The sequence below is a fragment of the Rhipicephalus sanguineus genome, chromosome 1 (genome assembly GCF_013339695.2).
Source record: "Rhipicephalus sanguineus isolate Rsan-2018 chromosome 1, BIME_Rsan_1.4, whole genome shotgun sequence".
In the NCBI taxonomy this organism is placed as follows: domain Eukaryota; kingdom Metazoa; phylum Arthropoda; class Arachnida; order Ixodida; family Ixodidae; genus Rhipicephalus; species Rhipicephalus sanguineus.
The window spans coordinates 124,964,331-125,036,419 of record NC_051176.1 but is presented as its reverse complement, the minus strand read 5'-3'; positions in this window follow the sequence as shown (position 1 = coordinate 125,036,419).

Genomic DNA, 72,089 nt, shown 5'->3' with positions numbered 1-72,089 from the left:
CTCAAGTCTATTTATAAATATCTCGACACACTAGCGTTCATGTTCCACCTCAATATTTGTTGATCAGAGCCGTCAGATGGGGGCGGGGGCGCCACGACCTCTTCCCGTAAACACTTTCCAGGAAAGTTCTTGATAAAAATATCCTGTGTGAGTCGCTTATTTCATAAAGAGGATTGAAACCACTCATAACTCGTATTTGAAACTACGAGGTCATAAGGCGTATCGTTGAGCATCGATTATGTGAGATATTGATGTTAAAGGGCATTGACACCATGATCGAAAAGCTACGTTTGTGCTAACGGACTCATGAGTCGACTCACTCAGTCTCACTCAGGCTCAGGTCAAGCAGTTAGTCTGAGTCTGAGCGAGTCCAGCTGAGTGATATGTTGGCGAGTTTGGGTCCGAGTGAGTCCGGCTGAGAAAAATTTTACTAAGTCTGAGTCTGAGTGAGTCTGGTTGAGGAAAATTTTGGTGAGTATGAGGCCTAATGAGTCCGAGTCCCTCCCCCCCCCCCCCCCGGTCTTTCTGCAACTCACGGTTCTGATGAATAAACATTGAGCTGGCGTATGCACGCTATAGAGCGCTGAAATATGTGCGGGTAGACGGGGATATAGACGCGAGTCGATATAAGGCGGATAGTAATACCGAAGATGAATAGATACGTCGCCAAAATACTTGGAGCTCCCTCAGACTCCCTCACGAAATCCAGGGTGTTGTTTTTTTTAGACAGTACAGATATTTAAAATAAAAATGCTATGACAGCCATGCCCTTGTCGTCTTCGCAAGGGAACTCTTCACAAGCCAACTCTACGGAAAAACTATGCCGTACCTAAAGTTACATTCAAATGAGCAATTAACATTCGTTAATTAACTTGTAATTATTTACTTTAGGGCGTTGTGTATATGAAAGAGTTGTGGCAAATTTATGGCATGCCCATTTTTTTTTAAATTGCGAAACACGCACGTAATTTGAGATAATGATCCCCGAAATCGAAGTCCCCTATCTAGCCGAAACCGAAACTGAGCGGACCGGGCACGCAGGAAAACCGTCATCCCTGGCATGTCAGACCGGAAGCTCACGTGACAATTTTTCAAAAAAGGCGCGTCGCCGCAGAATATGGTCAGGAAAAACGGCAAGTCGTCCCAGATACTCAAAGAGACCTCTTTGCGTTTTGTATGTAGTGCTTATCTGTTTCTTTCGCGCTGTACCCAAGGAAACCGCAATTTCCACTTTTGGGGGCGAAGCTCCTTAAAGCGGCACCCGTTCGTCCCTCGTAGTGCGTAAGCAGTCGTAACGCTAGTACCAGATCTTGACCTCCAAGGTGGTGCCGGTGGGAGATTTTTCCTGTGCGTTGTTGAACAATAAAAAATTCGCAGCGTGCGCGTTAACTAAAAGCCGAATTCTTCTGTCTCTCATTCCCCATTAGCACCATTGGCATGTTCCAGTAGGAAACGTTAGTAGAAGTAGAAGTGTAAGTGTTAGCTAAAAGCCGACTTCTTCTGTCTCTCATTCCCATTAGCAGCCATTGTTTACCTCCAAGGTAGTGTCTGGTGAGATTTCTCCTGTGCGTGATTAAACAATAAAAATTTTGTTCAAAACGCCGTTGATTGATGAAATAAAGCAACGAAAGACGCCAGATGTTTTCTAAAAGCAAAACGAAAAGACGCCAGATGTTTCTAAAGCAAAACGAAAAGACGCCAGCTGCTTAACGAAAGACGCCAGATGTTTTCTAAAGCAATGGTTTTCTAAACAATGAAAATTCACAGCGTACATGTAAAATTAAAGTGAGCTGCAAGTCGTCATAACTCTCATCGAACCTTTAGTATAAACGCGCCCGATCTCACGTTGGTGATGATGTACTGGGCAGAATCCACGGAAGATTCACGGTTTACCGATGATCCTCCGCAGCTTCGCCCACTCATTATCATTCACTCCGTGGATATGCTGTGATTTTTTTCTTTCACTGTGCAGCTTAAAACTAGGCGGCAGCCACTGCGGCGCTACCTCTCGCAGACAAGCGAACGAGTTCTTTGCACTTCTTTCTAGCCCCGCCACCGTGGTCTAGTGGTTATGGTGCTCGACTGCTGACCCAAAGGTCGCGGGATCAAATCCCGGCCGCGGCGGCTGCATTTTCGATGGAGGCGAAAACGTTTGAGGCCCGTGTACTTAGATTTAGGTACACGTTAAAGAACCCCAGGTCGTCGACATTTCCGGAGCCCTCCACTACGGCGTCTCTCATTATTCATATCGTGGCTTTGGGACGTTAAACCCCAGATATTCTTATACTTCTTTCTAGTTTCGCAAAAAAATGGATAAGCACTAGACACCAAACGCCCAGGATAAGCGGTCCAATTGGGTAATTGAGACGGCTCATCGTTTTTCCTGACCATGTTCTGCTGCGACGCGCCTTTTTTCAAAAATTATCGCTTGAGCTTCCAGTCTGACATCACAGGGATGAAGGTTTTCCTACGCGCCCGGTCCGCTCAGTTTCGGTTTCGCCTGGATCGGAGCCTTGAGTTTCGGTGATTATCATCTCAAATTACGTGCGTTTTTCGCAATTTTTTTTAAAAAAAGGCTTCTCATAAATTGTCACGTCCTACAACTATTCCCTATAAACAACGACCCTAAACGTAATAACTGAAAAGTAAATTAATTAAATTTTGTTAATTACTCGTTTGAATGTAACTTTTGGCGCGGCAAAGTTTTTCTGCCTCGGCGTAGAGTTCGTTTGCGAAGACGACAGGGGTCCGACTGTCATAACATTTTTATCAAACATCTGTGTTGTCTAAAAAAAAAAAAAACACCCTGTATATTTTGCGCTTACACTCACAGAAAAGATCGAGTAAAAGGGGCGTCTTTTTAGCCCACAACGATAATCGTCATCTGGCTTGCTTGCGTTTCCTTTCTTAAAAACTCGGCGCTGGCCACTTTCCTATACCAAGAATGCTATGTCACGCTAGTAGCGCGCATGCCGTTCGTGACCAGAAAGTGGCGGACGCACGGCGATAATGCAAGGAAAGGAAGGCAAAATAAATCAAGATTGTTGTTCTGGGACAAAAAGACGCCCTTTTTACTCGATCTTTTCTGTGAATGTAGGGCTCACTCGGAATCAGACTGACCACAAGTTTCCTCAGCCGGACTCACTCAGACGCAGACTCACTAAAATATTTCTCAACCGGACTCACTCGGACTCAAGCACACCAAACTTCTACTCCCTCGGACTCACTCAGACTCGGACTCACGGCTCGATGTGAGTCAGAGTGAGTGCATTTATGAGAGAATTTTATGACTTGTGTCTATAGCATGAACACATTCATAGATCAAAGCTTAAGACCACAGTCTTCGCGACTGCTGTTAGAAGGACAAGCAGTCAACGAGGCGAAACATGCGAAACATATGTGACAAATTGCAACGCGAAGATGAACAAATATCACATAGCAACGTTCGCGGGACTAGTTCTCCAAACAACGGCAGTAGACAATGACCCGAATGAGCTAGGAATTGCAGTGAAAAACAGAGAAGTTCTTGCAGCAGCGAGCTTGCGGTTACAAAGCGGGGTAAAAACAAGGTGTACAGAGACTGCAATTGAAATTTTTAGTGCGCAACAACCTTTGGCAAGTTCTCCAGCAATTTCGGTGGCAAGATCGCGTCTATAATGCAAAAGGCTTTTCCAACAAGAGTATGTACGGCTCCGTAGAAATGAAATTGGTTTGGGATGGGCCAACTTGAATTGAAACTAGGTTGAGTGAGCCAATCTGATTTTGCGGCCATATGGAGGTGAGAAATATATGGACCACCTTGCGGAAGAAAAGCACCATCAGCCGGGCAGCGTACATGGGCGAGCGTCTCAGTGAGAGCTTTCTGATACTCACCGAACATCGCAGCCCCATGCCGAAGCAGTAGACTTCCTCGCGGAAGTGCTGGCTCCACTAGTGTGTTGTAACCGATGGCTGTTTACCACTCCTAAGTTTCGCAATAGAAGCTTCAGCTTCACGCAACTTCTTACACCCGCGGACACGTGTGAAGATTGACGCCGCGGGCTCCGTTGCCTACAACGTCCCGCACTGCGGCACCGAGAACTGACCTACCATATAAGACGCTTCTAAAGACCAGCGAGTGCATATTGCAGTGCTTTCAAGTATTGTCGAGCGCACACTCTAAGCGAGAAAACCTCCCCACTTACTCAGAATGACAGCGTAGGTAGCTTTCTAAAATTTCGTTTTAAGCTCGCTCCGGCGCTCCCGAAGCAGACGACGCAACCGCTGTGATCACGTGATCCTGTCTATTATAGCATGTCCCGCCGACGGTGGCACCGGCTTTTCCAGTGTGGGCCTCGCGCCCAATACAGCGACGACACCCACTTAAAAAAAAACATATAGAAAACAACGTGTTTGTTGAAGTGTGTCTGCACGGAGCGTTGCTGATGCGTTTTACAAGATCTACCATCTCTCTAACAGAGTATCGGCATTTGATATAACCTCGTTTTGTTCAGTGTTCAGCTCCTCCTCTTCGTCTATTTGTGTAGGTTGAAGATGTGTTCGCAGTCGTTACCTATATAATGCGAGGAAATTGAAGCGCGGTGTTGCGCAGCTTTAGCGAACAGCATCCGAGACACACTGTCTGTCGCACGCTGACGTAGCAGTAAGTGTGGAGCGTACACGAACCATGAGAGGTGATCGTCAACAATGAAGCGGAAACTCCTTGATGCAGAAGGGTCTTCTTTATCATAAACACACTGGTTCAATAGAGGATGTGAGGTGGTGAGAGAGCATGCAGGAAGCATACGATCTCTTTTTAAGTTTTCCTATTCGCCGAAAGCTTAGAACAACAAATAATTAAAGGAGCTGTGTACTTTGCGTCATAATCAGTTGAGAACATTTGCCCAGTGTACTCGTTTTGTGTCAACATGTAAGGGGCAACACAAAAGAGGACAGCAGCTCAACACATGTCGTCTGAGAGAGAGAGAGAGAGAGAAACAGAAGCTTTAAAACAATAAGAACGCACAGCCGTAGCAGAGGCAGTAGCATACGCGAATATAAAAACGTGCGCGGCAAAAAAAAAAAAATGATTATATACTTGGAAAAAGGCTGTCGTCACCCAGCACTAACCCGATACGGCAGCGACAGTCACGAAGTTGCCGTTCGTATGAGAGTTTCATGGAAAGATTCGTGCCGATTTGAACATATATGCAACCGCGTCTTCGTCAAAGCCACCTTCTTGCTCCCCTTCTCTTCCTCCCCCTAAATGCAGTATGAAAACAACATCAGTAATAAAAAAAGAGAAGAAATTACACAGTTATTCGTCAGCGAGCCGTTTACCTCGGACAAAAATAACGCTCCGCTCACGCATCTCATTCGTCGCTGCAGGTGTACATACGAGCACTCTCGGCGACTGTCGGATCGAGTTTTCCTCCTCGATAGCATCGCGATCCGTCACGTATCGCGCGACTGGCCTCACTTTTTTGCACCCGGGGATCAGCATCTATGAAGCGAGGCGAGCCGCCCGAAAAGGTTGTTGCCCCGTTAAGTGTCATGCGGTTGCAAATACCGATAGCCTCCCTCTTCAAAAAAAGAGGAACACCTCGCATGTGGGCCGGAGAAGACGATTTCGTGGAACAGCCTCCAACAAGCCCGCAATCACGGCGTTGCTGGCAACAGCCAAGTGGTGGCGGCAGTGGAGAATGAGATCAAGATGAAATCGGGGCTCTGCGGCGTCATTAAAAAGAGCGCATGTACTCTGGTGTCGTTTCAGTTTTCCTCTTACGGTGGCTCGGGGTGACTCGACGGGGAGATGGCATCTTTCTATTCAACACGAGGCCACGCGTTCGACTCCCGGTGACGGCCGCATTACAATGGGGTGGAGTAAGAAGCGTCTCCTCATGCTGAGACCGCGGTGCTACTCCACTTATATTCTGGAGTGCGAACATCCTAAAGCGCTTTGCGCACTGCTTCGTATAGCGTCTGGAGAGAGAGACAAGAAAGAAGCCGGGAGAGCGGTTAACCAAGATCGCGCCCGATACCGTACTCTCGGGAGGGATAATAGACAAAATACACTAGAAAGGTAAGAACAATAACAGGTAATTAATGCCAACACATTGAACATACGCTAACAGTCCACAAGCGTTCGTGAAGTCCACTCGCCTTGAAGAACTGTAATAGAACTTTTGTGGCCTTTCGCATGCAAGAATACATAGGACAAGGTCAACGAATGACACGTGTGGCGAATGCGCGCGATCTGCGCGTCAGTTTTGCTTCTGCTTAGAATTTATTTATCAGGATATGAAGCTGCTAGCTTCGACTTGTGCTCGCAAAGAATGTGACGGCCTTGAAATGCTGTTCAGTCTTCTGCCCAGGCCTTCGTACGCTGTTCGTCGCTGCCTCCTCAAGCAACACAAACTAACGCGTGTCTCGCAAGTGGAACACTTTTACCGAACGTGTTGCGCTCGAGGCTTGCCTCGTATCGCTAGAGCACCTGTACAGTCAAGCTATCGGTTGGCTGTGTCCGGGAAGGAGAAAGTTTACACCGACAAGGGGCACACGTCCCTCTTGTATACCTCATGCGAGACACTTGAACGCCTTATATTGGAGTCACGAGATTTCCTTCCTCCAAGCTGTCTTTTCGTCCACTTTAGTTTCTTCACATCCACATGATAATTACTGCAATACAGTTACAAGAGTACAAATAACGTCCCCTATACCTTCCTCGGCTTCATTGTCTGTTGGTTCTCATTAGGGTTGTGCCTAACAAAGAAAACTGAGCTCTAATATTCTCTTTCGTTCATTCATAGCGAGGGTCTTGTTCCGGCAGACTTGATGATTTCAGGTAGCATGCGAGGGCATATTGGTCAGCTGTCAGCTCGTTAAAAGATCACGTGCCACGTGACGCCAGTTGGCACAAAAAAGAGTGTTCCACTCTCGCCGTCATGATTAAGAGCAGCGTTGACTAACACTCCCAGGCTTGCATGCACAGAAATACCCGATAAAGTGGACGGGAGGACGACTGCCGCCGTAGCTCAATCGACAGAGCATCGGGCGCGTTATGGGCAAGGGGGTGGTCCCCCCCTCCCTAGACACCTGAGAAGGGGGGGGGGGGGGCAAAGTCCTCCTCATGCATTGACTTAATAGGGAGGAGGGTGGCACCGCGACGAACCTTCGCCCCACGCTGAAGGGAAACCCTGCGCATGCCTATGGTTGTGCGCACTCAAGTGTTCTTTCAGCCCCAAAATCGCAAGTCAGCGCGTCACAGGAACAGTGGTTTGAACTTCTGGACCGCGTGGAACAATACTCAAGTCAACGATATTAGCGTATACAGTGTCCCACCGCGCCTTTGTTCTCTGCATCAGTCAACTCGCCTGCAGAAACGTAGCACCAGGAGCGTGACACTGCACCACCGTTTGCGTGATTACATCTCGGTTAGTGGATACTGAATATGTATGCATGTGAGCATCTCTTCATATCAAGAGGCTGTCGATTTGTTTTATGTGGTTGATCATTAGAAAAGTTGCTCTGAAGTTTTCTGCAAACGCAGTGACGCTTGCGCTTCCTCATCATCGGCAATTTGTGCTTTGGCAGAAAAATTGCCATCACATTCATTGCCTCGATGTGTTTGCGCATTATTAAGTGCCATTTACCTGCTTGCCTTGGTGATGTCTTAAACTTGGCGTATGCTGCGTTTTTTTAATAATAAAAACGTATTTAGTCGACCAATATGTGATCGTCATGGCAGTTCTCTTTCATGTAATAGTAGTCAAAATAATAACGCAGATGAGAAGTAACGCCATAGAAACTAGAGTGGAATTACAAATGGTAGGAGGGAAAATGCACTATAGCCTTATATTGACTGGAACATGCAGATACAAAAGGTGAGAACTCTTCCCAAGTGGCCACGCGTGTGTCATGATGTGATGAAGCTTTGGAGCACTGTGGAATGAACGAACACGGCTATACAAATTAATAACTTGCTAAAGGCCAGCCGGACATCGTGCACCACTCCGTGCTGTTTTTTTATTATTTTGTCACTTAAGCTTGTGGTTGGCGCTTTCGTGTTGCGTGCATAGTTTTGTACACAGTAAGCCCTATTCGTTTTTTTTTTTTCGTTTTTTTTTTCTTGAGTGTATTCCTTTGTGGTGGTGGTGGTGGTGCTACACGTCGGGTAAGCCAAGCAGACCTGGCCGGACATTTTTCTGCTTGGGCTTCTCTCTCCATGCGGCAAACTTTACCATTTATCACTTAATTCAGTCGCCCGCAGAAAAGGTAAGAATGCGAGACAGCTCTTTGAGCACTATTCGGGGTCCTTCTGTGAAGACTATCTGCTCGATGCGAAGCCCTCTGCTGTATACTACTCTTAATCTTCATTCTCTGTGCCCATTACCTTCTCTATGGAGTTGGCTGGTGTTGTGCCTCGTCTCGCGAACATCTACGTTATCGACAAGCCCTTTCAAGCTCTTTGTGAGCATGTTTCTGTTTGGAAGACTAATAAGAAAGACAACAAGACTCATTAAGTGAATTCAGTATTGATACTTAGACTTAATAGAATTAACTAATGCCTCAGCTGTCAGCGGAAAGCAAGGTGTACTGAGCGAACTTTTTTTTTCTTTTTGTTCTAAGATAAATCGATGCGCGAGACTCGTTATATATGGGCCGAGAGGCATTCCGGTTGGCAACCCCGAACGGTGAGGCGCTTGCGCGGTGTCAGCGTACGCGTAATCAACGATTCGGCAATAGACTGCTACTCGTACGCAATGCGCAGTGGGACTTAGGGACTCGTAGCTCCTGTTTATCGCAGTCTTTTTTTTTCCCTATCTGCTGTGCAGGCACGTTCGAGCTGCTAATTCACTTACCTCCTCTGCGAACGACGTACCTCCATCTAGAAAGTGCGATGTGTCGTAATAACGGCGTATAGCACAAGAAAGACAAGAATAAAAAGAAAGAAAAAAACAACAACCTCAGAATCACTACTTGGTTACTCTAACTGCGATGTATCGCTTCTGTCACTCTGTTATCGATACCACTGCCAGTTTTTCCAAGTTAGAATCGGAAAATAGGTGAACGACGTGCGCAGCGCGATAGAGGAATGCGTGGCATGCACGGCATCGTCCCCGTTCGTCGTGTATTTGTTGTGGGTACACGTACAGGTTGCCCCTGGAAGCGCTGCGTTTCGTACGTGCTGGGCGGTTTACGACCCATTATAGGACAGTCTCACCGATTCCAGCATTGAAATGTCGCTCATTGAAACTTTCCAGATCTCCGGAGCTAACCCGTACATACTCTCTCAGTCGAAATCGACGGGCGTCGACCGTGGATGCCGGCCGTTTCACGTATATGCGCCCGTAAATGGGCGAGCGGCTCACTCACAAGGGCAACGCGTTGCTGTATTCACCACGGTGTCATCAGTGCGCGCTTTAATTACCAAAACAAACTCGGAACTCTTTCGCCACACCTGCTGGCAGCTGCAGCAACCTCTCCCCACTCGCGGGCTCGCCGAGAGATTGCAGGGCATCGAATACCGATGAAAATTACTCGCCAGTGTCGGCTCGGCGGGCAAGCCGCGTGTATATGCAGCACCTCTTGGCGGGTCTCAGGGTCAGGGCGCAGCAGTGTTGGGCCTCCTAATCGCATAAATATACTGCGACGCTGCCGCTTCGAAACTGCCGTCCACGGCGGGGCGGAGGCGAGCGACCTTCGCCGAATGAACATTAATTGCAGCGCGGGCCCAAGTCGGCGCGCGCTAGGCGCCGGCCGAGTTATATGACACGGCGGTGGGTTGATGCTCCGCGTTTTTGTTTCCTTTTTCTGTCGTCATATGTCGGTATTCGCCACTCGTGATTTTTAGGTCAGAGTTTAGCGCTGCAGAAGCTGGGCTCATATGGCCCACGCGGCCAGTGTCGCGTTTCTCTATGACCTTCTTTACTTGAAGCGGCTGTACCGAGGCCGAGGCAATGGTCACCGCCGTGTGTTATAATGAGCGATAATGTATGTCGCGATGGCGCATGCTTGCCTGACCCTCCCGCGCTAGAGGCGCGTGAATTACAGCTCGCTTCGAGTGAGACTGACGTCAGGCGTCACAGTCTAATGATCGTTTTAACGCCGCCTGACACTTTTCCGGGCCACTGTATGTCTTCCTTGCTGGAGTGGGAAGCTCGACGCAACAGGAAACACCACTTCACCCTTTGTACATACTGCCGAGTAAGTACTTCGCTGTCATGCAGGAAACAGGGCCAGGGATAAAGAAAGAAAAGTATACAAAATTGCCGTGGTTGAACGCGGTTAAACCAACTTTGTCGAGCGATAGCTTGTGAGCCTCACGGCTCGACGGCTCCGCTCCCCCTTCTTCTTCCTCCATGCCTGGTTCCGGCTAAGTGGCCGCCAGAGAGTCGCTTTAGCCGGCGTTGCAACGACAGAAGACGCGTGTGGAACGAAGCACGTGATCAACGCGCTCATACCACTCATACGGCGGAGAAGCGTCGGTGCGAATTCATCGACGAGAACTTTGCGCTATCTCGCGGTCTTGGTTTGGTAAAGGACGACGGGAGGTCTACACGCTTCGACTACGCGCCGCGACAAGAGAGCTAACGTGTTGCACTATAAGACAACACACAGACGCTGCTCGGCGCTCTAGGCGCAAACGCGCTAAAGCGCTAAAGGGGCGCGGTAGAATAGATGCTGGAGAATCAGATTATCGCGATCATACGCCAATAGAGAGGATAAAAACAGCGTTGCAATGTGTTTAGCGCATTGAAGGGAACGCTGATATCATTGATCGCAACAATCTTGCGCAATGAAACAGAGTCCACGTAATAATGCGCTCAGTGGATTGATTCTGCATATAATTAAGCTGAGTTTCTGAGTACTGCATATGTGAAGTAACTGCTTATTGAGGAAGACTTGCTTTACCGCTTTCGCCTTGGCATTAGCTACGAAGAATACGGTCCCTGCAAAATACATCGCCCAAGCTCCGCGTCCTGTGGCTGCGGAGTGGCGGGCGTGGACGTAGCCAACGTGCTGCTGGACTTCCCCCTGTATATACGAAAAGCTAAGGTAACAGCAGTGCTTCAAACTTAAGGCTGTGGTCAATGAACCATTTTTACTTACGATAGCTTAGTTGTACGCCTTATAAGGACAGCATTCATGGCAGTGAAATACTTATTTATTAGTACCGACATGTTCTCAAAGTTGAAGGGACAATGTTATGCGATGTCTCGTGTTCATAGTTGGTCTTTATTCTTACTTCCCTTGTCGTATGTTTTGCAATGATCACAGGCTATAGAGCATGCATGGTGCTCATTGTACATTACAAGATGTATTAATTTCCTAAGCAAATTTACATCTTTAATATACGTAAAAAGAAACCGCAGGAGCAGTACCGCTCCCAACGTTACGGGTTTGTGTGTATGTGTCTACCTATGTACCTAGTTTGTGTTTGTTTATTAACTGTGAAAGTGTGGGAAGTTTGGCTACTGGAGAGCCCGCTATCCCGAAATCATTGCGCATTGCGAAAGCAAACGGGTTAAACGAGAAAACACCATGAAAAGACTTAGTGGGTGTCATTGTGAGCGGCGATAGCGTATGGGCACACGAATCAACGAACGAAACGAAGCTCGACCGCGCGCGGTGCCCGGACAGCTCACAGTGATTGCACCGTCGATGCCAGCGCGTTAATGACGGCCGTGGCTGGAAGCAGCGGCGTGCGTGCTTCGGAGACCCATCCACTCCCGACCAGGGGCACGGGACCCGGGGCACAGCTGCTAGATGGGCCGCCTTTCGCAGCGGCCTTTCTCCCTGGGCTCTTTAGTTTGCTCGCGCCCCTCGCGGCACACCCAATAAACCTCTTGAACCCTTCTCTACTGGGCGGGCAAAGTTATGGAGGCGCATGGCGTGCGCGGCAGCTGATGCTAATCGTCCAGTGGCGCGTGTTGCAACCATACGTGCCGTGCTTGCGGTGCCGCTCGGTCTGTACCTGCCAATTGCCCCATCCTTTCTCCGAGTTCTCGCTCTCTCTAACTTGTTCCTAGGTGGTGTGTGCGGTTAGACGGTTAGACAGCCGAAGTTGGTCACGCCATGATTCGCGTGCCACCGACGTGCTAACTCGCACTCGGGCGTAGCTGAACAGTGTGGCGCGTGCTTCCCGTGCCCTGCAGTGCGTTTATCTTCGTCGCTTGCCACTCACCGCAGTGCGTTCTTGCTCCGTTGCAATGGGGTGAGAAAAAAATGGGGTCGTTCGCCCTGATTGAGGCTTTTTTTCTTTTCTTTAAGCTTATCCGCAATACCGCGCACTGATTACTAAGCAGTATCTTTTTTTTATTTTTCTTTTTTTTTTGCGCCGATTGATTTGCAAGCGCGATGATGCAATGCTCATTGCTGTTTCCTTCTGATAAAACATGTCGTTTCATTAGCCCTGTTATAACGCGGAACCGTACCTCGCAAAGGATCTATCCTGGCTTAATTGGGCTATCTTCGATTAGTGTACAAGGACAGACTGACGAGCTAGGTGGTAGGGCATTATTACCTCAGTAGCGCAAAGTACCACACGGACGGCTAATGAACATGGGACACAGCGCTAGCCAGCCACTGAGTATTTTACTGCGCGAGACAAAATCATAATATAATACACTAGTAATTGTTGGGGTTTTACATTCCAAAACCATGATATCAGTATGAGGGACGCAGTAGTGGAGGGCTCCGGAAATTTTTACCATATGTTGTTCTTTAACGTGCACCTACAGGCCTCTAACATTTCGCCTCCATCGAAATGCGGCCGCGACAAAAACAGCATTTGTTCCTTTGATAAAAAGACTAGCGGGCGACTAACGGAATCTCTGTTTTTTATATCTACGGCTTCTATGATTTTTCTGGTGAGCCGGTCAGAGTTTCTCGCCAGCGAATGCGCGCGGTTGAGCAGGGGCTTGCAACCGCAGCAGCGTGTGCGAAATGCGTCGCGAGGTGGCCTGACAGGGCAAGTTTTTCAACTTTGTATCTGGGCTGTCGCAAGCGATCGTTGATGCACCTGCCTGTCTGGCCTACGTACTCTTTGCCACAGGTCAGCGTAATGCAATAGACCACCCCCTCCACAAAAGAAACAAATGATTCGCTAATATATAGTATAATAATTGTTGGGGTTTAACGTCCCAAAACCAAAGTATCATTATGAGAGACGCCGTAGTGCAGGGGCTCCGGAAATTTCGACCACCTGGAGTTCTTTAACGTGCACCTAAATCTAAGTACACGGGCCTCAATCATTTCCGTCTCCATCGAAAATGCGGCCGCCGCGGCCCGGGATTCGATCCCGCGACCAGCGGGTCAGCAGTCGAGCACCATAACCACTAGACCACCGTGGCGGGTAACAAACGATTCGCGGTGCCCTTTTGTCTCACTCAATCCTTGCGTGCATCCGCGTTTACTCGCGCACAAGCCTGACAACATCAAATATAATATCATCACTGACACGTTCCCTGATCTTCTTCAAATTACGACTTATATTGTGCAGGTAGGTAAAGACAATTATTATACTTTTTTTCTCGCGTCACATGGCCAACGGAATTGCGATCATCCTTCATGAATTTCTTTAGCATGCTGCCTGCCACAACGGACAACACTTGCAACGGGTAACCCGCCCGCGTTTGACAGGCATGAAACTTAATTGGTTAGCAAAGCTTCCGTGAACTAAGTGATGGCAGGACTTTAAAAGGGCGTTCTTGAAACACAAACTAATGATGCCCAGCTTGACCAGCTTCGAATGAGCAGATGTATATGCAAGGATGGGGTTCTTGCTTCCCTGGTTGTAGCGCCAACATACCTGCTTACTAGCAAAAGTGAGGGTGAGATCTAAAACCCCGATAGACGCGTTAACGGGTACTTTAAATGTAAAAAAAAGAAGAGGCCTGAAACATTCACTAAAGACATAGCGAACAGCAGTTGTCCCGGCGGCAGGCAAACGAAGGGTAGTCTAACAAAACCAAGCAGTCGTCAACACACCGGAATACTCTTGCTACTCCTAGTCCATCCAACCGAGAATACATGTGCGCTAACGTGTATATTTATGAGCCAAATAAATCGCTCAAACAAGCAGCAATGCAATTGCCTATACAAGCGCAAGTTTTCTGTCTCCTACCAAGCGCAGTTTAAGTTCACATCATAATGTATTACACTGAAACCGTTCTGGCTCTAGCTCGGTCAGACAGAGGCTCAGGATCTGGCTGCTTTGACGCAAACAATGAATGTGACCAGCAGAAAGTACTATCGCTGGGTACATATTGGGGCTCCAGGCAGGTTAATTTTCGGTAAAAAAACAAGTGAAGAGAGTATCTGGGCCCCGGAGATACACAGATTCTCTTACTCGAAGCAATAAGAAAGAAAACCGAATCTACAATGTTGGTCTATCTACAAGTACCGCCACCCCCTTCCTCCTTTTCTTCTTTTTTAAAGCTTTTGACACTGCCCTGTGGGCTATAATGTTACCCAGCGACACATAATATGCGACACTTCAAGCGTGCTCAAACTTATAGACTGCGTTGACCGTAGTCAATACCAGCCCCAAGCTGACAAGAACATGACAAGCGCAACACGTTAGAAGAGGAGGAATTGTTTTGATAGTAAAATAGACAAACCCAACGTAGCAACATCGCTTCCGTCATTCCTTCCTTCGTGATGCTTGTCGGAGAATCAATAAAGATGGAAAAGTACGCTATGTTCTTTTCTTGATGCCAGTCCAGACGACGGCGTGAAACCAATCTAGACAATTTCGTGATATTACACACGCATGCAGGAGCTTCGCACGTACCTAAGACATTGACACTGTGCTAACTTCTTGAAAGCACCTGACCAGCGGGCGTTAGACAGATTTTACGACGTCTACGTGTATCATCGTGTGTTTGATGCTAAGGGCCACTTGAAAAATGACATTTGTGTGTTAGATGCATAGTCGGGCTTTTTATTGCACTCTCACATGAACTTTAACGCGTGTACGTATTGGTCATTTTTCCGCGTTTGTTACCTCGTTCGCGCTTTTCTTTTTTATATTTTTTGTGGACTGAATGTGCTGTTTGTTCGTGAAATATGAATCTGTATTCATGGGAAAATAACCACTTGAATTTTTCCAACTATGTATTGGGATAGCCGAACTTATTATAGCCTACTTTATCGTATGTGTGCAACTGTTAATGTTAAACAGGAAAAAAAGATGAAAAAGGCAGAAAACAAGACAGGAGGCAGAAATGTTAACCAGAAAAACGTGCGGTTGCTTATCCTACGCTCTTTGGCGGCTAACAAGGAAATCGAAAGCGAGATAGAATGGGAAAGTGGCGGTTAATGCGTTTGCGGATGGCGTCAACTGTCGGTCACAAAGGGCAGTCGTCTTTAAAAAGCACAAAAACTGCCTCGCGCACCGATTTGCAACAAGGATGGTGTTTGAATAGACGGTACCATATCATCCAGTCGTTGCCCTCAGTTCTAGTGGCTTTGTAATTCAAATACAGGACGCCGACACGGCAGGGATCGATGTCCTCTTCGTAGCCGCCGACGTCGCGCACAGCACTATCGACGTTATGTATTAGTGTTGTGCAAGCCTTCCTCGAGACAACTCCTAACCCCAGTCAACAGCGAAGCGATGCCAGCAATCGGTGAAAGCCGTATAGAAGTAAGAGTTGCAGCGTCTCCGTGTTGTCTGGGGCGCCTTATATTTTGGGTGTTCTACTTGTGATAACGAGTGTGAGCTGTGTCAGCAGCCGGAGCGGTTGACTCGCATAGTAGATCGTTGAGAGCAGAGTGGTAACGCAGTATAGCCTACTTAGCGTTGCTTTCGAGCAGCTTTGTCCACGTAATAAACGCAGGTGATCATGCAATGGCTGAGTTACCACTGAAAGTAATCTTTTTGGTGATTTTTTTCTTTCTTTTTTTTTGTCACGTGGTGGGGAAGTTCTATGGCTTTGTACGTCAAATCGTCGTGAGCTCCAAGTCAGAGAACCGAGTGAATAGATTATAAAACCGGCTCTGAATCACAAAAAGACGGCCCGGTACCTTGTATCAATTAACTGAAACGCGCAGAGCAGTTGAGATCTGCAGTTTATAGGATGTGTTGCCTTGAACTGTATAGTGTTATTCCTCTTGTGATATAACCACAGCGCCGCCAATACAGGTTGATGCAGTCGAGCCATCAGTGTAAACATGTGTATGGTTGCTGTAGTGCCTGTGCAACAGGGCATGGTAAACTAAATTGTTTTGGGGGCAGACAGCGGTAGGTAAGATTCTAGGTCTTGCAGTTGTGAGATGGACTTGAGGACCTATTAAGATATGAATGATTTGAAGAAACTATACAGTGTTTGTTTGTTTTTACTTCAATCACAAAAAACCTAGAAAATTTATTTGGATTACGTCGCAAATAAATATTCTTCCTTGGCAGACATCACTTGCAAGAAAAATCTAAATATTGCGTTGTATAATTAGCGCGATTATATTAATTACCAGTGTAATTACAAATTTGACAGAGTATGTTTATGTTAGAGAGGTGAACGGAACCGGCATAAAATATTCGTCTCGTGGTTCTTCATTGCAACGTGGTCATGCAGACCAGAAAGTGTCAAATTTATCTGATTATGCACGCATCACCACTAACCCCGGTCCTTGGTGCAGCCACCCTGTGGCACGATATGGCGCTGTAAAACAAGGCTTCGTCATACCACGTGATAAGGAGAATTGTCTCGCCTCTGTTGTTGCAGTGACCATGCGTCCATTAAGGGGCTGCACAAAGCGCCAGTCGGAACGAACTCGTCACACAGGGGAATAAGCGAAAAGCCTCACAATGCGAGTGCTACTTGCGCAATCAGTTAAATTGACGAATGAATTCGGTGCCTGTTATATCAGTTTACATGGTAATCTTGAAATGTATGAAAACGTAGATAAACTGTTATGATCGTTCCCCCCAGTTTCTCATATACCTCGGCCACACTCACTTTATAATTACTATCCTAATTATTGTAATTAATTCTTTTGTGAAAGAATTCTTTTTTATTCCTTGCAAATAATGTCTGGCTGGGCAGATAATTCACCTTTGGGCACGTACTTAGAGTAAGTTTTGTAGGCTTTCTGAAGAAGTGTTCAAAGTAAATAACATAAAAACAACCCTGTGTAAGAGAAACAAAAGCCTAGAGTCTGTGTCAGGGGCCGATCTAGGTGCCTACTTTGGGGGAGGGGGGGGGGGGGGGCGTTGTGTACAAAGGCTGACGTCGCCGCCTCAGCTGCTAGCAGTCAGCAGTGCAAATATTTTAGGGAGGTCACGCATATTTACGACAGTCCAGAGGGAAATATGGCGGCGCCTAGGAAGCCCTCGTTGGAGATGTGCATAGGGAAGCAGAAAAGGGCGGAGAGATAAGGAGAGAGGTAGAGAGCGGGGACAAGATTTTCCTACCCCCTTTTGGGCAGTGGTAGCCGAGACAACCTGACAAAGGGGGCAAACTCAACAGGCAACCTGACACAGGAGGTGGACGAGAGGCATTGAAGGAAGAGGGGGGGGGGGGGCAATCGCCCCTACCGCCCTCCCCCCCTCTGGATCTCCCACTGGTCTGTGTGCGCATGTGAGTATACTCTCGCGATCGATCACACGGTATTAAGCGATAAAACTTTATGGGTTATTATTAGAAAGCAGTAATAAACGAAGATATTATTGTGGACAATCGGGCGCCGCTTCATTGAAGGGCTCCTACACGCCAACGTGGAATATTACATAGCTTTAGTACTGATGCGTTAGTGCTTCATTAGGCGTGTTAACATCTTTTGCCTCGAACCAGTTGTGTTTCGTCGATCATAAAGTTTTCAGTGCAGCAAAAGACAAGTGGCAAAATGTGAGAACCCTTAGCTCACAATAGCCTTACGGCGGTAACTTGGTGCGGAAACTACGTATGGCAAGGGTTTTAAAAAGTGGATGCATCTAAATACCGCAATATGTGGCGCAAATGCTTTATTGTGGGGACGTTGTAAGCCTGTTCTGATTGGCTGCAACTGATTTGGTATTCATAACAGTTCCCCACAGACCTGGGGACGCGTATTCACGAAAACGTCTTACGCTAAATATTTTCATAAGAGAACACTTCAGCCAATCACGATGCGGGACACATCATTAGAGAAGTCGGCTGACCAATGGGAAAAAGCACTTGAGGAAGAGAAGTCTTGTGAATTCGGCCCCAGGCGCATAATTCAAAGCTTTCTCAAGTTTCTCAAGTTATTTCTTCTGTTTTCTGGCTGACATTTGCTCGAACTAAAAATTTCTTTTGTAGAAGCTTTCTTGCTAATCTTTTATTTCTTGTGAAGGACAGGTCAACATCTGTCGCTTTTTCGCTATAAACATTTTCTTGCAAATAAGACAGCTTGTTGGTCACAGTTGCTAATGGTTGACACAAAGGAGGCAAATTACAGTCTTCAAAAAGTGGGTACAGCGGTATAATCACAAAAAAGCGTTTTTTTTTTTATAGAAGTATGGACGGTCTTGATAGGCAATGACACTAATTCCTTCATTCTAATTAGCGGGCAAGGTTGAGTAATGCTTTTATATTCATGATTTTAACGTTCTACGAATTTGCCGTAGTTGAGGCAAATGGCGGCTAAACTCGGAGACTCCGTCGACGCTTAGTTTTCGGAAGTTACTTTTTAAAATCTTTTAATAGGATGAGCTTGAACTCTCTCGCGTGAGTTCTCAATTATGATATCAAATCGGTTTCTTCGTTGAAGGGAAACGTCTTTTGCTGGCGAAGTTTATGGATGTTGGCATAAAAGAGAGAAAAGAAAGAACGCCACTGAAGTCGTACACCGTTCAAGTGGAGACGCATACCATATTAGCGCGGTTTCGTAGTGTCCTCGGTCAAGTCACATGCAGCAACGTGCGGTGTCGGTGAATGTTCTGCAGGGCGGGAAGACTAGAGAAATGGAAACATGCCCCCGTTGCGCCCGACATAAGGGCGACATAAGGCGACAACAGGGTTAAAGGACTTGATGAAAGAAAGGACACACCAACACCGGCTCTGCTGTAACACTGGGGAGGAGCCGGCCGCATCTACCGCCGTTGCGAGTACACCGCGATATGGGGCTGCGTTGCTTCCCCGTCGACGCGCCGCGTCGATCCGCGGCACGTGAACGACCATGCGGCATCGCGGATTACCTGGCATCAATTGAGCGGACCAAGGCGCCCATCGCGTTGGCCGTCGCTAGGACGCTACGTCTCTATGCAGCGTCGCCCGTAAACTGGCAACACGGGCCGATCTGTCAGCCCCTATTCAGAAAATTAAAAGCAGCAACTGATGGAGGTATACTGTTACTGTTGGTCGCAATGTCAAAGGTCCTCCGCCGACGACCACTCTAAAAAAATAGTTGAGCAAAGGGTTCCATGTAAGAGTACTGGTACTAAAGCGGAGTAGGTGAACCTGATGAAGTGAAGACGACTTAAAGGTGGTTAACATCGAAGAAAGACGAGGCATTCGGGAGGAGCCTATCTTCCTTTCCGAACAAAAAACAGATCGACAAAGCACACGGTGTATACGCTAGACTGCCAAGAAAGAACGTATTTTATGTCAATTGCTGGTGACTCGTTCTTTCTTTGTTATTAAAAAAATATGAATAATTCGCTATTGAAGTAATAATTTATTTATATATTCCCGCATAACAGACAGACGCGTGTTCAGTTCATAATAGCGCTCTGTGTGTCCTTTTTCGTTGTCTGTGCCTTAGGGTGCGCTTGACTGTTGAACCGAAGCTCGACGGATCGAATTTCGGTCGCAGCGGCCACATTTCGATGGAGGCGAAATGCCAGAGGCCCGTATACTCTGATTTAGGTACACGTTAAGGAAACCCAGGTGGCCGAAATCTCCGTAGACATCACTATATGGCGTCCCTCATAATCATATCATGGTTTTAGGACGTAAAACCCCGACCATTACAATGTGTCTTAGGGCGCTTACCGTTTTCAATGTCACATTACCAACTGGCTCATGCCCTATAGCCGGATACAGCCTAAGAAGTCCGGATGACCGAAGCGCGGCAGCCGATTGCCTCCGCGAATAAAGAAATAGTCCCGTCTCGTGCACTCGGCAATGTTCTCTAAAGGCAGTGTCTCCGGCCGCCTAGCTCGTGACGTCAGTCTGGAGTGCTTGCCCATTGGTGCGGGCTTGTGTGGATCCGCCTTTGAGAAAGAAATGACGCAGACCTCTAAAGTTGTACCCGGTTATGGTCGAGTACGACTTCCTTGCTGCCCCACGGAGACGTCCTGCGTTCGCACCTCGCTTTCCTTAGCAGAAAATCTCTGCTGGATACATCTTAACGATTACCGACATAAAATTTACAAGTGGGGAGTGCAGTTTGCTGTACCAGTCGCACAAATTGGGCCAACATTAGGAGACGAATACGCACGTACTCTCGTCAAATGATATAAACTGAGTGAGTGAAACAACTTTATTGACGATCCGGCATAAAGGGGGGAAGGGGTGGGGGAATTAAAGCGAGACACTAGCGTGCTCGAATGTCCCGGAGCAGCAACGTACTCGCGTCAAACCCGTCGGGGCGCCGCTTTTGGCCGCTGGCGCTCCAGGATGCTAAGCACGAGAATATCCAAGAGAGGCACGCGCGATGAAACTGACCAAATAATAAGTTAACCGTGCCGTATTTTCACTGTCGGGTGGCCGTCTTCTCTCGGAAGCGAAGGAGACCAGGTTCTGAAAAGCTGAAGAAGAAATTATCTTCATCGAGCTATCAAGCGGAAGGAAATGGAACGAAGCGAACGTGGTTTACTCTTGTCCACAATGTGCGTGTTGTTACGTGTCCTTCGCAAAAAAAAAAAAGAAAAAAAGCAGAAGAAACGAAGAAACAGCCTACATGGCAGCTTTTCGTTCGATGCCGCCTGCTCTACCCCCCCCCCCCTTTTTTTTTTTTTTAACCGGCAACGTATGCAAACGGTATAGCGGATCACGTGCAGGCCTTCGTGGAACTGCCGCAAGCGTCCCACCCATCGCCTCGCCATGCAGTCAGCGATCCGGTGGGTGATCGCGGGGAGAAAGAGGGCGACCCAGCCGAGCTTTTATCGACGCCTTTCCCGGGCCGCACTGCAGGCTCGTGGGTCACGCGAGGTCGCTGGAGCTTCGAAGAAGCCTGCTGCTCACTTTGCGATGATTTCTCCGCTCTTAACTGCTCACCTCGGGGCTTCGAGCATTATCGCGTGCGCGCCGCAGCTAAAGTGCCCCGCCAAGCAATCTCCCTTTCTCTTTGAGCACCCGTTCACTTTCCACCTCTCCGCACCTCGCAGTCTTGTTTCGCTTCCTCTGCGCGGTTTCTTGCACCTGCGAATATATACTGTCTTTCGTGTGTGTGTGTGTGTGTGTGTGTGTGTGTGTGTGTGTGTGTGTGTGTGTGTGTGCGTGTGTGTGTGTGTGTGTGTGTGTGTGTGTGTGTGTGTTTGTTTTGTAAGTGGCTTCACACCTCAGAGGCTTTCGTCGTCTTTGCGCATCTTCCGTTAGCGTAGCCTTCAAAACGCTTTTCTTTTTTTAATCTTTACCTCTTACTATTATATAGGTCGGTGACAGCCACGTGCGGAAATCGCACTTATCGGCACTTTTCGCTGCACTTCCAGACCTTTAGCAGTAGAGGACTGTTTGCGCGCGTTTTTGACCAATAAAGGTTTCGAAAGGTTTTTCCTTCGCCGTTACCTTCCGCTGTGTATAAAAGGTCCGAGTAAAGTGAGACTGAATTTTTTAATGCTCCTCATTCTCAAAAGAAAATAGTGAAATCATACTCGGCTTTGGTCCCGCCCTGCTTTATTCGTTAAGTGAGCAGTATTTTCGAAGCCTCACAAGAAACGAGAGAAGAAAAAAATTGCGCTATAAGAAACAAATACAAAATTTTTGAATATACGTTTCAAAAAAAAAAAGATAACCGTTACAAAACCTAATCGTCGCCAAATGGCTGCTCTATCTGCCGGAAACGTTAGCGGCTTTATTCGCAGGTCCGTGAAAGATGATACTTCCTCTAGAATGTAAAATAAAATACCAACACACTGTTACCTGGACGAATCTACCTGCATAACATTGAAGAGATAGGTATAAAAGATAAATATAGATGTTCTTGTTTTTGAAGCCATGGTGAATCAGCCGTTTCTCGATCTTTTAAAGAACAACGCCGCTATAGGCTTAAAAGAAGCCTGGGGTATACTTATCTATTTTTTATTCTTCGAGTAACGAGTTAGACTTTTTCACTTGTTCATGGCCAGAAATTGGGGGCATGTGCACGTGGCGCCATCACTCGGTGGCGGCAATGGCACCCTGCCGTAACTGAATCGAAAGTAGGCGACAAAAGAGCATATATGATGAAAAGCTCTACTTGCCAATGTCTACCCCCGTGTTCTATCCGCCTCGTGCATCGGTATGGTGGCGCCACCGCTCGGCTAAGGCGGTTGTGCCCTCTCCCAACCCCCCATAGGATCCCATGCATTTTGAATCAAGTTTGCGATTTCGTTGCGCAAAAACAAGCTAGCGCCATCTCTCGACAATACGCCACACCGATGACGAACACGTCCTCTTGCTTCCACCGACTGGCCATGCTCCAAGCTAACTCCTCTCTCCACTTTCTTTTATTTCTTTCGGTGGCCGTGAGAGCGCGCGCTGTGCACTGTGCTGTAGCGCACCCGACAAGACCGGCTGGGCTCGTCGCTTTCGTCGCGTCTTCCTTGAACGTTGCAACGTTAATATTGTGTTAAGGCAGTGGCCACACGTCGGACGATGAGCCCTGATTTCGTTCAGCTGCCATCTCATCAACGGCAATGTTTCAGACGCCTCAGTTGTGTACTTTTGTCCGTTGGTTGCGGGACAAGATGACCTCCTGCAAGACCGCGTTTTTCCGAGTCAGCTGTGTGCGTAGTTCTCGGCGTCGTAGAAGTTTGATGACGCGAGGACGTCAACTGGTGCTACATCGTGGGAACCGCTGAAGTGACTGCAAGCTTGACGACATTGTGCCAGAATATTCTAGCGTACTGTACGCGCACGATTGTGCTACACTTAAAATACCGCGCTTGGCCTCGAGCGTCAACCTGGTACGCCTGTGTGCAACAAGCGTCTTGTTATCGTTGTTGCGTCGGTTAATATTGAATTGCAATTGGAATACCGTTTTTGCAAAGGTAAGTGAAGCTGTAAGTAATTGTTCTGCTATATGCTCGCTACTCCACGAACATTACTTCTAGAATCGCATTTTATTTTGAGCTGCACGTACCAAAGGAGAATCTAGCATACGAGATACATTGCACGCGTGCGCATTTCCTATATAAATCTGGGTAATGCCACGCGTGCGCATTTCCTATATAAGTCTGAGTAATGCCATGCTTAGTTTAAAGCGCATGTGTTAGAGGATTGTGGCTTCAATGGTGAAAGTGATTAGATATTCCGAAATATGTGATTGCAATGCAGTTAGAACTTCCTCATATGTTAATACGGTCTGTGAACAAAAAAAAAAAAACGCTGTGTGAATGTTTGTTGGTCATTTGCTACAGTACTTTCACGCATTATTATGCAGCTGTGTGACGGCTGTTAAAACGTTCAGCAAGTTAGATTTTGGTTTTCTTGGCCTAGTTGAGTGCTACGAGTGTTGGGCGAAGATAAAATCGCGTGTCTTTTGTGCGTTTCTTAAGCAGGCATACAGCCGTAATAGTCATTGTTGTACTGTTTGGGGTGTTCAATAAAACAAGAATGCTGTTTTGTACTGCAACAATTTTTATTTCATCTGTGTTGACAGATCACGCAAACAACTTGGACACATGCACGTAAGAAACGTACGCAGTGCATCGCGCGCACGCATAAAAAAACGGGCCTGTCATTTTAAAACAAATAATATAGAACAATGGAAGTAACAGACGGCATGGTTGTCTAGTGGAGCAGCGTCGGCAGTACAAACCAGAATAAAACATGAATAGAAAAACGGAGAGTAACAGGCGCTTTACCCACGGCTTCTATGAGCCGCGCATATCCACCTATCGCCACCGTCCGCCGTTGGTGGCGCCACCAGTACCACTGAAAGCAGCAGCGCACGAGGCGGATACAGCACAGGCCCACTGGAACATTCTGGTAAAACTTCAGTTGCGTGGTGAAAAGCACGTAACGTCCCATAATATTTAATATTTTACAGCGCGGTCCATGTGGCTCTTATAGGCGGTATTCCAATGTCCCATGAAGCCACTCGCTTTGTATTGTGATACTGCAATCTTACCACAATGTGGAAGTGGGTCTTTTCTGTACAGAGCTCGGAGTAAATTTTGATAACTAATTGTTACCGTCAGATATGATTTTTTTTTCTCGCCTATTTCCCATTCAGTTACGGCAGGGTGCCTCTGCCGCCGACGAGAGATGGCGCCACCTACAGATGTCCCCAAACCACAGGAATGAAGCAGGTGCGTTATATACGAGTGCTTAATTGTGGATTGCCTCGTCATGACAGAGTCCTTTTATATAAGCTAAGAGTTGGCTCTGTGTTAGTGCGCGAACGATTATATCGTCAAGGACTGTCCTGTGAGACACTTGAATATCTCACTTTGCAGTGTCCCGCTTTCGTTATGCAGCGGGCACCGCTCATCAAGGAATATGGACTTGGACTTAAGTGCACGACCCTTGATGATTGCCTGTTTCTGGGAGGATGCGCTGCTAGGCGTGACCACGTCTTTCGAGCCCTGCTTACTTTCATGAACGAAACCGATATGGTCTCGCGTTTATAGACATTTTTCCATGCTACTACTTATTTTTGTCCCCGTCTGTGTTATTTGTTTTGCTTTCCTATTTTATTTTCTGTTTATTTCCTCCTATCTTTCTTTCCTGCGTGTTCCCCCTCCCCGAAAGAACAGGCAGGCGTTGTGCCCCTCTAGGTAGCAGTTGTCAGCTTGTTCCTTCCCTAATTCCTATGTGCCCTTGTGTATTTTTGTGCATCCAAATACTACTACTACTACTACTACTACTACTACTACTACTACTACTACTACTACTACTACTAATAATAATAATAATAATAATAATAATAACAACAACAACAACAACAACAACAACAACAACAACAACAACAACACAACAACAACAACAACAACAACAACAACAACAACAATAATAATAATAATAATAATAATAATAATAATAATAATAATAATAATAATAATAATAAATTCGGCAGATCCCATGCTAATAGGGCGGCAACAGGGGCTAGCTGGTACGTATTCATGCTTGTAGTGCGCTGCCGGTGGACACGGACCAAGAAACAAGGAAAAAACAACACAAGATGATGCGCAAACTCACAACTACTTTATTTTGATAACGTACAGCCTTATGTACGTACAAGAAAGTTTCTTGTTTCTTGTGTTATACCGCCTCATCACTGAAACCCCTCCCCCCCCCCCCCCCTCGTCATTTAGTGTGCCTTCTTTCTTGTACGTACATAAGGCTGTACGTTATCAAAATAAAGTAGTTGTGAGTTTGCGCATCATCTTGTGTTGTTTTTTCCTTGTTTCTTGGTCCGTGTCCACCGGCAGCGCACTACAAGCATGAAGATCCCATGCGTTGTGGGAATCGGTTTCATGCGAAGCAGTCAGCAAGTACTTCTATGCTGTATTTTATGGCTTTGAGACAAGCGCTACGAGGTGGATCGCCGTGTTTTTGTAAGTGTAGTAGCTGTGTGCACATATCGTGGGCTTGCCAGGTACGTCGACAGCACTGGCGTTGAAGGGGTAACTTATGGCGGGACGTAACGTCAGCTCCCACGTTAGAGTACATACGTCAGTATTATCGATACTAAGTGCACTTTATGGTGCAATCATGTGAACATCATACGTAACGTTCGTTAATGTATTCCTCCGGGGTCGAACAATGCTTCAATATAGCTTGCTGAATCATAGGAATACAAATGTAATGTTTATTAGACTGCTATAAAAGCGTAGCCAACACTGGAACCACAGACGTTAATCTGATATGACGCCTGTATCGTATACGAGTACATATGTGGTGTTTATTGCTTTCTTGTAAAATTAGATATCCAGCATCACAACCACAAATGACGTTGTACCGCGAGGCTGTTTTTCCAAGCGCGTTTGTAGACCAGGCATGGCTCTGTGGTAAAATACCTCATTGCCACGCAGAATTCTACGGTTCGATTCCTGCTGGGATCCTAATATTTATTCTTTCCATTCGTCGGGTCAACGCTGCCGATGTCAGTTTTTCTTAACGCTCTAGCATTTAAATTACCAATGTCTGTTCTCGCCGTTCATGGGCAGACATAAACTGTCAATCACCTGTGGCGCATACCCGTACACCGCGGGTCGTGGTAAACGGGTATGTGCCACACGTGTCTGGAGGAAAGGGTTTGACGACGTAGGCGACAGGATTTTCAAGTTATTCATATCATTACCCGACAGTCATATTCGCCGAATCCTCTTACCCTACCATGCCAATTTTGGTCTATACCAAGTTAAGGAGGCGGTCATCAGAGCACCCAGACGTAGCCGGTTAGATAGATAGATAGATAGATAGATAGATAGATAGATAGATAGATAGATAGATAGATAGATAGAAACGCTCAAAGTGCCAAAGGTTCGCTAAGAAATGTTTCGCATTTAATAATACAAAATCGCGAATGTAGAGTGTCTCGAAAATGGGGCCTTGGGTTGAGTAAACAGAAGCAGAATGGTTGGTTTCTGTGTCTCTCCGTCCATCGACAATATGACGTTTCACATGAGAGTGATTTCGTTTCAACTGCAGCGCGGTGGCCGTTGCTCGAGCCCCAAAAGCTGCTTTAGGCTTTGGGGTTCTTGCGATACAGTTCCCGCGATTGAGATCGCAGGAGTTGGGTTATTTGGTGAACCATCGTTACCAGCATGGTTCGACGAGAACCACCACTAAAATTGAGAATATTTATACATTCGAATGCAGCCCTCCGATGTCTGTTAGCCACTCTACCTCATCCACGACAAGAGCATCCACATTTTTGGGAATGACAAGTGTACCATCCATTAACAGACAAAAGGCGTGAGATAATTTTCAATGAATTCCAGGCGATTACGAAATCTCGGGCTACGAACACGAACATTGCGAAAAAACTATATGCGCTCACCAAGTGGACAAGAAAAACCGAGCTCATTTTATTCCATTGAAAAAAACAGCAACAACAACAAAAGTGCGAGCAGTGGTAGCGCTTTTCAATAGTGCTGCGGTATTTGCATACATCTTTTAATCACATTTACAACAGCAGTGGACTGTCAACGCAAATGAAGCAGAACGTTGTATCGCTCAGTGGTCGTTATCATATCCGTGCGCAGGGTTCCCTTTCAAGGGGTGGGGGGGCCCTCCCAATTATGTCAATGTATGGCGCTGACATTGCCCCCCCCCCGTGTCGCGGCGCCCCCCCTCCTTATTATGTTAATGTGTGGGGCTGACTTTGCGCCCCCCCCCCCCCCTGTTAGTTGAATAGGGGGGGGGGGGCGCCTCCTCCCCCCCCCCCCTGTGCGCACGCCTATGGTCGTTATAGTTACTAAGATGCAGCTATAGTGATATATGGAACACTATAAATGATAAGCATGGTTAAACCACTTGAACTAGTAGGTTTATACGCTTTGTACATGGTTCGTTAACGTATGAGAGGTCTTCAGGGAACTGCACTGTTAAAAGGACAGAACGCCGAGCACTAAACGACGAAATCACGGCAGGATGGTTATTCAATATTGCGCTGCAACTCGTTCAGTATTTGTGAACTGTAGGAAATAGTTGAATTATAGTTTCACGAACGCGCCACTGAAGGCTGTAATTCTCTTTCTGCGCGAGTCTACGCATTTAGCGGAAGCCGCGGGAGCAATGTAGCGTACGGTTTCGAACCACCTGTATTTGACAGGACTGCTGAGGTCTCCGCGGTATAGGCCGTATTCGAGAAATGAAAATGTCTTTTTCAGGACCGCTATTTCTTGCGCGATATCATCTGAAGAGATTAAGAGTCAAATATACTGTTAGAATGCGTGAGTGTACAGCATGCAGATGTCTTGGCACGGTGCAAGTTGCAAATGCCTAAACAATCTTCAAGCTCGTTTGAATATTGTTCCTTTTCTTTACTGCTGTAAAATGTGGCAGTCTGGCGCTAAAGAACGCACACCTTCAAACGTGCTTAATGAAAACCAGCAGAGAATGAAGCCAAGGAAGGAATAAGGAATGTTAATTGTACTCTTTCACGTGTATCGTAGTAATTGTGACATAGATCTGAAGACATTAAAGTCTTCAGAAAACGTGCCAAAAAGAAAACTTGCTACCGGCAGGGACCGAACCTGCAACCTTCGGATAACGCGCCCGATGCTCTACCATTTGAGCTACGGCGGCGGTCGTCCTCTCGTCTACTTTATCGGGTATTTATGTGCATGCAAACCTGGGAGTCTTAGTAAGCGCCACTCGTAGCCACGACGGCGAGTGTGGAACACTTTCTTTGCCATATGTCTCCCTATTTTTCCTAGGAACGCTTCCACTGGCAGTTTATATAGGGCAAACATAAACGAATATGTATAAGTTTGCTCCATTCCTAAACATCGCAAAATGGACAGGCATGTGTGTTGTTCTGCTGTGATATATATATATATATATATATATATATATATATATATATATATATATATATATATATATATATATATATATATATATATATATATATATATAATTATTTTTTGTCGTTGAACTTGCGCAGAGACTACAGGATTTGGAGCATCTCTCTTCCCTCTATTTTACTGAGACTGCAGCAGCAACCTCAAAAGTAGGCATGCTGCCTATCGGTCTCGTTCTTGTCTACTACGTTGTGCTTGGCTTCGCACTTCCCATAGGGTATAACACAAATAACGGTTTACTCACCACCACTGCTTAGGCTTAAATCTATGTTATTTCGGAAATGTATACATTCGGGAGCAGCAGGTGCTGGCCACTGTCACACAGCTATTTCTTGAAAAGAGTACCGACAATAATAATATACCAAATATATACCATCGCTACACACAAGCCCGCGATACCACTCAACTTTGGTCCTTTGTAAATTGTGGGCGACTTAGCGTGCAGCCCATGCAGGCACAGGAGAGCGGGGGCGTGGCGTTCCTTCGTGTATTATACCAAGCCCGCGATAGGCAGTACTGTAGCGCACATAGATGACGTTGTGTACATTACAAAAAAATCCTCATGAATCATCACTCGAGTCACATTTTTCACAGGTTCCTGCTCACTTCTTTCTGTCCTGTGCAATCAAGATTATCCCGCTCGAAGCAAAAGGTGTCTATTAAGAGTCAGTAATATAGCCTTATTATATAACAAGGAACTCGCTGCCATCGACGTACCCGCCGTAACTGCAGATTGCGATAGCACACAAAATTGCTTCGGGAAGATGTCGCCTCCATGCGTCCTTCATTTTGTCACGTATCCTGGCCCCTGAAACAATGGTTTAGAGGCATTGTGTTCCGGCTTTGTATAAGGACAAAGCATCACAAAGAAGCAAATGCGGTGCGCAGAGAATGTGGTGACGATCGCGTCAGCTGGGAAATAGCGAGAGCAAAATGAGACGCTATATATATATATATATATATATATATATATATATATATATATATATATATATATATATATATATATATATATATATATATATATATATATGGGTCATTCCATGCCAAATCACCCAGCGTTTTTCCGACCATCACAAATATGGCTGAAAAAATTTCCACGCTTTTCTTGAAGTTCAAAACTCGTTCTGATCGTTTATTTCCGTTGCCAAAAATTTTCCCGCCTGTTTGTGAGAGTCTGTAGTTTTGCGCCGACTGAGCTAAAAGGCATCAAACAACAATTTTTTTCAAAGGGCGTTTATAGGATGCACCTAATAAAATTGTATTTCCGGCAAGCTAATGAAGTGATGTAACTGCAAAAATAATGACTTATTTATGTATATCGATTCTTCGAGGGCTTTTCGCACGAGCAAAATTGAATAAAGTTGCAAAGTTTGATATTTTTTTCCAGGAACAAGGCAAACTCAAAGAGTAGAAATTAATTATACACTGGAAGCCTGTTCGACATACTACAAAAGAAAAATAATTTAGTCACTGAAGGTGTAGCAAATCGTCTGAAAAAAATTGTGAATTTCACTTTTTTTGAGAAAAGCTCTGTATTCATCGTCAAAAAACTTGCCTTGGTGGTCGGACTAAAAATATGCACGATACTTCATTTGAAAGCTCTATGTATTAGGTGAACATAGACAAAGTTACAAAAGGGTATTATTTTTGTAACTTGAGAAATATTTTTTTGAAATTTTGTATCTCCACCAGCTTTTCGCCCACGTAACTCAAGCGGCATGAAGCACTCGCAAAGGCAATATTCAGCCCATGCCCACTGACCTGGGATGCAGACGTCAAATATGGTGCTGTCTATAAAGCAACCCCATTTCCTTTTCAATTACTTTATGGACAGCACCATATTTGACGTCTGCATCCCAGGTCAGTGGGCATGGGCTGAATATTGCCTTTGCGAGTGCTTCATGCCGCTTGAGTTACGTGGGCGAAAAGCTGGTGGAGATACAAAATTTCAAAAAAATATTTCTCAAGTTACAAAAATAATACCCTTTTGTAACTTTGTCTATGTTCACCTAATACATAGAGCTTTCAAATGAAGTATGGTGCATATTTTTAGTCCGACCACCAAGGCAAGTTTTTTGACGATGAATACAGAGCTTTTCTCAAAAAAAGTGAAATTCACAATTTTTTTTCAGACGATTTGCTACACCTTCAGCGACTAAATTATTTTTCTTTTGTAGTATGTCGAACAGGCTTCCAGTATATAATTAATTTCTACTCTTTGAGTTTGCCTTGTTCCTGGACAAAAATATCAAACTTTGCAACTTTATTCAATTTTGCTCGTGCGAAAAGCCCTCGAAGAATCGATATACATAAATAAGTCATTATTTTTGCAGTTACATCACTTCATTAGCTTGCCGGAAATACCATTTTATTGAGTGCATCCTATAAACGCCCTTTGAAAAAAATTGTTGTTTGATGCCTTTTAGCTCAGTCGGCGCAAAACTACAGACTCTCACAAACAGGCGGGAAAATTTTTAACTACAGAAATAAACGAGCAGAACGAGTTTTGAACTTCAAGAAAAGCGTGGAAATTTTTTCAGCCATATTTGTGATGGTCGGAAAAACGCTGGGTGATTTGGCATGGAATGACCCATATATATATAAAGCACACGCACGGGGACAGTAAGTACACAGAGGAGCAGTACGCTTACTACGTATGTCTGCAATGTATTCTGTCGATGCATGCGATGGAAAAATAGCTGAAAATTCACACAAAATCCTCGCACCCTTCTTGTCGGGGCAGCCTGGCTTCCCACCAGCAGAGATGGCCTTGCCTTCGCATCGTATACAGGCCGCTTGCAGCCCACAAGTTGCGACAATAACAACTCGGGGAATTCCCTTGAAACGCATGCAGTAGCGACAGTGCACTGTGCAATAAGAGATACAAGAGATTAAAGAGAGAGAGAGAGAAAGATGGAGCGACGATCATCATGTACATACATCTGACGTGGATCAGCAGCCGCGGTATGTGAGATGGAAGGGGAGGAATATATCGCTTGTTGGTGCTGCGCGACGCAATAATGAACAGCCTCTGCCGTAAAGAAAATAGCCCACCTTCCCACGTGATTGTCATGGAAACATTTCATTTATTCTATTTCCGCTATCATGAAACAATCTTAGTAATTAATGCCACGGAAGGCCCACCAGACAGCGCTCCTGGTACTTGCAGTGTATGACGCATGTCCCGTCAGGAGACATGCGTCATACACGAGCCATCACGCATGTCCCGTCAGGAGACGGGACATGCGTGATGGCTCGTTAATATTCTTGAGCCTTGCAGTGCATATAAGAAAGTCACTTAAAATGCACATTCATTCGACATTAAAAAATACTATTTCGCCATGATTAGCGAAGTTGTTCCACGTCAAATGTGCATCGTTAATGATGCGTATCATTAATAAAGTAACATTTAGAAGCAGGCCCGTAGCCAGGAATTTTTTTCGGGGGGGGGGGGGGCACTTGCTGAAAACCTTGACTTTTTGAGAAAAGCACCTATTTTTAATAATTGTTTTTGGTAAAAACACCTACTTCACCAAAATTTCGGGGGGGGGGGGGGGGGAGGGTGAACCCCTATCTCTCCACCCCCCACTGGCTACAGGCCTGGTTAGAAGTATTATGCAATAGAACGTTAAGAGCAACGGCTCTTAACGTTCGATTAAAGAATCCCAGGTGGTCGAAATTCAGGGAGCCCTCCACTACAACGTCTCTCATAATCATATCGTGGTTTTGGGACATAAAACCCGACAATTATTATTATTATTTTGGAGAAGGAAGGAAAAGCCCAGGTTAAGTTTCGACGTTTAAGACCCTGCATCAGAATCGTGAGAACGGTATTCATTACAGCGCTGTGAAAAAAAGTTACGCCGCGAAGGTAGGCGCCAGCCGATCTTGTACGGCTATTTCTACGGGGTCGCCTTCCAAATCTCGCAGTATTCCCCGGACGGAGCTTGAACCGGTGAACGAACTCACCAATTTGTTTTGGTGCGAACAATTAGGGGCCACTTAGACGCCTGACATTCACTTAGGCTGTGTTGTCTTAGACGCTTGACAGGTAACTGCCTCTTTAGCCGATACGTGCTACTGTTGCGAAGCCACCAGGTCAAAAAAAGAAAGAAGGAAAAATTTTCCTTGCAAGCTGTCGCTCCTCGACAATCGCAATTTTCACCGCTGAAATGTTAGCGTCTCGGGAATGGCGCGTGCTTGTTCTCGCGTTAAGCCGAATGCCATCAGTGATTTGGCGGGGCCGACCGTAGAAAAAGTAGGGTTCCGCTTGCGCCATTTCACCTTGACTGGCCGGATCCTGAGAGGCACGCAATTACGGTTGTGACAGCCGGATTCCCGCGGCCGACGCGCGGGTGGCATTCTGTACGCGGGTCTAGATTCCCTCCGCATTCCTGTATGTCACAAGACCGCACAACTGGGGAGATTACTGGCAGCACGCGTTGCTGCGAGGCAAGTATAGCCATGCGGTGGGGTGCGCGCGGGTTTTTCGCCGCACTGAGTTAGTGGCCTCAGCGGGAGTGCCTGTTTTCGGCGGCAGCATTATTGCGTTTAAGAGCTGGTTAGCACGTTTGCCGCAGACTGCCATACAACTTTCGGTTGTACGCAGCGTCCATTCCCTTGCGTAGTCCTTCTCGTTTCAACGTATTATATGTGACCGTGGAATCGCTGCTTTAATGTACTCTGCATTTTTGAGTGGTTAAGAATTTAATGTACATGACACATTTAGAGACGTAGCAGACCAGCAGGAAGCAGTGAGCTGTTGGGGCGAGGAGGGAAGGTCGGTGTTGATTTTTTACGTCCCAAAACCACGATATATGATTATGAGGGACGCCGCAGGGGAGGGCTCCGGAAACTTGGACCACCTTGTTCTTTAACGCGCACCTAAATCTTGAGGGAAGTTCAAGGGAATGTTTTTCGGTATTCGCGTTCTCTAAACGGGCAGCATAAAATTTCGAACGCGTCAGGGAAGAAATGTTTGCCTCAGGATTGCGGTGGTATATATTTGTTACTTGCGTGTACCTGAATTCGGCAGATGCCCTCTCAGTTGCAGTGGGGAGAAGATTGGAATACGCGCTCCTAATGCGAATTGATTGAAGTAGTTTTTAGATTGAATTACTAGTAAGCCAAGTGATTGATTCCTGTATTCACTGTATATTCGAAATCAGTTGTAAAAATTTTGATGTGCTTTTTTAAACGGCCGCAATTAACAAAGATTTTATACGCGGATTTTAAAACATTTGCATATATATATATATATATATATATATATATATATATATATATATATATATATATATATATATATATATATATATATATATATATATTATATATATATAGAGAGAGAGAGAGAGAGAGAGAGAGAGAGGAGAGACAGAAAGAGAGAGAGAGAAGAGACACTTCCACCTTTTCATATCTACAGCAATAATAACAATAGCCAGGTAGACGTGACTTTTACAATCAGAAAGTTTTCGAGACTGCGTCACGCAACCAATGAATATCAAACGTTAACAGTTGGACATACCTAAATGGAAAAGCTAAACGAAGTCCGTTGTCCTGAACAGCGCCAAATCATCGCTGATGTAACCGTTTATGGAATGCTTGAAACGCGCTACTACAAAGTAAGAAGCAGTGACACGAGGAAACGACGCGAACGACACTGGGCGACGCTTTCCTCGTTCTTCGTGTCCCAGAGTCTTATTTAACAGTGGGGTGCACTCAACTCCTAAATGGCCACTTCGGGGTGCGGGAAGGGGGGTGGAGTATAAAGAGAAAGATGTCTAATGCTTGGTATTGTGACCTTAGTTCGTCAGTATGAGCATTTGTTAAGATGCGTACATCGTTTGGCCGCTTCAGTAAATCTTTTATGGCGCAAGCATATCTCATTTCTGTAACCTCATTAGTCCCCCATACGCATGCACGTCCCCGGAAATGTAGCTATTGCGTAAGTAAAGTAAGGGAAGAGGTGAATAAATGCTCTACAACTGATCATACTCAACGCAGCGATGCACTACAGCTATTACGTGCCTCTCGGGCAAGACGGGCAAGACGTGACCATGCAATACCCTGTCTCCGGCACTGTCTACAGAGTCCGCTAAACGACTATATGGTGGGCAGATAGTGGGGATTGCACAGTAGCGATATGCACGGAGAGACCAATTAGCCAGACGCGCCAAAATTTTTGTTACTATTATTATTTATATTAATTGTTGGGGTTTAACGTCCCAAAACCACGATTAGATTATGAGAGACGCCGTAGTGAAGGGCTCCGGAAGTTTTTACCATCTGGTGTTCTTTAACGTGCACCTAAACCTAAGTACACGGACCTCAAGCATTTTCACTTCCATCGAAAATGCGGCCGCCACGGCCGGGATTCAATCCCGCGACCTGCGGGTCAGCAGTCGAGCACCTTCACCACTAGACCACCGTGGCGGGTTACTGTTATTACTTGATATGCATACTTAAATATACAAGTGAAAGAAGAAATAGGGAGAGAAAAGGCTGTCAACTGCCACCTAGAGGGGCACAAGGCCTGCCTGCTCTTTCGGGAGGAAGAGATGGGAAAAAAAAAAAAACATGGCTGATCCCTCCGTCATAGGAATCGGTATAACTCGAAAGTGAAACGTGTCTTCACAGAACTAGTGCTTATTGTGTAGTGATATATGAGAGCTTGTACAATGTCTATTCGTGTTTGGCAGCTACAGCACCGTTTTGACGTGGATGCACCCATGTTGACGGCATGTCTCTATCGCGACGACTAACGCCCATGGTCATGATTAAACCATTGTGGTAGCTGACGTTGTGAACATATATTTGGACACAGCAAATCGTGAATCCCGCGTAAGGATGATATCAACAAGCTCATAATCAACATTGGTACCCGGTATGCACTTCTTCAAAGCGTCGTCAATTATGGAGAGAAACGGCACGGTGTGCACTTTCTAGCAATGGGTGACCGACGCCTGCGCTCATGCATACTCTACCACACACTACGCTTCAGCAACACGGGAGGTAGAGGTTCGTAGCCTGAGCCGCAAACGCGTGCGTCCCGCTGTGCTCTGTCCTGCAGGCGCTTGTCTCGCCCCACCAAGGCACGACATTCGCCCGTCGAAATTGCGTCCTTTCTGCAACACGTATTGCAGCAGTTTTGTTAGCCGGTGCTCTCGCAATCGAAGCAGTCAGCGGCGGAGAAATCCCGTTGGTGCATGTGGAAGCTGCACTACTCCGATGAGCCGACGCACGCTAACACGAAGCGAAAGGCAAAGAAAGAACCTAACCAACGTAACTGCGTCAAGGGTGCCTCGGCGACGCCAGCGCGGCCAGTGTACCTCGCTGGTATCGAGACGCTGTAACCATGACCTCCGATATTGCGCGCAATCTCGGAGAAGCGGTAGTAAGTGTCGATCGTGAAGCATTACTTCTTTTCACCGCCCCGCTCCGCGCCGCCTACCTACACCGTGCGAAAGAGAATGTGTTGGAGTACAGAAACAGAAGGCTGAACTTGGAAATTCACGGAGTCCCTGCAGGGCCAAATGAGAATCTGATAGAATCGCTAAACACAGTCGCTGACAAGCTCAGAGTCCCTCACCTGGAGGCATCAGAGGTAGTGTCTGTCCACAGACTTCCAGCCAAACCGGAGAAAATACCAGGAATAATTGTTCGCTTTGCTCAACAGCAGACTAGAGATTCATGGTTAGCAAAGAAAAGAAACTTGAAGCAGTCTGACTCAGCTGTTTTTGTCCAAGAATATCTGACTCGGCACTGCAGGGAACTGCTCAAGGAATCGAAGAACATAGCTAGGGATAAGAGCTACGAATATGTTTGGTACAGTCACGGTAAAGTTCTTGTGCGGAAGACGAAGGGGCACGTGCGGTTCAAATTCGGAGCTATGATGACCTTCATCGACTTCAGATTACCTAATCCCGGTTGTGCTACTTTGTAAAAATAAACAGCATGAGTTCTCACCGCTATTACCTACCAAATGACCTGAATGATGTCGTATGTCAGCTACCTCGTAATTCATGTACATGTGTGCACTTCAATGCTAGGTCGATAAGAAGTAAGGTATCGTGCCTGGAAGAGTTTTTCACCGAGTTTTCATTCAAATACTCGGCCATAATGCTCACTGAAACGTGGAGCAGTAATGAAATGGATATATTTAAGCTCTCTGGTTACAGGACATTTTATTTAAACCGCCAGAGTGGTCGTGGTGGGGGCGTTGCTCTGTTAATATCTGATACCATTGAATGTGAATTGTTGGATTGCTTTACTCGGACTACCCCTGATTATGAAGTGCTTTGTGTTCGTGCCAACAACACCGTGTTTTCAGTTTGCTATCGACCACCACATGGTGATAATGCCGCGTTTCTCGGTTTTTATGATCAATTCCTGGCATATATGACAGAAAATAAGCATATACTTATTGCTGGAGGAGATTCCAACATTGACGTTGGATCTACCAGCACTATTTCTCGTGACCTTAATGCTGTCATTACGTCTAATGGCTTCATGAACACAATTACAGTACCCACCAGAGTGACCCTTGAATGCGAGTCAGTTCTTGATCTTTTTATGACAAATTTGTTCGAGATAAATATTAGGTCGGGTGTACTGTCGTATTGTATCAGTGACCATCTTCCGATATTTTTATGTGCAGCGCTAATGACACAATATACAACAAAGCCCCGGACAATCATGTTTCAATCAATTACGGAAGAGGCGCTGGGTGCATTTCGTGAAAGTCTATTGCAGATAGACTGGACCGATATAACAAAAACTGTAGATGCAGATGACGCTTACGATAAATTTATTGCAATTTTCAAACGAACATATCATGTGCATTTTCCGCTAAAAGAACGCAGATTAAACCGTAAAATACGAACACCTTGGATAACGCCTGAGTTGCGTGATCAAATGAAAAAAAGAGATAGACTTTACCAAACCTTTCTGCGAACACGTTTACCAGAGGACCTAGCGGCCTTCAAGTGCTATCGCAACAAACTTACAAAATGTTTACGGTCCGCGAGAACACACTATCAATCTACGCATCTTGACGTTCCTGGCAATCGTTCCGACGTTTTATGGGCTAGATTAAACACGCTCCTTCATCGTGGTCACACTAGCGCCCCTGTTTCCGAGCTGAAAGTCAATGGCAAAGATGTAGATGGGTCAGAATTGGCTGACGCATTTAATAATTTTTTCACTCATATGACTACAACCGGAAGTGCGAATGATGCTTGCGAGTACGTTAAAAATCGAAATGTTCAGTCACTGTACTTATCTCCTATCACCGCCCACGAAGTCTCGTCAACAATAAAAGGCATAAAAAATAGTACCAGTTGTGATGTTGATGGAATTCAAATACGCCCTGTTAAGGAAGTTTCTGATGTTATCGCTCCTATTTTAGCACACATTTTTAATGACTGTTTAACGAAGTCCGTTTTTCCTGTCAATATGCAAGTGGCAAAAGTGACTGTACTTTATAAAAAAGGCGATCGAAATGATTTAGGTAATTATAGACCGGTTTCGATTTTACCTGTGTTCTCAAAGGCCTTTGAAAAACTTCTACATATTCGAATTTCAAGTTTTATTGAAAAGCACAATGTACTTACGCCTGCTCAGTATGGATTTAGAAAAAATAAATCCGCTGAACTAGCGCTTCTGGAGCAAAAAGAGTACATACTTACAAAATTCGAAGAAAAGGCACTCGTTCTTGGCGTTTTTGTCGATTTTTCCAAGGCCTTTGATTTAGTTAATCATAAAATACTGCTAAATAAATTACATTGCTATGATATTCGAGGCGAGGCCCTATCGCTTATGGACTCTTACCTATACAGCAGACGACAAGTTGTATGCATAAACAACTCTTTCTCCAGTGTGCAACCTGTGCTATGTGGAGTGCCGCAAGGCAGTATATTGGGACCACTATTATTTAACATATATCTTAACGATATCATAAATATTTCCAATGAGGCTAAATATATCATATATGCCGATGATACCAGTATGTTCTTTTCAGGGCATGACATTAACGAGCTTATAAAAACTTGTAACAAAACAATGAAAACGCTAGAAAGATGGTCAGAAGCAAATGCTATGCGTATTAACGAAAACAAAACAAAAGCTGTTATATTTCGAGCGAAGAACAAAATAATTCCATCTCACCAAGATATAATACTGAGTACTCGCAAAATTGAGATTTTTGACAATTTTAAATGTCTTGGCACAATTTTTTCCGAGAACATGACCTGGGATTATCATGTGGGATATGTCTTGCAAAAATTAGCTCAGGTGACAGGTGTAATAGGTCGAATTCGGTATTTGCTTCCACAAAAAATTAAGCTTAATGCTATATCATTCACTTTTTAACTCTCGTTTAAACTATTGTCAATTGGTGTGGGGTACAACGACGGCTACTAATGTTGATAAAATATACATGCTTCAGAAAAAATGTATTAGGCATATATTCAATGCTCATTTTGTGGCATCCACTAGACCCTTATTTTGTAGCTCAGGAATAATTAAGGTGCACCAGCTATATAATTATGCATTAAGCCGAAAATTCAGATCAGAAACTATTAGGCACATAAAAAATCTACGCAGTCCAGCCAACCTGCGTGCAAGGAATCTAAACTACCCCACCCGCCATGGAGAGAAGTGGGAGGTTGATAAAACACGGTTAAACTCCGGCAAACAGCGTTTATCTTACACTCTTCCAGCTCTTCTGAATCACTGTGATCTAAAAGGTTTTGACTTATTCAACTGCTCATACCACGACATCCATGAATTATTTGCAACGATATAATACTTGATCTTTAAATCAATAGTACATTCAGTTACATATTTTTTCTCTCAGTCCCAAATCAAAACTCTTAGATATATATTTGCTTTTTTCACTTGCATGTAGATACTTCTAGGGTTGTAATCTATATAATGTTAATTTAAGGTTGTAATCTATATAATGTCTTTTTATGCAGTGTATATGTCTTATATTTTGTTTCTGGATGACAATCGCATTATCATGTTTATGTTTTCTACACAGTGCAATAATTTCGTTTTCAATCTGTGGTTCGTATATGTATTAAAATCACACCTACAATGTGTACGCCCTGTTGTGGCGCACTGCCCGTGAGGTGCCATATCGCCATGTTTACCGCGGTGCTGCTACCGCTACGACTTTTTACTTTATATTTATTTTCTGCTTTCTTTTTTGTATGGGGCTGTGAACTAGTCAAGCTGTCTAACACAGCTTTTTTCACAGTCCTTTCTTTCTGTACGACAGAATGGAAAATAAACTTTGATTTTGACTTTGACGTTGACTTTGAAAGATATAAGGCGCGTTCGCGCCGTGTGCAGCTCTGGCGAGTTAGCTTAGTCGGTAGGGCGTCGGGCGCTTGCCGTCGCGGCCGCAAGGTCGTGGGTTCAATTCCCAGCTGGGGATCTTTTTCTTGGTTTTTTCTCTCTCGCCCGTTGGCGTCCATTTTATCAACGTCATATCCGTGACGGATGTACGTGGTGGACCCCGGCATAAAACACTTTCGTGTTAAAAAAAGAAAGATATGAGGATAGAAAGAGGAAACAAGACAGGAAAGTAAAGAAACAAATGACTAAGACTTGGACAAAATAAGGAAACACACAAAAGAAGAAAAAAACCGCCAATTAATCACAAACCCCAGAAAGTAACCGCAGAAAGATTTGCTTTAGTAACTGAATTCCACTTTTCACGATGCATGTTTGTTATACATTGGATACATTTACGTATAATTTATTGTACCACAGCATAATACCTTCTTGGTTCCGCAGAAACCAAGGCCAGCAGCCAGCACAGCTGGAAAGAGGTAGTAATGCTGGAAGTGCATTAAAGATACATGTCTGAGCTATTCGGCAACACAGCCAGTTGATGGAAAGACGAATGAAGGAATAGTTTCGCCCTAAAAACGAAAACGTGCGTGTGTAGTGCGTGGCACGGTCGGTGAACCATAAGCTGTAGAATTTTTCTTTTTCATTGAGATCGTACGCCGGTAGTCAAATATGTTCAGGGCGCTGACGTGCACATTAGGAATTGCAGACGTAGACGACGGCTCGTTGCGCCATTTCGACTACATGCAGGGAGTCTTAGTTTCAGACCGTTGACATTGCTTCATTTTTGTAGAATTTGAAGTATGCCCTTTCACAATAGAGTGCAATATCCTTCTTCGAACCCGTCATCCGAAAAAGTATACGGGCCTTTTGAATCGTGTGCATGAAAAGAAAAGGGGGGGGAGGGGTAGGAAAATAGTTTATGGATCAGAACTTGCGGTCCCGTCTACTTTCGTTCCTTTGTATTCCATACGCTCAAACGTCACGCTGTCGGCAACTTATTTCAATAACCTCTCCGCTTCAACGCTGTATGAATATTCGGGGTCCATTAATACGCTCCTCCTCCTGCACTGAAAGCTGCAATAAAAGAGCACATTATAATTCAGTTTCGATTGATGAAGCGACTGACGTACGTCCTTGCCTTGGGAGGAAACAGCTGTTACTGCCCCCTCCCCCCCGCCTTCTTTATTCCCCCTTTACTCGTAAGTAATCAGCAATATCTGGATCAGTAACACTACTTTATATTCATACGTGCACAGTGTGCTTCTGGCAGCCAACGTGCTAGTTCAAGAAGAACAAATGCTGAGGCTTGCTCTGCGTTGTGAAATCGCGCAGTATAGGCCACCGCCTGCGAAATGCGAGCTGTTATTTGCACGCATAAGGGAGTGCTACCATAGAAAACGGACGAGAAGCGCGCAGCCTGGCCTTTGCTCTAGTACACCATTCACGTTAATCAGAGCTGGCGGCTGAACGTTGGGAGAGAGTGCCGAGAAGAAAGTTGCCTGCACTTCACCCCTCCCAAGACCATCTGAATTGTTGCGGTGTGAATTGGTCCACAACGCTTTTCAGATGCTTTTCTCCCGTATATACATTCGCTTTATCTTCCACTGGACGCAGAATAGGCAGCGCACTGGTGCTCCTGGGGTGCACGCTGGCGGTTTCTCGGGCCAAGGCCCGTTTCCTTTCTCTGTCCCCCGGGTGCATTGTGTTAACGGGCGTGCACTCTCTCTCCGAGATGCGCGCATACGACGTGTCATGCCGCCGCACGCGCGCACTCCTTTCCATTCCGCACACACCGCGGCCGCGAGTTGCGCGGTTCTGCCCGCAACGGAGTCGTGCGCGTGTCTTGCAGGAAAGCGACAGTTTTGTGCGCGCGAGCGCGTTTACTCTGTCCAGAATTGAATGCAGCGGACGCGTTCTCGCGCATTCGCGTCGTCCGCTCGTTCCTCCCTTCTTCGTCGCCCCGGCGGCTACAAAGGGACGTCCCCCTTCATGAATACTTGAGCGGCCGCCGTGGTGCCGGCCCCGTCGCGCGCATAGCGAGGCGGTGTTGGCGGCCGTGCACGCAGCTATACTATATGCAGCGTATACTCTGCTCAGAGACGTTCGCTCAGCCTGCGGCGGAGACGGAGAATAAAGGGTAGGGGGTGTGGCAAAGCAGAGGAGCGTATTGGGAGACTGCTCTTTTGTTTGCCTCATTTTTCAACCAAGAGGCGAGGAGCCACGATTACTTCTTTGGGAAGGACCCCCCCCCCCCTCCAATCCCCCCTTTCTGTCGCGGCGGTGCATCCGCCGTGGACACCACGGAGAGCAAAGCCCCGGCGTTACGGCGTGCGTGCATAACTTATGCGCCGCATCAGTCCCCGAGAGAGACCAGGGAAGCGTTCGCTTGGCGCTGAGTTCCCGTATACGCGCGAAATGCGAAGCGTGTAGAGAGGTCCTATCAGCGGAGCTGTCGGCAGGAGACGGAGAGCATGCTTTGGCCGTCCGCGGCATGGGCGCGGCAGCGTGCTCTGTCAGGAGCGACAAAGCGAACGGTAGCAAGCGTCCTTCAGCCTGAATCTTGCATGGCGGCATCCTCTCCCCAACATCTCTGATTTCAGCTTTTTGTGGCGCTGCTTAAAGCGCGGATTTCTAGCCCCGTATGGGCGTACATTCGCGTTTTCTTTTAGCTACTTCACCGGTAAGTTTCGTTTTCTTGAATGAGAGAGAGATTCTTGAGTTGGGAAAAATAGGTGAAGAGTGGGGTAAGTGACGCAGTAACTGTCTCTCAGGCGAGGACACCACAACCGCGACACCTGGGGGGAATGGGGAGAAAAGTATAGGAGAGGTTAGAGTGGAGTAGGAGGCCTGGGGGAATTCGCGTAACTGTAATGTAGAAAGAGAAAGGGAGACAGTATGATAAATCAAAGGCAGTGAGGTTAATCGGGGCTGAGCCCGGTTGGCAACCCTGCAATGAAAGAAAGCGGAAAACCGACGAAAAGCTTGATATTAACGAAAACCTAGTGTTGATATCACTATCGTACTGATTGGCCTGTGCCCAGTATCACAGACGGCATTTTAATACTTCAGCAGGGCTCTTGTGCCCTTCTGGAGCGGTGATGTGCGAGATAGCGGTCTCAAGATGTTGTGCAACGGTAATGATCTTCCGCATAGCTGGTAGAGAGTTGTGCGGACGTCAAGCATTTTGTTCTAGCGCCTTCTATAGTGCTGGAAACATGCAGAATTTCGCAAAAGGTCTGTTGACAGCGCTGCACTATGCTCTCGTTACGGAGGTCTCGAATACGCATGCCTATTTCGTAAGATTTTCCCACGCAAGTGCGCGCGCTTAGAAGTTGCGGGCACGGCACGAATACAAGCATGGTGTCCAACGTGTTCGTATTTGCTTGTTTGCAGGTCCCGTTTCTTGTCACCGCTGCGAATTCAAGCACAACTACCGCATTCACCAAGACGGAGCATCAGCCATCGTTCTCAAGCTATCTGAATCTGTCGCCGATGCCGCTTCTATCCACGTGCAGCAAAGACGCCTCTATCGGAAGCATCTACCAATCAACGACAACCACGCCATGGACTGTTGCCTACTTAACTAGCCCACCGGACGCCCACCTTCTCAGTTGCGGGCACGGCACGAATACAAGCATGGTGTCCAACGTGTTCGTATTTGCTTGTTTGCAGGTGAGGCACGATACTTCATCATTCAAAAGCAATCATTTGTCACTAATAGTCGTGCCGTGCCCCCGAACTCTGGCGTTGATTGTGTGTGATTGTTGGTCTATATTTCTTAAGCTTGTCAGAAGTGGTGACGTCGAGTTGAATCCGGGCCCGAGCTCAACCTCAGATGACAAACTTGAGCAGATTTTGCAAACTTTGAAGGAGCATTCAAAAACGTTAGCTGACATTAAACGCGATCAGAGAGCAGTCCAAAAAGAAGTAAAAGAGAATGGTACTGCCATAAAAAATATTGAAGACCACCTAACTAAATTGAGTCCTCTCTTTCTAAACTTGATGACGCTCAACAAACAGCAACCCGACTAAACGAAGTAGTCGAAGCGCTATCTAGAAAGGTTGATGATATCGAAAATCGCCAGCGCCGCAATTATGTTGTTATTTTCGGCCTGCATGAGCAAGACAGGAAAACACAGGAAGACGTGACAAAAGTGGTACAGGACAAAATTTTTTCTGTAATCGGTTTATCGCCTAAAAGCGTAGAGCGTATGCACCGCATTGGAAAAAGACAGTCAAAGGCGCGACCGGTTATTCTCCGACTATACGACTTCAAGGAAAAGCAGGAAATCATGCGTAACTGTTACAAGCTGAAAGGTTTGCACGTCTCAATCAGTGATGACTTTTAAAAACGCGTGCTACACAGCAGAAAGTACCTTTGGGAAAGCGCTAAAGACGAGAAGTTGAGTGGAAAGCGGGTGCGCCTAGCTTACGATAAGCTCTACGTAGACGGCAAGGCGTATTACTGGGACGATTCCATGATACGCGTAAAGAGTGCCGAAACGCTCGCCATTACGAGAAAGACACCAGCTTAGACGGCAGTGGAAATTTTTCCTGACAAGTTAACAGTCATGAATGTTAATGCACGCAGTATCTGTAACAAGTCATCAATCTTTGAGGCTGCGCTCTTTGAACATGAACCGGAGGTTGTAATCATGACAGAAACCTGGTTAAGCGAATCAGTTGAGAATACCGAATTCCTGCCTCCCAACTATACTGCCTGTCGCAAAGACCGAGGATCCAGGGGGGGGAGGTGTTGCCATTGTTCACAAAACTTCAATTCGTTGCACTGAAATTTTCACCCCACCGGAATTAGAATGCGTTGCATGTACGATACAGATAGATGGGCAGTATTTTGTAGTTATCGCAGTGTATCGCCCCCCTGGTACCTCTGAAGAATATATGATACTGCTTAATAATTTCTTAATTGATAAGTTTAGTCATTCCAATTATAAGATCATATTGGCCGGAGACTCCAATTTACCGCATATCGATTGGGTGAATTATCAGGAAGGCCAAAATGACCAATCTGTGTTTCGAGTTCTTTTGGATCTGGCTTTCTCCCTTGACCTAACACAAATTGTCATTACACCTACGCGAATACACGAATCAGGAGAGTCATTGCTTGACTTGGTCCTCTTGAGCAGATCTGCCGCGCAATCCAAATATCAATGTGAAGTATTAGAAGGAATATCTGATCACAAAATGGTGATCACGCATGTGTCTACCACACGTACTCGGGTAAAAAAGAATAAAACTACGACAGTTATCGATTTTTCTAAAGCAGATGATACTGCGTTAATAGATCATTTAGAGCAGGGATATGATGCTTTCACCCAATATATTTCTCTGAATACTACATCAGTAAATGATGCATGGAACATGTTTAAAAGCGTTGTTTTGAAATCAATAGAACTATTTGTTCCAAAGCGCACCAAGAAAGTTAACAGACGAAACCCATGGATTACGCGAAAAATAATTAAGAAAAAACGACTCTTGAACGAGGGCTAAGAAACCATTGTCGGCAAAAACACGTCATTACGTCAATTACCTTTCTCGGGAACTCAAAATGGAAATTATTCAAGTGAAACACAGGTACATGAATGAAACTCTGACCAATTTCATTAAGACATCACCGGAAAAATTTTGGAGGTACCTTTCAGGACCAAAACCTGGCATCCACTTTTTGAAGAACGATAATGCAACTATCACGGATAATTATAAGATGGCTTGCCAATTTAATGAATATTTGGAATCGGTTTTCATTAGAGACGATGGTTCAACTCCTCAAGTGCGAATTTCTAGTGAGCAATGCCTACCTGAGCTAACTATAACACACGATGGCATTCTGGGTCTGTTACTTAAAGTAGATATGAAAAAATGCCCAGGACCTGATCAAATCCCCAACGCTTTCTTAAGGCGTTATGCCGAGTGGTGTTAATTTTTTATATTGGACATATTTACAAAATCACTTCAATCCGGTGACGTTCCGACAGATTGGAGGTGTGCCAAGGTAACACCGATCCACAAACAAGGTTCCAAAAATGACGTCACAAATTTCCGACCAATTTCCTTGACAAGTACTTGTTGTAAAACACTGGAGCACATTTTGACTACTCACCTAATGAAGTTTGTAGAAGAAAATGATATTTTAGGTAAAAATCAGCACGGGTTTCGCAAAGGGTACTCCACAATTGCAATTCTTACTGAGGTTACGCATGAAATTGGTCAGTGTTTAGATGGAAAAGGTCAAGTAGACATCATATTTATTGATTTTCGAAAAGCATTCGACAAAATATTCCATAGAAAGTTGCTTAAAAAGTTGTCTTGTTTGATTGGCGACAGTCAGCTATTAAAATGGATAGAGGCATATTTGCCAAATAGACAACAATTTGTTGAATTAAATAATGTCTCCAGTACTAATAAACCGGTCCGATCAGGCGTGCCGCAAGGGTCCGTTATAGGCCCTTTACTTTTTTCTATCTACATCAGTGATATGGGTGCCCGTTTTTCTCAGGAAATAGCTATAAAACATTATGCAGATGACACCATTGTGTATGCGAAGATAAGTTCTACTAACAATCAGCTGGAGCTCGATAACCATTTACAAAAAATTAGTCTTTGGTGCGACAAATGGCAAATGGAACTGAATGCATCAAAAACTTTTTTCATGCGCATGACACGTAAAAAAGACCCGTTATCTTTTCCGTACAGCATTAAAGGCGCAGTGCTAACTGAAGTAAAAAAAATGTTAAGTATCTAGGCGTTCATCTTGCACATGACTTGAACTGGTCCACGCATGCTGACAGTGTTTGCAATAAAGCCATGCGTAAACTTTGGTCCTTACGACGAAAACTCCATGATGCCACCCCGGAGGCTAAAGCAATGGCGTATAAAATGACTATTTTTCCAGTACTGACCTACGCAAGTCATCTATGGGAACCATACACTAAAACAAATGCACTAAAATGTGAGCCTATACAAAACAAAGCCTTACGGTTCATTTTCAACTCCTATTCTAGAACTCAGTCTATCAGTGAGCTTAGAGACAGAGCCGGTCTAATGACGGTGAAACGAAAAATGCAACTTAATCGACTGATATTCTTTTTTCACATACTGAATGGAGACTACAGGGTTCACATAAGGGAACACATCGCACTACAGCCATTTACCACATCCAGAACAAAACACTCGAAACACATCACACTACTTAGCAGCAGAACAGATTTATTCAAGTATTCTTTTTGGTCCGGAGCATCGCTGACTGGAATCAATTACCTCAATACATAGTCGAACAATGCGATTTACAAAGGTTCGAAAACGCTTTGTTAGAATATTTGTAACCAAATAGCTTGTTCCTTGTTGGTTGAATACGTTCAATCTACTGTATCGATATGTTCCATATGTCCTATATCACTTTAAATCTTTCTTCTCTTTTTACTCTTTCTTTTTTGGTGACGTGTACGGAGTGTATTCGAACATGTTTCTTTTTATCGGTGGCCTATGCGGGATGTATTCTAACATAGTTTTGCATTTTGTTTTGTTATTTTCATATAGTGTGCCTTCTTGAGCGTACCGTGTGAAATTTGTTTCCACATATGTTCTTTGTACATGTCAGCTATGTAACCCCAACTCCTGTCTTGGCCCTTGGGCTGACAGTATGAATAAATAAAAAATAAATAAATAAAAAAGTACAAGTGTTGTAACATCACAAACGATCATGACCATGTTATTGAGAAAAAGAAATTGCTCGCCATCCCAGACCTGCAAATGTACAGCGCTGCTTTTGAAAACCACCATTGCAACTGCCGAGGGGTGTGTGCCGAGGAGTCTTTATTGCTGTAGGGTGAATGCAGTGACAATCGTTTTGTGGTCGCAATGGTACATCGGGATGGCACTCTGTGATGGTACACCGTGACGGAAGGGTAGCCTGTGCTCCTGGGTACCCTCACCGCCTGTTCCAAGAGGCCTTTTTGGACCCCCACTGGCCGAGGAGGATCTCTTACGGCTCCATACTGTAGGTAAGTAACTCAGGTGAGTTTACTTCCTGTGGTCTTTTCCTACATTCTCACGTCACATCTGGCAGTGACTATCATGTACCGCACCATCGAAAAGCGTCAGCTTGTAGTGTAGGATTCCTGTGTGCTTTTCCCGAGTGGAGGGTGGGAGCCTGCTTCACGGATCGGCCTGGTACTGCACTATGTCCGGGATTGGTCCACGCTCACCTATTTCTTATTTGTTTATTTTTGTTTCCAGCGAGATGGACGCCATGAAATATCCCCGACCAGCTAGAGGCTAATAACTTCGCTGTAAAACAAATGGCGAACCGTTAAAAATCATCATTGCAATCAAGGGGCAAGCTAATGATGCTTTCCAGCAAAAAAATATAAATACAATAAAATTTTAAAAAATCACACAGTACTATACTCTGAAAAGAAGTGCTCTCGTGGGTCACTCGCTGCAGCGTATATCTGTTGCCAAGCGAGGCGCAAGCAGGTCAGAGTGCCTATGAGCCGGTGTTAAAGGAGAATGAATGGCTGAGCTCGTTGTTCACTAAATCGGCGCATGAATTTACCGGCCTATATTCTTGTCTGAGACTAAAAACGTCGTACGGAACCAACCATTGAATAACATCCGGCATGGGCATCACTGCAGTGCCCATATACCCTGTCTTGGTTATATATACGTGTGGCGGGCTCGCCATCGGAAGAATGGACGGCGCAGCTCTTTTACAGGCATTCGCATATATGTGCACCTATTCACAGCTGCCCGAGTCTGCTTTTGCCAGTGGGTAGCGACAGATCAGGCTTGCGCGGAATGTTGTTGCCTTCTGTGTGTGGATAGTTGCAAGAGCGATAATCACCCCGAGGCTTGAGGAGCGTTGCTCAGCGCTGCTCAAGGCGCCGACAAACACAGCACGCGCACCGTCCAGCCACCCCCAGCAGCAAGTGTTCACATCAGCGCCAGCAGCAGCAGCAGCAGTGCCGGAGAAAGCAGAAGCGGCAGGCGCAGCAGCGCGCTGTGCTGTCACATCGGGACATGTAGCGCCGTCAGGAGGGAGTTATTACGCCAGAACGGAGTTTCTCTGATGCGATTATGTGACGCGCTGTCGGACTCTTGACAGCTTAAGCTCGCCACGGCGTGGGCTCTCGCCTCGCGGGCGCGCAAGCTTGGGAGCTACTCCGTGCTATGGGAATGCGCGCAGCTGGTCCCCGGGTTGAGCGCAAGCACCCCTCGCAGCGGGGTGTCCCTTTACTTACGCAGGGGCGGAAAGGGGCGCTCGCGCGCGAGGACGGACGCTTGACCTGGCCAAACACGATAAGCGACCCGAGCCTGTTTGCTTAGCTGTCGCCCTTGTGTTGTGCTTCGCCTTCGCGGCTACTGCAGCGCGGAATTTTTCAAAAGTGAGCGCCTCATTTACTTTGACGCCCCCGTCGAGAATCCACGTTGTGTAACGACGTTATGAACGCTGGCGCAAAAAAAGGTCCCGAGGCGTCAACACCGGCCCTTCTAATAACTTTCTTTTTTCCTCGTTCAATATCATTGCAAGTGGATCAGGCTTTCGGGGACCGAAGTATTGTGCGCTTCGTCGAGCGTGAGGCGACAAACGAGATCTTACGTCTCCGTTAAGCCCGTGCTAAGTTTGGAGTGCTCTAGTATTCATTATTATTTATGAGGCTACATATTCTTATTATTTTTCTGCATATCAAGGATCCTATACGAAAGGACATTGCAAAATCTTGGGAAATATTCGGCTCCCGAGGAGTGTTCTAGCGATCGACGTATAGTGGTAGACGTGAGAGCGCAGACGAACGTTCTAAAGCGGTGGGTGAGCTAGAGAGAAAAATAGACGACATATTGCCAATTAATGAAGGCACTTGTATCAATGTAGGCTAAAAAACTCAGCGACTGTTCATATTTCTCATGCAACCTCACTGCTATCAAGCTAGGTTTTTTTTTTTTTTTGCTCTTACTATTGATGGTAGCTTAAATTGCTGTTGTGACTGTATGCCTTTGCTGAGAAACTTCGGCAACTGTCAGCTATCGCTGACTTATTCGTAGAAATGCGTAACTTACCGCATTCTGTTCATTGCTGACAAATATTGTACAAATAAATAAATAAATAAATAAATAAATCTTATATAACGCGTCCCAATAATACCTGGAGTTTAACGTCCCAAAATGATTATGAGAGACGCCGTAGTGGAGGGTTCCGGAAATTTCGACCCCCTGGGGTTCTTTTAACGTGCACCTAAATCTAAGTATACGGGCCTCAAACATTTTCGCCTCCATCGAAAATGCAGCCGCCGCGTCCGGGATTTGATCCCGCGTCGATCCAGCAGTCGAGCGGCATAACCACAAGGTCACGGCGGCGGGGCGCGTCCCTTTCCTACTTACATGTTTAACAAGCCCAACTAAATTTAATTCTGAACGGATACCAAGGCCTGAGGTGGAGTCCTACCGCATTCGCTGGGCCCCCCAATTCGCCCTTCGGAGACGCTGGCGTTCACGGGCAAGCAAACGCTGGCGTTCCAGACGCGCAGCCTGCTCGTCGTTCATGGCGGGAAAGGAAACCTCCATTTGTGATGCAGTGGCGCCTTCTCTTGACCTATTTTGCATCGTCGGTAGAACGCATTCGTATGCTTCAGTCCACTTCACTGTGCGCAAGCACGGGCGCCTGGTCTATAGTGTTCGAGACTCTCGCTTTGGGACCGGTAGGACACGGGTTGAAATCCCAGCCTCGGAAGGAAAATTTATTTACCTTTATTTTTTTGTTGCGCGCCAGATGGTTCCAATTTTGATACTTTGAGCGGGATGCCATGCGACGACACGAGCCGACAGCCCGGGCCCCTAAAATGCTCCGCACTTAAAATACCCCTTATGAGAACGAGAATGCCGGGTCTTTTGTCACGCACGTGGTTCGGTATATAGCGTACAGGTTAAGAAATTGTGCTCACATTAAGAAGAATGCATACCTCACGAATAAAATGTTGCCTCAACGCATAACGGCAACATCTGACTTAGTGAAAAAAACCTTCTATAGAAACGGCTTTGATTTGTTGCAGTGCTGAATTACATGTATGATTGCGATGGGGGGGACCGCTTTTCATAAGCCCGTCTGGTGAGTGCACTCTATTAGTCGCTTTATTCCATGTGTTGTCTGTGCCAAATAAAATAAAGTGTCGAGTCAGTGCTTGGCCGTCTGCCTTCTTTCATCGTTTCTTAATGAGCGTGCTCGTTAAATCCGCAGATAAATAGTTTGCCGGCAGACTAAGGAACCCGTGTCCATGCGTCCTTCAGTTTTTATTCCGTCGAAGAGCTATCGTAGCACCAGAATGAAGGAAGACGGTGCAGGTTTGTTATACACCCGAGATACGCAGAAAGCACAACCTCGTGCTCGCATGTCGGACGAAGAACTCTAATGCAGCGCTGCAACCTGGAAGAGTACCTCTGCCACAATACTGCGGTGTTCCTTGCTGCTGCACATTTTTCACTACGCTTCGGAGATGTCTCGTGTTTCGGATATAAAGCCCCGAGGAAACAAAAATATTCCCGCTCATCACGCTGGTGCCGTCTCACACGTTCGCAATGCAATTTTCAGCGACGCTATATTCTTCTCGAGCGGATGTACTAGTAACTTCTCCGCGGACCGTAATGAACCTACACATTTGAAACTTTGCTCGCACATCACCAATAACATGACACTATGCTTTGCTCCCCCCTTCCTACTCTTCGTTTCTCATTCCCTGCCAATTTAACGCAGCTGCCGTGTTCAGTTCCACCAAAACACCCTGAAAACACGCGTATAAGCCTTGCATAACGCTTACTAACAATTTTCTCCAAACCCTGTAATTAACCCGTACAAGCTGCACCTTGCTGGAACATCACCCAAAACATGGCACTCCCGTACGTCGTCGCCTTCCGAATGGAGCCACGTGTAGTTCTCTTAGGACAACGAGTAAAACATTCTCCGAACTTCCGTTAACACCTATAACAAATGAAAAAAAAAAAGAAGAGTACTTATTAATTTTCTGCGGAGCCCTTAATTAAGCGACGCACAAGAAAACGTGCCTCAAAATCAGCATGCCCTTCTTTTTTTTGAGTGCGGTGTAGCAGTTAGCTCTCTCGCAAGAACGGGCGAACGTTCCACACGCTTCGTACAACAGATTTAAAAGAGAGGAAAAAATGGAGAATATTACTTGCTTTTATTTAAAACCTACCTGACTCGCATACTTTTAATTTTGCCAGCACATCAGCCCTAGCCCCAGTATTTCCCTTCAGTCTCCCTAAATGTAAACTTAGTGGTATAATTATTTATCTCATGAAAGAGGGAAGGCATGACACAAGAATATTGCACACTCGGTCCTAAAGAATATCGCACGCCTTCACTCTCCTGCGAAGCATGATGTATATTTGGCACCACCCAATAGTGCAGGTAGCGTTATGCAGCACGCTTCTAAAGGGAGTGAAAACGAGTATTTAGCCCTTTTTTTCCTGTTGTTGAAGCCTCAATAAACCAATATACGTGCAGCTGTGCCCTAACGTATCGCCACTACTAGCACATTTCCTCTCCAAACTTAGCTCATACAGCACCGCTTCCTGAAGATGGTGCGCCACCAGTGGCCTTATACAGTGACGTTTTCTAGTTCTGGCTTCGACGATCGAAAGTGCAAGACTTGGTTCCTTCTTAAACACAGAAGAACGAATATTCACCGCATAATTCTGCCTTTCAGCCCAAAGGCAGCCTTCCTTTAGCGTGAATTTTGGTGTGCGGCAGATATATTTAATGAAGTTGGAGTCCAAAAGACCGACGACGAATTTGTTACTGCAAAAAACTGCGCAAAATAATCAGGGACAAGTGAGACACACGCACAAGCGCTTGTCCCTGATTATTTTGCGCAGTTTTTCGCAGTAATGGAGTACCAACTCGCCCAACACTCAGTCCTTTTAACGAATTTGTTGTGGTCTGCCTTCCTTTATACGCCTGTGGAAGGGTATAGTAGCAACTTTCTATACGAGTTTTCGTAATGCGGCGTCGAAAACGTCGCCTCTCCTTTTCGCTGGAAGCGATGGCGAAAGCGGACGCTTTGGCAGACCTCGTTGGGCGGGTGAGTGAAGCTGTCGGTGAGCTTTTTTTCGACCGCCTTCAGGAAGAATCAGCCTTCGTCGGTTGACTCTCAAGTATCGAGGGCACGGACGGGCCTCTGCATGAGCTCGTGCACGTGTCATGCAGCAAATGCTTGGCTTTCGCTTCCCTCGGAGCTTGGATAAGGCACAGAGGGTAGCTGTAATATTCGAATAATAAGGCACACAGTTTGCATTTGTTCCAACTTTCATTGCACAACACTACCAAGGTGAAAGGTGTCGAGCCGTGCGTTAGTTGTCGGCAGTTTGCCGCATCGCCACATAATTACCGTGTGCGACTCTCCCCATGGGTTAAGCGGTAGCTCGTAGCGCTACACTTTCTCATGTTGCTTCGAGCTAAGCAACTAGCACGCAATGTGTCATGCAACTAGCTGATCTTTAATTTACGCATCTCTCAGTTATTTATTACATATTACGAGAGTTACAGGCGGCCTTCTTATAAATGCCAGCAGTATACCTTTTCGGAAATCGGCTGGGCATATGTGCAGGCAAGCGCGGCACCTTATAAAGCATGTCCAATGTAGAGTGCGGTCACCTGTTAAAGGGATCACTTTGATGTACTTCTCTCGCTTTGCTGGAGCCGTAGTTGCAATTACCGGCTCAAAATATGCTGATGCATTGCACAGCTAGGAGTGAGGAAAGGTTCCAGCGTCTGTTGCAAATTTGGACAGTCTGATTCTCGACAGCGGGAAAAATGGCGAGTACCAACAAACGGGCTGAAATAATTTTGTATAGTAAGCTGACCGACAGTCAGATGTCAATAAGCTGCAGTCACAGATAAATTGTCGTTTCATAGGCGCCTCTAAAGTACGACTTCTTAATGAAAATTTCATTATATTAATGCAATTGGCTTATTTTATTTTCTTGTAGTTAGCGTTTGGATATATATCAATGTGTTCTAACCTCTTGACAGACCCTCCGGAACTGACATGTGCCACTGTCACACAAGAGGATATAAATGCAAGAGTAAAATGTACCCAATTTTTTTCTTAATTCTCAGTACCACAGACCCCTGATTTGAAACCGGCAAGCAGCAACGGTCGCCATCTTCCGTGTGGCGTTACCGCGTCTCATACTGCGAATCCGGCCGATTTCGTGTGTGCATTCCAACATAGGCTCTGAGCCGAAGCAGGAGCGTGCTTGACCGTGGAACAATTGCGTGAGTCCAATGGTGGGCTCTGCACATGGTATACAGGTAAACGTATTCAGTGCACGAGGTTATACGAGCCTCTGAATAGGATGAAAGTAAGCGCAGTCGTATACGTATCAGCGTTAGTTGTATATACGATTTAGTTTACACGTCGCAATTCACTTCGTACAGAATGTTATAACATGTGCGTAACGTCGGCACGATTTTGTTATGAGCCGTTTCCGCTCAGAAATTTCGCTTATTTGCGTCCTGAATAGCGATGCTAATAAGCTATATTAGGTTCAGGATACAAAATGTTCGCCGGCATATTGCTTCGATGCTCGCTACACTGCAGTGCATCAAACGCGCTACGCTTATGTTATTTTTTCTCTCGCGATCCTTATTGTGTGGATGCGGCATCGAGTTCCGAAGCTGATATCACGCGCGCTTCTCTCTTTTGTTTTTAACCCGCCTAAACTCTCTACCGCGAGAACCTTATTTAATTTTAATACTGTGAAGCAATATGGTCGATTCTTATATATATATATATATATATATATATATATATATATATATATATATATATATATATATATATATATATATATATATATATATATATATATGTATATATATATAGACCGGGCGCGCATTATGAGAGGACAACGAATGAGCATACTATAGTAAACCCAGTATCACGCAAAACCGTGATACCACTTTATTCTGCCTGATTAGTTTCGTGTTCTGTTCTACTCAACCGTCAATGCCGAAGCGGGATGCGCGGCGACCTTTTCCTTTTTATTTCGGTGCGAGATGCGACCTCACGTCGCCCGTAATAGTGTTTTCAAAGTTTAGAGCAACATTTCCACTTTCACCCTTTTATCCGGAAAATAGCGTGCGAGTCAGTCACGAGAACGCAGGGAGTGCGAGCCTTGAATGATAAATCAATGAAATTGAATATTTGCTCGCTCCCTTCATAATTGCTTTTTTCTGTAGCGGCAGACATCTTAAGATGGCAAGATGCATCAATTACGGCAGTAATAGAAAATATAATTGATTAACTTTTTAATTATTGGAGACAGGCAGTCGGTTCCAATGGGAGAATAGAAGTACCTCCTGCGAAGAGCCTTTAGCCGCTTTGAGATTTCGATAAAGCGGCCTCTTGTAATTATTGTGGAGTAATGAAATTCGACGAAATTCACTGGCGATACCGAAACCGAAGCGCCAATGAGCGCAACGAGCAGGTGACCGGAATGACGTCACTGTTCACGACAACGATTACAGGGGTGTTCGTTCTACATTCGTTAACGTACGTGTGTCATGAGTGCTTTATTCTGAAGCGTAGCTCGCACACGCACGAAGCGAAGTCGATGTTATGACTGATACATAACGACGTTCGCTCATTCTGCGTGTCTCGGACGAATATGGCTGTAGCGCTCTTCCGCGTTTCGGTTTAACAGGCAAAGCTGTTATAAGATCACAACGACGAGGGGTATAGTTGTCCGCCGCCGCCGCCGCCGGTGTCCGCAACCACTATCACGCGAAATGAGAAAAAAAAAATGATCGCTGATCCCTCCATCATAGCAATCGGTATAGCACGAAAGTGAAACGTGTCGTCACAGAAGTAGTTTATTGTTTATAGCGCATTGGTATATGACAGCTTGTACATTGTCTACTGTTGTTTGGCATATATAGCACCGCTTGATGGTGGACGCATCTCACACACGTTGACGCCTATAGTGGCACATCTCCGTACAGACCACTAACGCCCATGATCATGATTTAACCCTTGCGGTAGCTGAAGTTTTTAACATATACGTGGATACCGCATATGGTGAGTGCCGTGCAAAGATGGCATCAACAAGCACATAATAAACACTTATACTCGATATGCACTCCTTCTAAGCGTCGTGAAATGCGAAGAGAAACGCTACGTGCGTCGTGTCTTCCCTCTAGCCTGGCCGTTACTTCTCACAGGGCGAGCGGGGAACGCGGTTTTTTCGATATTTTTCGATATGGATGGATGCTATGAGCGAGGCTTGAGCTAAAGCTGCCACCTCACGGTGTGTTAAAGCGTTGACGAAATTAAACTTGTATCGGAAACGCGCCGAATGGGACGGTCGTAGCAACGGCGCGTTTTTTTGTTTTTTTTCGAGCCTGGTGGCACAGATGTCACCGCCCCGTTATAAAGGGGACGCTCCAGCATCCATCCATCAATTCAAGAGCACTGTGAAAGGAAAGTGTGAAAAATAAAAGGCGCGTTCATGTTGCCTCCGTAAAGTGTTTGGCGGTAGCTCAGTCCACGAGCAATCATCACGTGGACCGAGAGGTCATGAGTTCGACTCCCGTCAATGGAACTTTTTCTTTAGTTCTTTTCTTTGCCATCTGATGGCGTTCATTTTGCTGACGTACTTCCGTGACGGAAATACGTTATGAAAGTCTTGGTGGACCCCGGCATAAAACACTTTCGTGTTAAAAAAATATCCAGGATCGGATGGGACTTGAATCCGGGCCCTCAGCGTAGGAGCCCGGTATTCTACCACAGAGCCACGCTGGTGCTTGAAACTCCTTTGCAAAAAGACCCTATACAGGCGTCATGTCAGGCAAGGAAACTCGTTAACATGTGTAGTATAGCGTGGCAGAAGAGTCAAATAACAACCAGGCGTCACACAATGTTAATTGCGCAACGAGTGTGCGGTTTAAAGCTTTCCACCCACTACAAAGTGCTCAACCATAATTCTTCATCGTCATCAGCCACATGCAGCATCAACAAAGTGCACATAATGGCTTACAGATGGGTAGCGCCGGTACCTCTCTTATCCGCAGAAAGACGAATAATGGCATAGTGGGTGCTTCCCTACCTCACAAAAATTATGATTTGTGGCGTAGTGAATACCTCCCATGCGTACTTGTATTAGTTTTCCCAAGAGAGTTTCGAACGTGCACTAGAAAGGCCGCTCTTCCAGCTTTCGCTGTAAATGTGCTGCGCGCTCCGTGCAGGGCGTTTTTTTCTGTTTCGCCGGCGAAACTGGTCAGATTTCTACACTTCGTTAAAATTACCAGCAGCCGCTTTTTGGAAATGTCAAAGCGGCAATGCGCTCTTCACAGAAAGGGATCCATTTCGCCCATATGACCTGACAGGCGGTCAGGTCATATGGGAGAACTGAATCCCTTCCTAATTAAAAAGTTAATTCATCTAGTTTGTTCTAAAATTTCTACCGTAATTGATGTTTCTGGTCAGCTTAAGGTGTATGCCGTTACAGCAAATGTAAATTTGGCAGGATTTTATATATATATATATATATATATATATATATATATATGTGTGTGTCCCATGTGTAGGACTGCAAACCTCTCGGCCTGTCTGTGATATAACGAAAGAAAAAGGGGAAGAAATAGCGATTTTGGCTGAATTTATATAGCAGAAAAAGATAATGAATAAGAAACCAAACACGCGTTTTTTTTTTTGTTGTTGTTGTTGCACACCTTATGAAGAGGAGTGCGTGTACGTAATTAATTAGCGTCTCTGAACTGAGAAAGCAAATAGTGATAGTCAGAGAAGGGGAGTAAGCATAAACGAACGAAGTAAACAAATGCTGGGCACCCGACGAGCTCCGGTGCAACGATAAGCCGCAGCGTAATTCATCTGGATGTGCACGAAACGCCAACCGTCGTCGTGTCTTTAGTGCCTGCCCCCCCCCCCCCTTTTTTTTTTATTTGGACGCGTCTAAATTTAGGAGCTGCCAGAGTTCCTTTGCTTTCTTTTATCCCTCTTCCGAAGCCGTATCAGTTGCGAGCCGGAATATTGGGAAAGCTTTCAATGAATTTGAGGAGGATTGATTCATCGCAGCTCGAAGCTTGAAGGGAACTCGGTTCTTTTACGCCCGTTTTCTATGAAACATAATAGTTGACGGGGTGCGCAAAAAAAAAAAAAAGCAATGTGTATCGTTTTTCAGTTCTCGTGCCACAGCTTCTGCCCTCCCTCTCCCCCTTTCTTTTTACCGCCACCTCTCATCTTCTTCTTCTTCCCTTTCTTCTTTGTAGGAGCTGCGCGCATTGATGGAGCGCCTTTTCGCGAGAACATCGTTAAAAAGCCGAAACAGGACATACGAAAGCGAAGAGTGCCTCTGAGCGAAGCGCCATGGGTTCTGCGTTTTCTCTCGAAAATAAACTTTAAATTGTGGACCGTATTAGTGTGACTGCGTGCCCGCCTGCCGGCAGCGAGAGAGCGGCTTGAGGTTTTTCTAAACGCGGCACATGAAGGCTATGCCCTGTGTTACATGACATGTTAATTAGCTCTTCTGAAGACCGGAAAATTGCCCGTCTCGTAGGGTATAGTTTGCAGCGTGTTGATGAACTGCGGTCACTGTTTCGCGCTAGAGCGTTTGGTGAGCTTGCCTGAGTATTGGAGTTGTATTTAAAAAAAAAGCTTAATACAGTATTGACAAGAAACATGTGAATAAGCAGCAAAGTAGCGTACAATGAAAAGCAGACCTACTATAGCTCGATTGCAGGCATATATCTTTATGGTACAATAATGGGCTGGCCCGCAAAACCTAACCGGCATTAAAACTGCGGCAACCTTGTTTTCGGTAGATACAACAAACAGGTTCTGCATAACGTGAAAATATTCCGTTTTTTTCTATTCCAAGTGTTTCATTTGCCCTCCGCGATTGGCTCTAATCTTCAGGGTCATGCCCACCGCGCTCGTCTCTCACGTGATGTAACGAAAACCGTCAAAACACCGCATCTAAAAACGACATGTTCAGACTGCTTGCGCACAATTAGGTCGAAGGAAACAACAACAACAAAGATCTCACCATCTCCCCGTAAAGGGAACCCTGGGTAGTATGCGAAGCAGCCATGAATCAACTTAGATTTCTGTAAATATTTTATTATCTTCATCACTGTTCATGGTCCTTCCATTTGAGGTTCCTCTGATGTTGTTACTCGTCATATATGACTTGAAGCTCAGGGGAACGTTTCCCCTTGAGTATAACGGCCTTATGGTCCGTAAAGTATAAAGTTAATGGCTCTTGCTGCAAAGGTTTTAGCTTGAAGTTTGAGAATGCGATGTCAACGCCCCCGTTTCGCTTCGGCTTCGCGAGCCCGCCGCTCCGGATCAGCTGGGGCACTGGCTATGCCGACGCGACGCCGGGGAGACAGGCCTCGTTCACAAGCTGCTTCGCATCTAAGGGTACCTTGCATGATTTATCGCGTAGTGAGTACCTTGCATGATTTAGGGCGTAGTGGGTGCACTTGCATGAATGACGATGATTTCTGGCGCAGTGGGTACCTTCTATGATTTATGGCGTAGTGGGTATCTTGCATGATTTATACTAGAGCACGCGCTGCAGTGGAGCGAGCGCTCTACAGCATGTCCATATGTCAGGCAAACATTCCTTTCTGACACCACGCGCGAGCTCTCCTCTCGTGCCAGCACTTCGTTCTCTTCTTTCTTCCATACATCTAGTGGCACGCGGAGCACTGGTTACGCCGGGGGGACAGGCCTCGTTCATAAGCTGCTTCGCATCTAAAAGAAAAAAAACTCTCAGGGTTCGTTATTCATCCGACAGGGACGACTAGAAGGCGAAAGCCATCCAGTGTGGCCATTTTACCGATCACCTTATGTCACGCGGACACCGCAATACGAAGTGAACGCCCAGCTCGCGCATCTCGATCCATGGTGCGCGCGGGTGGTCATGTGTCGTTGTGTACTACACACCGGTTTTTAACCGAGGGACGCTCCGTGTCGCAATTTCGGCCCAACTAAAAATCTACCCGCGTTGCTAGTTCATATACTCATGTTAGCAGGACAGCTGAGGAAATCGTGTGAGAGCACGGTAATGTTATTGGTTCTCACATAAAAAAAAAGTAACATTTTGCACAAAACGAGCGTTTCATTGCGCTTTACAGCAAAGTTGTGGTAAGTGAAGTTGGTTTCTACTCCGTTCTGCCTGACGGCTTTGTCGTCAGGCAGAACGGAGTAGAAACATAACGCTATAGCTTTATGGTACAAGCGCTCAATTAAAGGTCTACATTGCCTTCTCGCATACTGGAAGTCTATGACAGCTGCACACAGTGCAACATCTGGGCCCGAATTCACAAAGCTTTCTCTTGCCTACGCAATTTCTTAGCCAAGAATTCTCGTATCTCGAGGGATTACGATAGCAATGGTAGGAATTTAACTTACCAGCCACTTTTGAGGGCAAGGAGGCAACGCGAAAGCCGATCAAACGACAAGGAAAGAAAGAAGTGCGCGCAGGTGATAGCAAGGCTGCACGCGAAGCGTCTAGCATCGAGGGTATACGATGATACCCAATGTATTTTCGCTGCATCTCAGCTTCCAGTTCCGGGCGTCTGCTACAGCTGTTACGTGTTGCCGCAGACGTCCTGGGGTCTTGCGCGAAGCCCAGTGCTCGTGTTTCATCGATCACCATAGCTAACAAAAATCTAGTTGCTCGATGGCGTTAATAATCCGTGCGCTATCCCGTCAAGTGCAGGCGAACAACGCTCCAGACGCACTGCATATTTAAACCGCGAGTAAATTGAAACATTGAAGGTTTGAAGATGTGACCGAAACGTCTCCCCCTGTTTACCACAACCAGTTTAGTTACATTTTCATGAAGCTGTGCTGCCACTAAACTAACTAGGCATGTTCGAGCACGGTATGGTGGTTGCCATTAGGGCGTTTTGTAGCTAGACGTAAAATTCTGCATTTCTTACGAAGATCTCAGTACAAGACATAGGAGCGGCTTTTGAGCCTACGGAGAACTGTACAGAAATACAAAGCAGCAGTAAGAAAGGTATCATAGCGTAATGCCGCAGGTCCGATTCACCGCAGCATTTTGACAGGGCTGGAATGAGAGAGCAATCGTATACGCTTAGATATGTGCACGCGTAAAACAAGGAAGATTCGTCGGGAGGTTTCTACGTGCTAATGCTTTTCAGAAAACACGGCGCAGTCACTTCGTCCTTGCCGAGTTTGCGTGAGCAAACATAAAAGAAGCGGTGTTGTCTCGGCCTGAAGTGACATGACTACACATGCGCCTGGATTCACAGGGCGCGCGTGCTGCGCGTTCGCACGATTAATAATAAGAAAAAAAAAAGAGACGGCGTTCGCGTTACTTACTAACGTCTATGGGAGCGAAAGCCATACAAAAGCGAGCGAACGTGTGATTGTGCTTATATATGAGAATGGAAGCAAATTAAGTGAGCAGCAATTTGTTTAGTGAAAGTTTATTTAAACGACAATAATCGAAACACATTGAATATTCAATTAGTGAAAGTGACATTAGTGACAGTCAATTAGCGATAGTTGATCAGTGATGTTGCACTCGATACAAAGTGCACGGTAATATAGCCCCATTTGATGGCTTTAACCTTCGAGTCACCTTAGGCGAATGCATTAGGATCCCGAGTTTTTTCTCCTTTTTTTGATCGACTTTCACCGGACGTCTTGAATTACGTGTCTTTCGAGGGAAAGATAATATATATACAATGAAGTAAGTGTTACAGTGGCCAGCTCTCTTCTGAAACACTGCAGCGGTGGTCGAGTCGTTACAGCGTCAGACTACAATGCGGGAGGTACTGGGTTCGATTCGCAGTGTCGCCAAGCACCCACGTTTTTTTTTAATGAAAAAATGGATAGCACGGCCTGAGGTTATGTGTTGCGAGCACTCTTTTCTTGAGAAGGTGGCCTTTCCGCTCTCTTCATTCACGCCCCTTTATACCCAAATGCGCTTCGCCGTGCTCCCTCACGGATCATAGAAATAAGAGTATCTTTTTTTTTGCTCTAACCACTACTATCGCAAGGGTGCCCAGTCCCGAAACCCAATTATCATACCTGGGCATTACTTTTCACGACTCTGGCTATTCGACTGCCGGTCAGATATCGCGGTGTTTTCAATAACATCAGGAGACACGCGGCGGCCAAGATGAGTGCCATTGTCGGGACACGTTTGCGTGCTAGTTGGGTGGGATTCATTACAAGCAGCTGCGCAAAACGACAGGGACAGAGAGAAAACACACAAACACAGTGATGTGTTTGTGTCTTCTCTATCGGTCTCTGTCGTGTTGCGCAGCTCCGTGTAATGCCTCTGTCAATGGCTATAAAGGACTCCAGCAGGCTATCGAGTTCTGAGGAGAGGGCAAAACAGTAGGCCTGGGAAAAGATTACCGCAAATTCATTTGCGTCATAAAGGGCTACTCTTCCCTTGGTAAGTACATGAAAATTTTAAACGCGAGTTTATTCTTTATCAACAGCAGTTACAGTATAGATGACAGGTGAACAAACAAAAATCCGCATATTCAGCTTGCCTAGTTTTGTGCCCTTAATAGTAATTGGCAACACGTATGACAATACGTAGAGATACCACGCACATATGTAAAAATATGTACAGCCACGGGCGAAAGCTTGGTTCTCCTGGTTGAAGTCGCCTAGTCTGTTGTACATATTAGACAAACGCAATGTGTAGAAGCAATGTTACACAGAGGAGCTGTCCTATAAACTTATTTTTGCTGGTTGGTTGCATAGTTCCCAACTTCTTGCTGAGAACTGTACGTTGTTAAGTGAAACATCTTGTTTGAATGCACATATTTTTTGTAAGGTTACATTAATTTTTGCGCAGTAGAAAACATATTTGAGAAATGAAAATGAGATAGAAAAAGAACTAGAAATCAAATAGCAAAATTTTTATGAAAGTTACACTAAAGAAAAAAACGTAAGTTTTTGTTTAAAAGGTACATGCATGCATACATACATACATACATACATACATACATACATACATACATACATACATACATACATACATACATACATACATACATACATTGAGTAGTAGTTAATAGGATGAACTGCTATAAAACAACAATGCTGATACACGGAGTCTTGAGCACATGAGGTTTCAAGGCAGTAACTTACGAGAGAAATCTCTCACCACTCTTATGTGCCAACTCGCCATTTCTCGAACCCTCTTGGAACAATTTCATGTATAGTTTCTGCTTCTGCCCACTCACAAGCAGTTTTTATACATTTTCGTGGGCGGCAGCCTACGACGATATATAAGAAAAGAGCCCCCGACAATGTGATGTCAAGGAAAAAGGCAATGCATCACATTCTGGTACATGTCTGCAAGATGACACATAGTTTATTTACATAGTCCGGCATATTGACAACACTATAACAAGCCATGTCAGGTGACGTGGGCTGGAAGATTGGCACAGCTCGGACAAATTCTCGACAATACATAAATAAAACAATTCACTGTTACTAAGCTCCTCGGTACAAATAATGCTGTTGTTAACATGTAAATACCCTATTGCTTCTTCTGAAAACACTCCTCAAAAAGGTTTCAAAGTGTGCACATGTGCCGACTTCCTTCAAATGAGAGACTGCTGTATATCAGTCTCTCATTTCGCTCGAAAAAAATTTCAGTGCACTGCTGGGCAAGGAATGTGATGCAAAGATTCAGTACATTGCATGTATATTTTGCTGCTGGCCTCAGCTGCAATGTTGATCAGCACAAATGGGCAGAATAACATTTTATAATGTGCCATGACAAAGTAATTATGTTTTAGGTGCATGAAACATGGACAACAATAAAGGAATTTAAGAACATTTACCTGGCACAGTTTACAGAATCTTAAATATATTTTCATGGAGCTATCACAACTTGTCTGAATATAGTAGTAATGGTTATCAGCCTTCAAATTTGTTCGAAGTCGCCAGTTTCAAGTTTAGAGCACACCAGCAGCCCTCTTCAGGCTAAACCACTGCACAGGCGCATCAAAAGGCATAAGTAAATGCATGCATAGTCACCATACAAAAAGCAATAAATACTTTCAGCAGTAATATGAGCAAAGCTGCATAGATGATAAACTATTTGCAGAGTATACAAGTACATTATAGAGAAACCTATGGCAGCAAACACTATATGAAAAAAAAATAAAACTTACACAGTACATGCAGAAAGGTTGACCGTTGAAGAGGACAAGCATGCGATATGATAACATTACACAGGTGCTAAAGCCTGTTGGACATACTAGGAATAGTGACGCTCCTTTTGCATCTAAATATTCCGCGGAAAATGACTTTCCAGAGCTTATATATACATAAAATCATTTGTGCTATAATAATTCATGTATCCTGAACGCCTATATAGACCAAAAGCAAAACTATGCGCTTCAATGGTTTCATTCGTGCACTACCAAACATGAAAACACGGTTTTGGTTGCCGACCATGGCTGCTGTTTCTAATGGCAGTGAAATGCAGAGACACACATGCACTTTGAGTTACGTGCATGTTAAAAATTCAAGGTAGCCGAAGTTAATTTGCACATTACCACTACAGTGTGATTTACATCAACGTCAAGGTTTGGTATATTAAATGCAGAATTTAATTAATTTTGAATTCTCAGGTGCAAGGAATTGCTGAATGATGCACTGCTCAACGATTAAACTGCAGCTGTGCAGATTCTCACCATACAATTCAAGCTGTTCCAACTATCACAATGCATTCTTTCTGTTGACGTGCACTTTGAACAGGACACAGTCACTGGTAGTCGCTCTCTACTTGTTGGCCTTGTGTGTTTTGTCCGAGATACACTGTACAATTACATGACAGTGGGGCACCTGATCCCATGGCACTGCTGGAACATAGAAAAGTACAGGTGATTGTTACAACCATGCTATGTGTAAAAATCGACAGCTGATATGTGCGAAAAAGTCTAGCTGTCGTATTTTCAGAATCCAATGACAAGTATGAAATATAATAAAAAAACAAGGAAAAAAGGTCTGAACATAGAGCCACCAACAATGAAGACCTTGAAAAAGTATTTTATGATATAAATGTATACCTACGATGTTCATTTTGAAGGCAACAAACTTCTGCCTAATAGTGAGACATCAGCCAATAAAGTATCTTCTATTTCGACTTTACACTAGGTGCAAGAAGCCGACCAAAAGTGAGTTTACTATGCTACACTCTAAGAAAAAATCAAGTATTTGTGGAGTATTGCTACCCCACAACTATAACGTCATCCACCTCACGTACTTTCCACGCGTTATCACCACGGTCCCGGGACTTCCGGGTCACGAATGACGCGCGTGTTATCAAAGTGACATAGCATTCTTGACAGAAAAGTGCCAAGAGCGAAGTTTTGATAAAAGGAAATGCGAGCAAGCAAGATTTTGATTATTGCTGTGTAGCAGAAATACTCCCAAATAGACGATTTGTTCCTAGAGTGTACTCTTGTATTTCTATGTTACAAGACAACAGTTATTGTTCATCACTTTAAAGTTATCTAACATAGCTACCTCATCATACAGTGTGAAGGAGCAATTTTGAAGACTTGAAAACACAAAGCATTATTGGATTATGTGTGTTTTTGTTGCTCGAAACGGTTTTTCCTAACAAAATTACACTTTGCAAAAAAATGCACTTGATTAGGAGAAATGATTCCGAGCAACAAACACACTCATAATCCATAAATGCATGTTAATGGGCTCTTATGGCTTCCACAAACACTCACGATCATTATTATTGATGTCACTGCCATGCCGGACGGATACGCTGTGTCCTGCTCAGAACACCAAAGGTGCACTGTATGACCTGTCTTGCATGGGTGGGGGCTGCACTGCACTGCTGCTCAGCTGGGCCAGCCACGGACAGGAGGGTGAGCACCCATGGCTCTCAGGCATAGTGAGAGTGACCTTCAGAGATCAACAAGCGTATACTCAGGACACATACGGTTTGTAGAAATAACCGTGCCAGTATGCAATTGTGCTGAGAACATGTACGGCGGAAATACAACGTGCCACAACATTGAAAAAAGATAAGCTACGGCAGGTAAAATGCGCATTTACTGCTCCTGTGTGGCCTGAGGCTTGAACTAGAGTTCTTTCTCCCTGCATGTTGCGAACAGCCAGGCCATTTTCTCCCGCTTGCTATTTCCATGCAGAGCACTTGATACACTGTGTGAGTGAAGGGCATAAGAGCTCAATAAGCAATAAATGTACTTGTGCTATTTCAAAAGCACAACTTTCCAGTCTCACATCTATGGAGTAAAATTCATAAGCTGTAGACTTTACACTTTCGACATTGTCAATTCTATTATAATTTGCTTCTCTTTACGCGTCCAATTAGCATCGCTGTGTGAAAATAATACAAGCATCCACTGTTAGTAACAATGTTTTGGTTGTGAAGGTGTGTACATTAACCGGTGTTTACTGTGGTTAAACACCTAAAACACCTAAAAAATCTAACCTAGCAACCAGCCATTATGCAGTTTTCTACCCTTGAAGCTCCCAGGCAGAGCACAGTCCATCCAGATGAGGCTGTCATGCGTGCTTCCAGGCCCCTTTGAGGTCGGCTGGATGATGACACTCCCACCGTTGCAAAAGACTTGTAGATTTAGGGAGCACAAGTCCTTCCTATTTCTGTACAGGTGCTCCAAGTCATAAGGTGGCTTGATTTGCCAGTGCTTGCAATCGATGTATCCCACGACCTTACGAAAATCTGCAATCTGTGAAGAGGCCAAGAAGGATATATTAAAAAAACCATCATTGAAAGCGCTCTTAATACATATTTGGCAGAAACACAAAAATTATCGCTTAGTCATAGCTATCAAATATGCTTTATTCAATTTGAAACAAACTGAAGCCCCATGTAAGCTTTACATACTGTAATGTATATGTCCTGGTAAAGTATAGTGCTGCCACAGTGGTAATCTTCTATACAAGTAATTTTGCAATATAAAGGGAATTCCTGAAAAAGTGCTAAATGGCTCCTGGAAGATAAATTCGCATCAAATATTTTTCTCTCAACTGTCAAGCGTGGTAAACAGACATGCTCCTCTTAATAATCAGATAAAAGCCTCCTTAAGCAAAATCATAAAAACTGCTGGCGTACTTGCTCATATTGCAATATATGTATATAGGCCATATATACGTATATACCAAGCGGTAGTAGTACATTTTTCGTACTTGAACTTAACAAGGGGTGGTATTACATCTGTTGGGATGAAAAACTTACAAACGTACGTTGTAGCACTACACGAATAGCAACGAAATTAGTTGCGCAAGTTCAACTCACCGATGGCACAACGATATTAGCAGCCGTCAGCGTCATCGGGAATGGAATGTGCTCTGCAGCCACAGGCAAAAGACGTCCGTGGACTGGAAGCTGCCGTTGACGTAGAAATGCAACGCTAGCAAGACGTGTACGTCCACTGGTGAAGCGTGAGAAATCGCCGTGGGTCGCTGTAGTCAAGGCTCCAGTGCCGTGCAAAACGACACGACAGATGGGCTCGAAAACCTGTAGTTAGCAGGTGCTGGTCTACGACTTCATCCAAGGCAAAGCACCAGTGAGAATTGTGTTCTGTCCGGAGCGAAGCGTGACGTCCACGTGCTTTCGCTGCCAGGTACAAGTCCAAGTTTTCACCGGAGAACAGTCAAGGTATACTGCCAAAGCAGCCACATTTACAGCACAGTGTCTCGGCGAGCGACTTCGGTTCGACACGTTATGACGTTCGAATTACGGTTATCACAAAAAGGAGAAGCAACGAGTTAAAAAAGAAAGCGCCAAGCCCAGCGACAGATTTCCTTAAAGCCCTCAAAAAGCACCATCGCAACTTCGTGGGACGAAACACGGTTATCAACGCTTTAATCTTCTGTCACACGGGCACAGCCTCTTCACAAGTCTTGGAAATGTCAACACAGCACCACTGTTCACAACGCACATCGTTTCACTCCCGAACACTGCATTGGCCTGGACTGCTCACAAGAAAATAGAAGCGCACGGGCTAACCACTGGCGAAGCAAGAACCAAATACAGAGCGTAGTTCATGCGTTACCGTACGGAATCACGGAAGCACGGAATCACTCAAGTAACGTGCCAAAATGCTGTCAATTCGAAATGCCGCACTGCACCTTAATGAGACACAGGAACGCGAAGCAAACGAACTGTTACCGACACTCAAACACACATTGCAGGCTCCTCCAGTGCCAGTTACCGTCGTTACACAGGCGCCGATCCCCGCTTCATAAACACTCCGTGGCACAGGCTTCGCTACGCTTCACGGCACACCAAGAGACACTGCCGTCGGTCTTCACACTGCTTGCGCGCACCGGAAAAGCAGCGGTATTCACAGCACATCCAGTCGAACGCTGAAGGAACTCATGCGTTTGCGAAAATCGGCGCCGACACCTACAGTTTACGGCGCCATGTTGTTCTTACAAACTGCGCAGCAGGGGGTAGGCGCTAAGACAACTTAGAAAAAGCTCTTTCGCGTTGATCGCGAGAAGATAAAAAGTTCTCTTATGTGCGAGGGGGAAGATATGACGAACACGACAGGAGCGCGCGATGAAAGAAGTGTTTTGTCAACGTCATAAAATGGGCTGTTGTAGAGAGTACTGCTTCCCAACCAATCACGAGTTGCACCTCTCGCCCAAGCCGTCGTCTGCTATCGTTTGTCGTCTGCTACGATAGTAGCCTCCTGCGGGGGTTTCGCCTTATCTACGCGATGATTTCTAGGTCAAGCTGACGCTTATGAGCACAAAATACATTTATGAGTGGGTGAAGCCACCTTCAATTGATATTCTCACGCCATGTTAAATGGCAGTTAGTAATCAAAGGGACGTGAATCCGGCAAAGGCTTGTTTATACTCGAGAATCGTGAGCATTCGCACATATTTTTGATGTCGTTTCAAATTACTGGATCCATTTACTTCTGACTGCTCGCCGTATAAACGCGTTCCGTTTCGGTTTCCGAACAGTGAAGATCGAAAAGCTTGATTTGTTTGAGATTTCATGCATAATCTCGCACATCTATAATATGCTGCGATTTGCAATGTACGAGCCTGCTCTGGATTGACCCAAAGCGCTTAGTGACAGCTGCGTTTCAGCGATCGTGCCTATTGGGCAGTTAAAGCCAATCCAACTAGACATGTTGTGGAATCATATAATAGGCTTTAATAACGGCTAACTGAAATGCTCCGCTCAATTTTATTTCCAATAGCGTGCAGCTGATGTGCTCCTCTGAACCTCTTTGGTGGTGGTTTAGACCAATGCTGCGTACATCATGATAAGTTGGACGTCTCATTGGAGGAAGTCGGACGCAACACAACAACATAACAAAAAAATGTTGACCAAATACCGCGCCGCTTTGGACTTCATCGACCATTCATGTGGACCTTTGGTTTTAATCCAACCACAAGTCTTTGCATGCATAATGTTTCGCCACTGACACCCAATAGGCTTCTTTAATTAGTGCGACTCCCAGTTTATTGGACGACTACGAGTGCCAATAGAGTCCATAGCGTACAAGCGAAACAACACACGAAACTCAAAGCGCCGAAATAAATAAAACGTACCAGCAATCATCAAGAAGCCTTAAATGGCCGTGAATTAGCTCAAATTAGCCACGGCACCCAGATACCCGCCGCAGTTGCATGTTCTAAACAGCCATATTGTTCGTAAGAGTGGTCCGGACCACTCTTGGGATTTTCTCGTAGCCACGCTGTTTCCGCGCAATTTTTTTGCTTCGTGAATCCACTTACGAGCCTTTTTCAGTGACGTCACCAAATATAGCAACTGCATCACCATCGCTGACATGTTCCTGGACAGTCACAGCGCGCTTTACCGCAGCGGCCGATGTGATAACGATGGCCTCTTACGACGTTTTTTTCGCTTCGTGAATCGACTTACGCGACAAAATTTCTCTTACGCGACAATTTGCTCGTAAGTGAGTTTTGTGAATTCGGCCCCAGTTTCTTTTTTTTTTGCGACCTCAGGAGCCTTAGGGCCACTGTATTCACTATTCACACACGCTATTCCATTGCCGCCAATTAATACCTCCCTTCTCAGGCGAAAGGTGCGAAGTCGACGACAAATCAAAGGAGATACACACAGAGGGCGCCATTTTCAACTACCTCGTGACAATTAAGAGACGTTTTCGGGACACTAAAGAACAGAACTCAATGCATCAAGCGCCTTCACCTTGCATAAGACTTGTTGAAAGACGGCAAAGCCGCCTTCCTTGTCCGACGGGGGTATGCAATAGGCGTCTTCAGACATCACGCCAGACGATGAACTGCAGGACTTCCGGGGTCACTTTTGTGTCCTAGTAGGGCATCCACACCATTCGAAATACACCGATCCATCTCCCTTGCGGGAGCCAAAGTAGAGAGTTTAAGCACCAAGAAGAGCAGTTCCGATGCGGTCGTCTGCTGCTGGCGAACTTAGGCCCCTCTTTGAGCCACTTGCCAAAGTCCGCAGGCAACGTAACGTCTCCCTCGGTGAGGATCCTGTACCTGGAACTTTTTTCTTCTTAAGACGATGACGAGTTCGCAGCTATGACAGGGTACAGTGCCAGAGAAACTAAGTAGCCTAGACTGCGAGATGGTGGAATTCCCTGAAAGTCCGCTTCGCTCCATCATCTCCTGTCGAGCTTTGCAGTTGGGCTTCCAGGTGCATTCTGTAGAGGCGAGCCTGCCTTGACCATTCAGGCTTGAGGATTTTACACAGCTGGTTTCCATGACTAGCTGACGGGGTGAAGCATCTGAAAAGTCTGAAAAGAAGCCTGAAATCTTCATTACATGTGGCGGCGGCGATGAATGAAACCCTGGCACTTCAGTAAGGAGCAACACTTAGGGAAGAGCCCGATGTACAAGAAGTATACGACGTTAGGATGGATCGCGTCGGTTTAGCATGTTCTCTTTTGATCTCCCTTTGTAAGAAATCATCCTTATCGTAAACAAACAACAACGAAAGAGTAAGCGCTGAGGTTCTGGGCTGGGCTGGTTGCCGAAGACACCGTTCGGTTCCAGTTTCGCTCTTCCTGTTACAAATATCTGTACGACGACACGCCACGTCTGCTGCTGTCACGTTATTCCCTACGTGCTTGACGACTTCGGCTCGGCAATCCCTAACCGTACGTAACAAGCACTGACCTCCATTAATATTCCCTCTAGTGGAATCAGTGGTAATAAGCCGAGTGTATGGCGATGTCATGCGCGTCGCATTACTTCCCTTCAGGAATGATATACCATTGAGGAACAGAGAGTAATAATTGCCGGAGGGATCTGCCTGGCTAGCCTAGCGCTCCAGTTGGATGGGTATAATTATATAATGAACGATGAAATGGCATACGCATGTGTGTATGTGTGCAGGAATGACAAATACATGGCCTATACATAAAACGCACCATTACACTCCAAACTCATGTCTCTCAATGAGACCAATGTCACTAAGAAAAGACAAAGGTGCTTTCGCTGAGCGAGATACTTAAGCAGCTCTTATAGTCCATGGACCAAGAAGGTGGCTTAGCTCAAGAGGTGGCAGTCCGCTTTATGGTCTAGGCGGAGATTATGGTTGTTATTTATTTATTTATTTGTTTGTTTATTTTTATGCTGATGTTTCCCTCAAGCCGCAGTGCTTTACAGAACGGAGTGGGGTACACAAAAATAACAAAGAATAAAAAAAAAGAATCATGACATCAAATTTATAAACATCTACAGGCACATATGAGATGCCATATAAGCACGCATATAAGCACGGTCTCAAGTGGAAAGAATATTTGGAGGGAAGGTAGTTCCAGTCTTTGGACGTTGTTGAAGAATGCGGGTTAAGGGTACGCTTTAAAAAAAATAATAACGACGTATTTTAGAGCGTCTTGCTGCCACGCACGAATAACGGTCGCCTGGGTTGTTTGCATTTCCTTTCTCAAAAACTGTGCGCTCGCTACTCTCGTATCAAGAGTGCAATGTGAGGTCCATAGAGCGCACGCCGTTCGTGACCGAAAAGTACCATTCGTGCGGCG